General features: G+C 49.3%; 1 protein-coding gene across 3 annotated transcripts; it reads right to left on the minus strand.

The window, feature by feature from the left end:
• Positions 1-18,813: 18,813 nt before the first annotated feature.
• On the minus strand, positions 18,814-52,439 carry CELF3 (CUGBP Elav-like family member 3). 3 transcript variants are annotated; one of them, XR_010190323.1, is made up of 11 exons: positions 52,391-52,439; positions 51,860-51,988; positions 49,753-49,832; positions 46,967-47,122; positions 45,268-45,418; positions 38,724-39,044; positions 38,451-38,549; positions 38,222-38,365; positions 37,926-38,062; positions 30,181-30,267; positions 18,814-18,866 (listed from the first exon to the last, which is right to left on the minus strand). XR_010190323.1 is itself a non-coding variant. In XM_063946695.1 (11 exons), exons 1-10 carry the CDS (start codon positions 52,437-52,439, stop codon positions 37,935-37,937), a joined length of 1,152 nt encoding a protein of 383 aa, XP_063802765.1. In that variant the 3' UTR covers positions 18,814-18,866; positions 37,926-37,934. The 3 variants fall into 3 exon arrangements, 2 of the variants coding, with proteins under 2 accessions (XP_063802765.1, XP_063802764.1); XM_063946695.1 differs by lacking the exon at positions 30,181-30,267 and having other exon boundaries at positions 38,724-38,789; positions 38,895-39,044; XM_063946694.1 differs by lacking the exon at positions 30,181-30,267.
• Positions 52,440-72,089: the final 19,650 nt, after the last annotated feature.

A 72,089-nucleotide genomic window follows, 5' to 3' on the forward strand; every position in this document is an offset into this window, starting at 1 on the left:
TAAACTGAAGGATTGTAGGACCAGGAGATTGCATTGTGTGTGGGGCATAAATAGGCAGGCCGACCACATCCAGCTCTCACTCTCTCATCAACGGTTATCTGCTGATAATCGGGAGCTGGATATCGAGGCGCAGGCGATCATACCCTTTGTGCGTAAGTTCTCTCCGTAATCATTGTCTTTCTGTGAGCCAATTCCTCTCTCTCCCTCTGTGTCTATTTCTCTCTCTCTATTTTCTTTTTTCTCTCGTAACTCCCCTAGACTATACTTTATAGTATTGTATTGTATTGTGTTAGGCCAGGATAGTATTGTAGTTTATCCCTTAGTTAGGTGTTTGGTTAGGAAGGCTTTGTTATATTGTAGTGTATCATTTGTACTGTGTTACTCTTTTACAAGTATACTAGATATAATACAGATAATAGGCTTTGGAACCCTAAAACAGTATCTGTGTATTTACTATAGTGTTAAGTGTTCACTTGAGCGTCGGTGACGCTCAAACAGCTTTGTAGGTAGTCAGGCTACACAAAGTTGCATTTACACCCTGTATTCACATTAAGGTATATAGCGCATTACATTGTTAAAAGGTTTAAATATAAAGGTATTGTGCTGTGAGCGTCTGCATCGCTGGTGACCTCCTCGTGGTCTCGAGTGTATGCTACGCCATAGCGAATCTTTCCCCTAGACATAACCAATAACGTGTCCTGTGATCGCTGGGCCGTGAGCGAATGTGACGCTTGAGCGTCTCGCCTACGGCTGAGCGATCGTTACGCAAATAGCGTACCATTACGGTATTTCTTAAGTAAACAGCGTACAGTGTTCTTAGCTTCGTAAGGGTTGATTATACGACAAAGGAATTTAGCATTGTCACCCAACACAGGCCCTGGCTATCCTTACCCAACACAGGCCCTGGCTATCCTTACCCAACACAGGCCCTGGCTATCCTTACCCAACACAGGCCCTGCCTATCCTTACCCAACACAGGCCCTGCCTATCCTTACCCAGCACAGGCCCTGCCTATCCTTACCCAACATATGTCCTGCCTATCCTTACCCAACACAGGCCCTGGCTATCCTTACCCAACACAGGCCCTGGCTATCCTTACCCAACACAGGCCCTGGCTATCCTTACCCAACACAGGCCCTGGCTATCCTTACCCAACACAGGCCCTGGCTATCCTTACCCAACATAGGCCCTGCCTATCCTTACCCAACACAGACCTTGGCTATCCTTACCCAACACAGGCCCTGGCTATCCTTTCCCAACACAGGCCCTGGCTCGTACCCGGGCTATCCTTACCCAACACAGCTATCCTTACCCAACACAGGCCCTGGCTATCCTTACCCAACACAGGCCCTGGCTATCCTTACCCAACACAGGCCCTGGCTATCCTTACCTAACACCGGCCCTGGCTATCCTTACCTAACACAGGCCCTGGCTATCCTTGCGGAACACAGGCCTTGGCTCGTACCCGGGCTATCCTTACTGAACACAGGCCCTGGATCATACCCAGGCTATACTTACTGAACACAGGCCCTGGCTCATACCGTGGCTATACTTACCTAACACAGGCCCTGGCTATCCTTACCGAACACAGGCCCTGGCTTGTATCCTGGCTATCCTTACCAAACACAGGACCTGGCTTGTTTCTTGGCTTTCCTTACCAAACACAGGACCTGGCTCATACCCGGGCTATCCTTACTGAACACAGGCCATGGCTCGTACCCTGGCTATCCTTACCGAACACAGGCCCTGGCTATCCTTACCGAACACAGGCCCTGACTATCCTTACCGAACACAGGCCCTGGCTATCCTTACCGAACACAGGCCCTGACTATCCTTACAGGAACACAGGCCCTGGCTATCCTTACAGGAACACAGGCCCTGGCTATCCTTACAGGAACACAAGCCCTGGTTCGTACCCTGGCTATCCTTACCAAACACAGACTCTAGCTCAAACCCTGGCTATTCTTACCAAACACAGGCCCTGGCTCATACCCGGGCTATCCTTACCCAACACAGGCCCTGGCTCGTACCCGGGCTATCCTTACCCAACACAGCTATCCTTACCCAACACAGGCCCTGGCTATCCTTACCCAACACAGGCCCTGGCTATCCTTACCCAACACAGGCCCTGGCTATCCTTACCCAACACAGGCCCTGCCTATCCTTACCAAGCACAGGCCCTGCCTATCCTTACCCAACATATGTCCTGCCTATCCTTACCCAACACAGGCCCTGGCTATCCTTACCCAACATGGGCCCTGCCTATCCTTACCCAACACAGGCCCTGGCTATCCTTACCCAACACAGGCCCTGGCTATCCTTACCCAACACAGGCTCTGGCTATCCTTACCCAACATAGGCCCTGCCTATCCTTACCCAACACAGACCTTGGCTATCCTTACCCAACACAGGCCCTGGCTATCCTTACCCAACACAGGCCCTGGCTCGTACCCGGGCTATCCTTACCCAACACAGCTATCCTTACCCAACACAGGCCCTGGCTATCCTTACCCAACACAGGCCCTGGCGATCCTTACCCAACACAGGCCCTGGCTATCCTTACCCAACACAGGCCCTGGCTATCCTTACCCAACACAGGCCCTGGCTATCCTTACCTAACACCGGCCCTGGCTATCCTTACCTAACACAGGCCCTGGCTATCCTTGCGGAACACAGGCCCTGGCTCGTACCCGGGCTATCCTTACTGAACACAGGCCCTGGCTCATACCCAGGCTATACTTACTGAACACAGGCCCTGGCTCATACCGTGGCTATACTTACCTAACTCAGGCCCTGGCTATCCTTACCGAACACAGGCCCTGGCTTGTATCCTGGCTATCCTTACCAAACACAGGACCTGGCTCGTACGCTGGCTATCCTTACCTAACACAGGTCCTGGCTTGTATCCTGGCTATCCTTACCAAACACAGGACCTGGCTCATACCCGGGCTATCCTTACTGAACACAGGCCCTGGCTCGTACCCTGGCTATCCTTACCGAACACAGGCCCTGGCTAGCCTTACCGAACACAGGCCCTGGCTAGCCTTACCGAACACAGGCCCTGACTATCCTTATCGAACACAGGCCCTGACTATCCTTACAGGAACACAGGCCCTGGCTATCCTTACAGGAACACAAGCCCTGGTTCGTACCCTGGCTATCCTTACCAAACACAGACTCTAGCTCAAACCCTGGCTATTCTTACCAAACACAGGCCCTGGCTCATACCCGGGCTATCCTTACCGAACACAGGCCCTGGCTCATACCCGGGCTATCCTTACTGAACACAGGCCCTGGCTATCCTTACCGAACACAGGCCCTGGCTCATACCCTGGCTATCCTTACTTAACACAGGTCCTGGCTATTCTTACCGAACACAGGCCCTAACTATCCTTACGGAACACAGGCCCTGGCTCGTGTCCTGACTATCCTTACTAAACACAGAACCTGGCTATCCTTACCAAACACAGGCCCTGGCTCGTACCCTTGCCATCCTTATCGTTCGCAGGCCCTGGCGAGTGTCCTGGCTATCCTTACCGAACGCAGGCCCTGGCTCGTATCGCAGCTATCCGTACCGAATACAGGCCCTGGCTCGTATCCTGACTATCCTTACCGAACGCAGGCCCTGGCTCGTATCGCGGATATCCTTACCGAACGCAGGGCCTGGCTCGTATCGCGGATATCCTTACCGAACGCAGGGCCTGACTAGTACCCTGGCTATCCTTACCGAACACAGGCCCTGGCTATCCTTACCGAACACAGGCCCTGGCTGTCCTTGCCGAACACAGGCCCTGGCTCGTATCCTAACTATCCTTCCAGAACACAGGCCCTTGCTATCCTTAACGAACACAGGCCCTGACTATCCTTACCGAACACAGGCCCTGTCTCGTACCCTGGCTATCCTTACGGAACACAGGCCCTGGCTATCCTTACAGGAACACAGGCCCTGGCTATCCTTACAGGAACACAGGCCCTGGCTATCCTTACAGGAACACAGGCCCTGGCTATCCTTACAGGAACACATGCCCTGGCTATCCTTACAGTAACACAGGCCCTGGCTATCCTTACAGGAACACAGGCCCTGGCTATCCTTACAGGAACACAGGCCTTGGCTATCCTTACAGGAACACAGGCCCTGGCTATCCTTACAGGAACACAGGCCCTGCCTATCCCTACAGGAACACAGGCCCTGGCTATCCCTACAGGAACACAGGCCCTGGCTATCCTTACAGGAACACAGGCCCTGGCTATCCTTACAGGAACACAGGCCCTGGCTATCCTTACCCAACACAGGCCCTGGCTATCCTTACCCAACACAGGCCCTGGCCGGTACCCTGGCTATCCTTACTGAAAATAGGCCCTGGCTCATACCCGGGCAATCCTTACTGAACACAGGCCCTGGCTATCCTTACCGAACACAGGTACTGACTTTTACACTGACTATCCTTACTAAACACAGGACCTGGCTCATACCCTGGCTATCCTTACCGAACACAGGCCCTGGCTGTCCTTACCGAACACAGGCCCTGGCTGTCCTTACCGAACACAGGCCCTGGCTATCCTTACCCAACACAGGCCCTGGCTATCCTTACCCAACACAGGCCCTGCCTATCCTTACCCAACACAGGCCCTGCCTATCCTTACCCAACACAGGCCCTGGCTATCCTTACCCAACACAGGCCCTGGCTATTCTTACGGAACACAGGCTCTGACTCATTCCCTGGCTATCCTTACCGAACACAGGCCCTGACTTATACACTGGCTATCCTTACCGAACACAGGCCCTGCAGGGTCTGCAGACATCCGCACACACACTTTTCAGGAGGTTGCTCAGTGCACCCTTCTGTGTGTGTGTCAGATGTTTCTTGTGCTGTGCGTTTTCCTGACTACTGTGCTTGTTTTACTTGTATGCTGACTATCCTTACCCAACACAGGCCCTAGCTATCCTTACCCAACACAGGCCCTGGCTATCCTTACTCAACACAGGCCCTGGCTCGTACCCTGGCTATCCTTACCCAACACAGGCCCTGGCTATCCTTACCCAACACAGGCCCTGGCTATCCTTACCCAACACAGGCCCTGGCTATCCTTACGGAACACAGGCCCTGGCTCATACCCGGGCTATCCTTACTGAACACAGGCCCTGACTATCCTTACCGAACACAGGCCCTGGCTCGTACCCTCGCCATCCTTATCGATCGCAGGCCCTGGCGAGTGTCCTGGCTATCCTTACCGAACGCAGGCCCTGGCTCGTATCCTGACTATCCTTACCGAACGTAGGCCCTGGCTCGTATCGCGGATATCCTTACCGAACGCAGGGCCTGGCTCGTATCGCGGATATCCTTACCGAACGCAGGGCCTGACTAGTACCCTGGCTATCCTTACCGAACACAGGCCCTGGCTATCCTTACCGAACACAGACCCTGGCTCGTATCCTAATTATCCTTCCAGAACACAGGCCTTTGCTATCCTTAACGAACACAGGCCCTGACTATCCTTACCGAACACAGGCCCTGTCTCGTACCCTGGCTATCCTTACAGGAACACAGGCCCTGCCTATCCTTACAGGAACACAGGCCCTGGCTATCCCTACAGGAACACAGGCCCTGGCTATCCTTACTGAACACAGGCCCTGGCTATCCTTACAGGAACACAGGCCCTGGCTATCCTTACAGGAACACAGGCCCTGGCTATCCTTACAGGAACACAGGCCCTGCCTATCCCTACAGGAACACAGGCCCTGGCTATCCTTACAGGAACACAGGCCCTGGCTATCCTTACAGGAACACAGGCCCTGGCTATCCTTACCCAACACAGGCCCTGGCTATCCTTACCCAACACAGGCCCTGGCTATCCTTACCCAACACAGGCCCTGGCCGGTACCCTGGCTATCCTTACTGAAAATAGGCCCTGGCTCATACCCGGGCAATCCTTACTGAACACAGGCCCTGGCTATCCTTACCGAACACAGGTACTGACTTTTACACTGACTATCCTTACTAAACACAGAACCTGGCTCATACCCTGGCTATCCTTACCGAACACAGGCCCTGACTTATACACTGGCTATCCTTACCGAACACAGGCCCTGCAGGGTCTGCAGACATCCGCACACACACTTTTCAGGAGGTTGCTCAGTGCACCCTTCTGTGTGTGTGTCAGATGTTTCTTGTGCTGTGCGTTTTCCTGACTACTGTGCTTGTTTTACTTGTATGCTGACTATCCTTACCCAACACAGGCCCTAGCTATCCTTACTCAACACAGGCCCTGGCTCGTACCCTGGCTATCCTTACCCAACACAGGCCCTGGCTATCCTTACCCAACACAGGCCCTGGCTATCCTTACCTAACACAGGCCCTGGCAATCCTTACGGAACACAGGCCCTGGCTCATACACGGGCTATCCTTACTGAACACAGGCCCTGGCTATCCTTACCGAACACAGGCCCTGGCTCGTACCCTCGCCATCCTTATCGATCGCAGGCCCTGGCGAGTGTCCTGGCTATCCTTACCGAACACAGGCCCTGGCTCGTACCCTCGCCATCCTTATCGATCGCAGGCCCTGGCGAGTGTCCTGGCTATCCTTACCGAACGCAGGACCTGGCTCGTATCGCGGCTATCCGTACCGAATACAGGCCCTGGCTCGTATCCTGACTATCCTTACCGAACGTAGGCCCTGGCTCGTATCGCGGATATCCTTACCGAACGCAGGGCCTGGCTAGTACCCTGGCTATCCTTACCGAACACAGGCCCTGGCTATCCTTACCGAACATAGGCCCTGGCTCGTATCCTAATTATCCTTCCAGAACACAGGCCCTTGCTATCCTTAACGAACACAGGCCCTGACTATCCTTACCGAACACAGGCCCTGTCTCGTACCCTGACTATCCTTACGGAACACAGGCCCTGGCTATCCTTACAGGAACACAGGCCCTGCCTATCCTTACAGGAACACGGGCCCTGCCTATCCTTACAGGAACACGGGCCCTGGCTCTCCTTACAGGAACACGGGCCCTGGCTCTCCTTACAGGAACACAGGCCCTGGCTCTCCTTACAGGAACACAGGCCCTGGCTCTCCTTACAGGAACACAGGCCCTGGCTATCCTTTCAGGAACACAGGCCCTGGCTATCCCTACAGGAACACAGGCCCTGGCTATCCCTACAGGAACACAGGCCCTGGCTATCCTTACAGGAACACAGGCCCTGGCTATCCTTACAGGAACACAGGCCCTGGCTATCCTTACCCATCACAGGCCCTGGCTATCCTTACCCAACACAGGCCCTGGCTCGTACCCTGGCTATCCTTACCCAACACAGGCCCTGGCTATCCTTACGGAACACAAGCCCTGGCTCGTACCCGGGCTATACTTACTGAACACAGGCCCTGGCTCATACCGTGGCTATCCTTACCGAACACAGGCCCTGGCTATCCTTACCGAACACAGGCCCTGGCTTGTATCCTGGCTATCCTTACCAAACACAGGACCTGGCTCGTACCCTGGCTATCCTTACCTAACACAGGCCCTGGCTTGTATCCTGGCTATCCTTACCAAACACAGGACCTGGCTCTTACCCTGGCTATCCTTACTGAACACAGGCCCTGGCTCGTACCCGGGCTATCCTTACTGAACACAGGCCCTGGCTATCCTTACAGAACGCAGGCCCTGGCTATCCTTACCGAACACAAGCCCTGACTATCTTTACAGGAACACAGGCCCTGGCTATCCTTACAGGAACACAAGCCCTGACTATCTTTACAGGAACACAGGCCCTGGCTATCCTTACTCAACACAAGCCCTGGTTCGTACCCTGGCTATCCTTACCAAACACAGACTCTAGCTCAAACCCTGGCTATTCTTACCAAACACAGGCCCTGGCTCATACTCGGGCTATCCTTACTGAACACAGGCCCTGGCTATCCTTACCGAACACAGGCCCTGGCTATCCTTAAGGAACACAGGCCCTGGCTCATACTCGGGCTATCCTTACTGAACACAGGTCCTGGCTATTCTTACCGAACACAGGCCCTGACTATCCTTAAGGAACACAGGCCCTGGCTCGTATCCTGACTATCCTTACTAAACACAGAACCTGGCTATCCTTACTAAACACAGGCCCTGGCTCGTACCCTCGCCATCCTTATCGATCGCAGGCCCTGGCGAGTGTCCTGGCTATCCTTACCGAACGCAAGCCCTGGCTCATACCCTGGCTATCCTTACTTAACACAGGTCCTGGCTATGCTTACCGAACACAGGCCCTGACTATCCTTAAGGAACACAGGCCCTGGCTCGTATCCTGACTATCCTTACTAAACACAGAACCTTGCTATCCTTACCAAACACAGGCCCTGGCTATCCTTACCAAACACAGGCCCTGGCTCGTACTCTCGCTATCCTTATCGATCGCAGGCCCTGGCGAGTGTCCTGGCTATCCTTACCGAACACAGGCCCTGGCTATCCTTACCGAACACAGGCCCTGGCTATCCTTGCCGAACACAGGCCCTGGCTCGTATCCTGACTATCCTTCCAGAACACAGGCCCTTGCTATCCTTACCGAACACAGGCCCTTGCTATCCTTACCGAACACAGGCCCTGACTATCCTTACCGAACACAGGCCCTGTCTCGCACCCTGGCTATCCTTACGGAACACAGGCCCTGGCTATCCTTACAGGAACACAGGCCCTGGCTATCCTTACAGGAACACAGACCCTGGCTATCCTTACCCAACACAGGCCTTGGCTCGTACCCTGGCTATTCTTACTGAACATAGGCCCTGGCTCGTACCCAGGCTATCCTTACTGAACACAGATCCTGGCTCAAATCCTGGCTATTCTTACCAAACACAGGCCTTAACTCGTACCCGGGCTATCCTTACTGAACACAGGCCCTGGCTTGTATCTGTCACAACTGAGGGCCTGAGCTGACGGGAGGCAGCCTCAGTTGTAGGGGCTGAGATGTACCGGAACCTGGGAGGTTGTATCAGACCCCTGGACATGTAAGTAACATGAACAATAACTGCCCGAAGGCGTGACCACGACAACTTAGATAAAAGTCAATGATGTTTATTATGACAACTCCGCATCACAGCAGCAATAAAAGAAAACGTAAAAGTCAGCAAAGAATAAATACAGTTCCTGAGTACTACAGCATGGCAGGAGCCACAGGGCACTGGTAGTGTGAGATAGTTCTTATGATCTTCTAGATGGAAAGTCCTTACCAGGCCCGGCTGTAGCAATGGAGATAACCCAGGATTGTACCAGCTGGTGTTCCAGGAAGAGCTGGGTTGCTGAAGGTAAAACAGCTGCTGTGGATACTGGCTGGAACCAGACTGTTGTTAGCACGGAGTGGATACTGGCTGGAACCAGTTAAATAATAAATGAACTTTGGGAGCGATGAAATGTGAACTGAAATGTAGAACTTGAGAGCGGAGAAATAATAATTCCGGTGGAGAGTGGTAAAGTGTAGAAAGGACACCGGCCCTTTAAGGGAAGCTGTACTCTGCTGGAAGCTGAGGCTGGAAGCAGGTAGTGTTGTAGCTGGAAACAGATGAATCCACAATGGGTTGGAGAGTCAGGCTACACCGCAGGTGGAATGCTGGTGCGGATCTCTATGGTGGAAGTCTTGAGACAGGAGCTGGAACCTGGAAGACAATCATAGAAGAGAGACAAACAGGAACTAGGTTTGACAACCAAAGCACTGACGTCTTCCTTGCTCAGGTACAGCTTACTTATACCTGCAGCAAGGAAGGGGTTGGCTAGGCAATTATGCAAATCAACAACACAGACAGCAGATTGGTGGAAATGATCAGATGACAGAATCCAAGATGGCTGCGCCCATGCAGACACTTGGAGGGAAGTTTGGTTTGTAATCCATGTGGTCTGGGAAACAGTAATGGCGGCGCCGGCCACCGGAGACAGGAGACGCCAGGCTGATAGATGCACATTTAACCACGCGGGCACAGCGGAGGCCGCGGCTGATGAAAACACCACTCTGCATGTGGAAACTCAGGAACAGCGGAATCCGGTCCTGGAACGCTGAGCCCGCCTTAGGAGGCATCTGAAGGGTAAGTAATGGCGTCCAGATACCCGGATCGTGACAGCACCCCCCCCTTTAGGAGTGGCCCCAGGACACTTCTTAGGCTTTAAAGGAAACTTTGCGTGGAAATTTCGTACCAAGGCAGGAGCATGGACGTCAGAGGCATTGGTCCAAGAGCGTTCTTCAGGACCATAGCCCTTCCAGTCAATGAGATACTGAAGTTGACCGTAACGGTGACGTGAGTCCAGGATCTTGGCCACTTCATACTCAACGCCTCGTTGAGTTTGGACTTTCGGAGTTGGTGGAAGTGAGGAATGAAACCGATTCAAGATTAGCGGTTTCAACAGGGAAACATGGAATGTCCTGGGTATTTTTAAGAAGGGAGGTAACTGGAGTCTGTAAGCAACAGGATTGATGACTTGATCAATTTTAAAAGGACCGATGTAGCGAGGTGCAAACTTCATATTGGGAACTCTTAACCTCAAATTCTTCGTGGATAACCATACCCGATCACCCACCTTGAGAGCAGGAACTGCTCGACGCTTCTTATCCGCAAACTTCTTGTACCTGAACGATGCCTTGAGCAGAGCTGATCGTACGCTCTTCCAGATATTGGCAAACTGATGCAAGGTGATATCCACTGCGGGAACAGAAGTTGCTGGAAGCGGTTGGAACTCAGGGACTTTAGGGTGGAATCCAAAGTTGGTGAAGAATGGTGTTGAGGAAGATGAAGAATGATACTGGTTGTTATGACAGAACTCGGCCCAGGGAAGTAATTGAACCCAGTCATCTTGAGAGGAGGACACATAGATGCGGAGGAAGGCCTCCAAGTCCTGATTCACCCTCTCAGTTTGACCATTGGTCTGAGGATGGTAAGCCGTGGAAAACTTTAACTTGACTTGGAGGACTTGACATAAACTTCGCCAGAATTTGGCTGTGAATTGAACTCCTCGATCTGAGATAATTTCTTCTGGAAGACCGTGGAGTCGGAAGATCTCTTGTATGAATACTTGAGCCAACTTGGAAGCTGACGGAAGACCGGTGAGAGGAATGAAGTGTGCCATCTTGGTGAACCGGTCAACTACCACCCAGATGGTATTGAACTTGTTGCACATGGGCAAATCTGTAATAAAATCCATCGACAAATGGGTCCATGGTCGACGGGGAACAGATAGTGGAACCAGTTGCCCCGCAGGCGACTGGCGGGATACTTTATGTTGAGCACACTTTGGGCAAGATGCAATAAACTCCAAAACGTCCTTTTTCAGAGTTGGCCACCAATAGGACCTAGAGATAAACTCCAGGGTTTTTTGGATACCTGTATGTCCGGCAAAACGGGAAGCATGGGCCCAATGCATGAGCTTCTTCCTTAGTGTCGGCTTCACAAAACTTTTCCCTGATGGGGGCGTAGAGTCCATCCCTACCGTGGAGAATGCCAACGGATTTATAATAGGATGCTTGTCTGAAGACTCTGACTCATTTTCTTGCTCCCATGAGCGGGAAAGGGCATCGGCCTTGCGATTCTGAGAGCCCGGACAGAACTGGAGTTTAAAGTCGAACCTGGAAAAGAAAAGTGCCCATCTGGCCTGACGGGGGTTGAGACATTGTGCGCCTTTTAGATATAGAAGGTTCTTGTGGTCTGTAAGGATGGTGATTGAATGAGAAGCTCCCTCCAACAGATATCTCCACTCCTCTAGAGCGAGCTTGATGGCTAGCAACTCCTGGTCGCCAATGGCATAGTTGCGCTCCGCTGGGGAGAACTTCCGTGAGAAGAAACTGCAAGGATGTAAATGACCATCTTTAGCCCTCTGAGATAACACCGCTCCTACTCCAACGGAGGAGGCATCCACCTCTAAGATGAAAGGAGAGTCGATGTCAGGCTGTTTCAGGACAGGTGCAGAGATGAACCTCTGTTTTAAAAGATGAAAAGCTTGCATGGCTTCTTCAGACCACTTGGACGGGTTAGCACCCTTCTTGATGAAAGCAGTAATAGGCGCCACAATGGTGGAAAAGTCTCGTATAAACTTTCGGTAATAATTGGCGAACCCTAAGAACCTCTGGACCCCTTTGAGGGTTAAGGGTACCGGACAATTCTGGATTGCTTGTAGTTTCTCAGGATCCATCTCTAGTCCGGAACCGGACACAATGTACCCTAGAAACGGAATGGACTTGACTTCAAAGACGCATTTCTCTAATTTGCAGTAGAGATGATTGACACGGAGACGGGACAGAACCTCCTTTACCCAGAAACGATGTTCCTCTAAATCGTTGGCAAAAATGAGGATATCATCTAGATAGACCACGACATGACGGTATAGAATGTCTCTGAAGATCTCATTGACGAAATGCTGGAAGACAGCTGGAGCATTGCTCAATCCGAAGGGCATGACGAGGTACTCATAATGTCCGTCACGGGTGTTAAATGCGGTCTTCCACTCGTCACCCTCACGGATCCGGATGAGATTGTATGCACCTCTCAGGTCCAGCTTTGTAAAGATGGTAGCTCCGCTAACTCTGTCAAAGAGCTCAGTAATCAGGGGTAAAGGATAGCGGTTCTTGATGGTAATGTCGTTCAAACCTCTGTAGTCGATGCACGGCCGCAGACCACCATCTTTCTTCTTTACAAAAAAGAAGCCTGCGCCGGCTGGAGAAGAAGAAGGTCGAATGAACCCCTTTGCTAGGTTCTCTTTAATGTATTCCTCCATAGAATGTGTCTCGGGGAGAGACAACGGATAAGTTCGGCCTCGAGGTGGAACCTTCCCTGGAACGAGATCAATCGGGCAGTCCCATTCTCTATGAGGAGGAAGGATATCAGCAGAAGCTTTACTGAACACATCCGTGAAATCTTGATATGGAGGAGGTGGAACATCAGACGACCTGGGGGAGGAAGAACAGACAGGCAACACTTTAAACAAACATGTCTTAGTACAGGAGGAACCCCATGCCAGGATTTGCGTAGTCGTCCAATCAATTGTAGGATTGTGAAGACGGAGCCATGGAAGGCCCAGGACCACAGGATGTGTGGCTCTTGGAATCACTAAAAATGAAATAAGTTCGGAATGAAGAACTCCCACTCTCAGACGAACTGGTAGAGTCCTTAGAGAAATAACTGTATCAAAAATTTTACTGCCATCCACAGCAGTTAAGGAAAAGGACGAAGGAAGTCTCTCGGTGGGTAGGGACCACCGTTTAACATAGGCTTCAGTAATAAAGTTCCCAGCTGCTCCGGAATCCAGGAGGGCAATGACGTTCTGATAACGTTGAGCAACTTGAAGCGAGACTGGGAGGTTACAATCTTGAGGAGATGGAGAGGAGATCATTACTCCTAGCCGGCCCTCTCCTTGGCGAGCTAGGATTTGGAGTTTCCCGGACGTTTGGGACAGGCATTAATGGTGTGAGACGGAGCTGCACAATACAGACAGAGAAACTCGGAGAGACGTCTTCGGCGCTCAGCAGGAGTTAAACGGGAACGGCCAATTTGCATGGGTTCATCTGTAGTTGGTGACAGTTGGCGAGGAGGAGGAGTAGAAGATTTTGGAGCAGATGATCTTCCACGCTCAGTTGCTCTCTCTCTGAAACGTAAGTCAACTTTCGTACAAAGTGAGATTAGCTCATCTAACTTGGAGGGTAAGTCTCTGGTAGCTAACTCATCTTTAATACGCTCGGATAAACCATGCCAGAATGCAGCATACAGGGCCTCGTCGTTCCATGCCAGTTCGGATGCCAGGATCTGGAACTGTATAAGATATTGTCCTACAGTACGTGATTCCTGGCGTAAACGGAGAATCTCAGACGAAGCTGAAGTTACCCGGCCTGGCTCGTCGAAGATGCGCCTGAATGTTGACACAAATGCAGTGTAAGAAGATAGCAGGGTGTCGGACCTCTCCCATAACGGTGATGCCCAATCAAGGGCTGAGCCACTGAGAAGAGAAATAATGTAGGCAATTTTTGTACGGTCACTGGGAAAATTGCCAGGTTGTAGCTCAAACTGAATCTCACACTGGTTGAGAAATCCCCTGCAGAATCTTGGAGATCCGTCAAATTTTGCTGGCGTTGGAAGATGAAGACGTGGAGCAGAAATGGGTAAGGTGGGTGGGGTTATAGCTGGAGTCACTGTGGTTGACGCACCAGACGCGCCTGATCCACGGAGAGTTGTCTGAATCCCATCCAGCCGAGTAGAGAGATCCTGGAGACAGCGGATGATGTGGCCCTGTGCAGCCTCCTGATGTTCTAGTCGGGCTGCCAGTTCTTGCATCGGCCTGGCCGCTTGATCCTGGTCTCCGGCTGGATTCATTAGGTCAGTGCTTACTGTCACAACTGAGGGCCTGAGCTGACGGGAGGCAGCCTCAGTTGTAGGGGCTGAGATGTACCGGAACCTGGGAGGTTGTATCAGACCCCTGGACATGTAAGTAACATGAACAATAACTGCCCGAAGGCGTGACCACGACAACTTAGATAAAAGTCAATGATGTTTATTATGACAACTCCGCATCACAGCAGCAATAAAAGAAAACGTAAAAGTCAGCAAAGAATAAATACAGTTCCTGAGTACTACAGCATGGCAGGAGCCACAGGGCACTGGTAGTGTGAGATAGTTCTTATGATCTTCTAGATGGAAAGTCCTTACCAGGCCCGGCTGTAGCAATGGAGATAACCCAGGATTGTACCAGCTGGTGTTCCAGGAAGAGCTGGGTTGCTGAAGGTAAAACAGCTGCTGTGGATACTGGCTGGAACCAGACTGTTGTTAGCACGGAGTGGATACTGGCTGGAACCAGTTAAATAATAAATGAACTTTGGGAGCGATGAAATGTGAACTGAAATGTAGAACTTGAGAGCGGAGAAATAATAATTCCGGTGGAGAGTGGTAAAGTGTAGAAAGGACACCGGCCCTTTAAGGGAAGCTGTACTCTGCTGGAAGCTGAGGCTGGAAGCAGGTAGTGTTGTAGCTGGAAACAGATGAATCCACAATGGGTTGGAGAGTCAGGCTACACCGCAGGTGGAATGCTGGTGCGGATCTCTATGGTGGAAGTCTTGAGACAGGAGCTGGAACCTGGAAGACAATCATAGAAGAGAGACAAACAGGAACTAGGTTTGACAACCAAAGCACTGACGTCTTCCTTGCTCAGGTACAGCTTACTTATACCTGCAGCAAGGAAGGGGTTGGCTAGGCAATTATGCAAATCAACAACACAGACAGCAGATTGGTGGAAATGATCAGATGACAGAATCCAAGATGGCTGCGCCCATGCAGACACTTGGAGGGAAGTTTGGTTTGTAATCCATGTGGTCTGGGAAACAGTAATGGCGGCGCCGGCCACCGGAGACAGGAGACGCCAGGCTGATAGATGCACATTTAACCACGCGGGCACAGCGGAGGCCGCGGCTGATGAAAACACCACTCTGCATGTGGAAACTCAGGAACAGCGGAATCCGGTCCTGGAACGCTGAGCCCGCCTTAGGAGGCATCTGAAGGGTAAGTAATGGCGTCCAGATACCCGGATCGTGACAGTATCCTGGCTATCCTTACCAAACACAGGACCTGGTTCATACCCTGGCTATCCTTACCGAACACAGGCCCTGGCTGGTATCGCGGCTATCCTTACCGAATGCAGGCCCTGGGTCATTTCCTGGCTATCCTTACCAAATGCATGGCCTGGCAAGTACCCTGGCTATCCTTACCTAACACAGGCCCTGGCTATCCTTACCAAACACAGGTCCTGGCTCGTATCTTGGCTATCCTTACCGAACACAGGCCCTGGCTCGTAACCTGGCTATCCTTACCGAAAGAAGACCCTGGCTCGTTTTCTGGCTATCTGTACTGAACGCAGGGCCTGGCTATCCTTACCGAACACAGGCCCTGGCTACCCTTACTGAACACAGGCCCTGGCTCATATCCTGACTATCTTTACTGAACACAGGCCCTCGCTCGTACCCTGGCTATCCTTACCGAAAGCAGACCCTGGTTCATGCCCTGGCTATCCTTACCAAACACATGTTCTGGCTTGTATCCCAGCTATCCTTACCGAACACAGCAGCCTGTGTAAGCTGAAGTTTAGTCAGGCCTCGCGGTTACTATGGATACGCAGATGTTGGAGCCTCCCCCAGGTCTCACTCCTCCATACATACGTCACATTATTACCTGATGGTCTCATGTCGGGCCTGTTTCTCGGACGCATTTGTCACCATTTGTAGGATAATACGTACTATAGAATGCTAAAACTACACAATAACCCATTATCTATGTAACCAATTCCAGCGGAGTGGAATGCAGAATGAATTGTCCCTTCCGGCTCAGGAAAGATACCACACACTATTCATCAAATTTATTTCATTTAAAACAGAAAAAAATTAAATAATTCAAAATAAACAGCAATAAATAAGAAATAAGTTATGCATTATATAATCACCAAGAATTGGTCTGTTATATCCCTCCCTTCCCCCTCCCTATTTTATATTAAAATACCCTTTACCCCACTCCCACAAAAAAAAATTTCTAGATTTGACGATAAAAGGGCGGAGACTTTTCTCTCACGAGGAACAAAATTATTTACACTTCTGGGAGATTTCAGATACTGTAAACATATACCTTCTTTTTCCGAGCTGACGTGAGCCACTGATTGGCCGTCTGCGACCTCTGATATGCAGATTAGGACAGGCCCACTCTAAGGCTGAGGTCCACGCCCCAGACGTCACCTCACAAAATAACTATGTAAAGACTTTCTTTCTCAGACCATTTCCTGTCTCGGCGGTCCTGCGGTGTACCCTAGGGGCAATGCTCTGTGGGGGGAGGGAGCAGAATGAAGGTGTGCGCAACGCCCAACATGGCGGAATCGGTATACAGTTGCTAGGGTGATGTGCAGGGATTATTTTTTTAATTATTATCTTTGCATCACTGAAAGCATTAAATCAGCTAAACAGCATCTGCCAACAGGCCGGGGACTGAGCCTTGGTCACTAGAGGGCCAGCTGTACTTCAGAGGAACACAGTAGAGGCAGCCATTTTGTGTGCAGAGGCTGCAGCCAATCAGTTCAATGGGATCTAGTGGGTGACTCACGGAGTGCCTAATGCATTGCTTGGCCTCATTCTGATGTCTGCCTCACACCGGTGTGTGCGGGAGGTCATTCATAAAGCGCAAAAGAGTCATGATACCCCCTCACCAGCCATCAGTGAGGAGGAACCGAGAAGCCTCTTACAAGGAAACGGAAATATGTGTGTAATGAAAGGGGTGGTGATAAAGATGTTTGGGGATGGGCGTACTTCCAGTTTGTGGAGGTGTCACCAAACAACGAAAGGTGGGTGGGTGGCATTATAGACCATATTGTGCAGAATGGTGGTGTCACCCGACTGAGGCAACCCCGCTAAATTTTCCAACAAAAAGGATGGCTTCTCCACCCTCGTCTCTCGTGCCCAATAGACATTCACACAACTGAGGGAACCATTTTGAGAATTCCTCGGCACGGTCCTCAGTTCCTATTGGCTGCATTCTCATGAACGCCGGTTCAGCCCTCAAAATGGCCACCTCCGCTGTGCCTCCCAACGCCTAGTTTTGTCCTCTAGCACTGGCGTTGCCAAGGAAAGGTAATGGATGTGGGTGCTGTCGCCTCTCTGGGGGTCGTACGCAATCCCTCTCCAATCACCCAGGTGCAGGTGAGTACCCATGTAATGACCCAATTAGGGTGTGCAACTGAATTAAGACGCAGAAAAATGCCATTGTCCCTCACAACGTCCCCATACTCTCATGTAACATGGATATAAAGCGGAATGTCGGACATGTAGGCGCTTTTGTCCTCCCAAAATGCATCTTGCGATTGGTTAATGGACTTTAGTGACCACCAAGAATTACTTGGGCTCTCTACTATTTAGTTGTCATGTTTCTGCAGTGAGAATTGCGAGGTTGTGTGCCGCTATATCATCGCCACCGCACGCAATCCGCTGGATCACGCCTCCATGTTGTTACAGAAGTGCCGCCTGCTTTAATAACACCCGCGGTGAAAGTGGACTCTGTCCCTTAAAGCGCTTAACCCCAGGGTGTTAAAGCTTGGACGAGTTGCTGGTGACTGCGATAAATGGGTTCCGTTCAGGGTCGTTAAGGACAGGACATTAAACATGGCACCAGCCAAACGTAAGGTGGTGATATTGCACTACTCCCTCCGACATAGCTCTATTTACACAGCAGCTCTCTCTAAATATCAGCGTGGGGGGAGGAGCTGGCTGCCGCCATGGGCGTGCCCCCACCTCCCCGGAATTCTTAAAGTATTTGCTCTACCTGCATAAAAGCATTTATAAAAAGAAAATAGGGTTGTGGGTGAAGACGGGGGTAGGGGGGTCACTTTACAAGCTTCTCAGAGGAAATAAATCTACAGACAATATTATCGTACCCCAGAACCTGTGCCTTTCCAACTACACGAAATCTCACTTTGCGGCATAGAACCCGCAATTATTATTTTGTCTTTTTTTTTATATATTTTTTTTTGTCTTTTTTCCAATTTTTGCTCAACGTTAAAAAATAAATCCAGAGCCCATCAGGGAGGCCGAAAGCGGCACAATAGGCCCTGGCCGCTTCTGTGATGTGTGCAGATCCAGGAATGTCCCAGTCCTCCACCTCCAGGGGGGAAGGTGGGGCGAGGATGAGTCCGGAGGTCCTTGCTGGTTAAGAGTTGGGTGATTATCAGATTCAGCGGTTTTAGCGATTTCCCCTGGAAAAATGTCCTTTCTTGGTCCAGCAGCAGAAATAGTTTGGAGTCCTTTACGAGGTGTGGAGAGAAACGGGGGTGTGAGGGGGGGAGGGGCTGGACCCAGGATCCCCTCAAAACCCCCATATCAGGTGCACCCCTGAAAAGAAAATAAAAAAGGAACAGGTCAGTGATTGGTCAACATCCAAACCTGAGGACGGCACATAGCAAGCGCCTGACATGCCTTCTACCCCCCTGCCTCCCATCTGGGTTTGAATCCTGGGGGAGAACTTGATTTAATGACTATACTATACATCACCAGGTGCATGTCCTATGTTTTTACGTCTACGGTCATGCTTTTGGGGGACGTTATGTAGCAAAATAGCAGCCTACATCAGGGCTGATCATCTACCTTGGCAATTGCCTAAGGCACAGCGGGCACTGAGGGGCTTCGACTCTCTCACCTGTTATTATTCGTTTACAGGGGGGGGGGGGGGGGGGCAGACTGCTATCTTACTTTGAGCCTCATGGGGTCACCAATATTGCCAGCCTAACCAGCAGTGTGTAAGACTGGTGTGACTAAACACCAAATCACCATAACATCCTTTGGATAGTTTAGCCATGGCAGTCCTAGTAGACTTTCAATAAACCCTTTTCCTGGTTCTATCCGCGTTTGTGCCAACACTATTGGCAAAGTAGAGACAATCGGGGGTGGGGGGCACATCTTCACTGGCTCCATAAAGGTTCCTGACCGGCTCCGGATTTCTACATTACATTTTACACCCTTGCATGCGCCAAGCATCATCACTGATAAGAAGATGAAGCACAGAGGAATGAGGCTGGCAGCGGTCTAGGGGCACTTAGAGGAGAGAGTAGTGCCCTCTGATTTATTGGTAGCATCACCCAGAATTCAAAAAGAACCAGATGCATGAGGAGAACAAGCCACAGGACAAACACGCCCATTCACAGGAGATGCTGCTGGAGGACCAAGGGGCCAGGGATGGGCCGAGGGGTCAAGCTCATGTCTAGATGTAGCATCCCGGTGGCTGCATAGGCCACACACCAGCTGAGCTGTAGCCACGCTGCTTCATGTACTACTCTAGTTGGTCCTGTCCCGGGCTCCAGTATCACCACATGTTCCTCACACACCACTTCATTATCCAAGACCTGGACTATGGTCCAGGCCACAGACCATCTCATCCTGTAAACATCTCAGTTCTCCAAAGACACAAAAAGTATAAGAACATAAAGTGGACAGTCCATGCTAGTTCACTTCACATGTCATAGCATCCCGATCTCAGTCCCCAGCCCACAGGATAAGCACTTCAGTAGAGAACAGGTATGCCGGGCAGTAATGCTGAGGGGAGCACAGGTATGCCGGGCAGTAATGCTGAGGGGAGCACAGGTATGCCGGGCAGTAATGCTGAGGGGAGCACAGGTATGCCGGGCAGTAATGCTGAGGGGAGCACAGGTATGCCGGGAAGTAATGCTGAGGGGAGCACAGGTATGCCGGGCAGTAATGCTGAGGGGAGCACAGGTATGCCGGGCAGTAATGCTGAGGGGAGCACAGGTATGCCGGGCAGTAATGCTGAGGGAGCACAGGTATGCCGGGAAGTAATGCTGAGGGGAGCACAGGTATGGCAGGCAGTAATGCTGAGGGGAGCACAGGTATGCCGGGCAGCAATGCTGAGGGGAGCACAGGTATGCTGGGCAGTAATGCTGAGGGGAGCACAGGTATGGCGGGCAGTAATGCTGAGGGGAGCACAGGTATGCCGGGCAGTAATGCTGAGGGAGCACAGGTATGCCGGGCAGTAATGCTGAGGGGAGCACAGGTATGCCGGGCAGTAATGCTGAGGGGAGCACAGGTATGGCGGGCAGTAATGCTGAGGGAGCACAGGTATGGCGGGCAGTAATGCTGAGGGGAGCACAGGTATGGCGGGCAGTAATGCTGAGGGGAGCACAGGTATGCTGGGCAGTAATGCTGAGGGAGCACAGGTATGCCGGGCAGTAATGCTGAGGGGAGCACAGGTATGGCGGGCAGTAATGCTGAGGGAGCACAGGTATGGCGGGCAGTAATGCTGAGGGAGCACAGGTATGGCGGGCAGTAATGCTGAGGGGAGCACAGGTATGGCGGGCAGTAATGCTGAGGGGAGCACAGGTATGGCGGGCAGTAATGCTGAGGGGAGCACAGGTATGGCGGGCAGTAATACTGAGGGGAGCACAGGTATGGCGGGCAGTAATGCTGAGGGAGCACAGGTATGGCGGGCAGTAATGCTGAGGGGAGCACAGGTATGCTGGGCAGTAATGCTGAGGGAGCACAGGTATGCCGGGCAGTAATGCTGAGGGGAGCACAGGTATGGCGGGCAGTAATGCTGAGGGGAGCACAGGTATGGCGGGCAGTAATGCTGAGGGAGCACAGGTATGGCCGGCAGTAATGCTGAGGGGAGCACAGGTATGGCGGGCAGTAATGCTGAGGGGAGCACAGGTATGGTGGGCAGTAATGCTGAGGGGAGCACAGGTACAGCGGGCAGTAATGCTGAGGGGAGCACAGGTATGGTGGGCAGTAATGCTGAGGTGAGCACAGGTATGGCGGGCAGTAATGCTGAGGGAGCACAGGTATGGCGAGCAGTAATGCTGAGGGGAGCACAGGTATGGCGGGCAGTAATGCTGACGGGAGCACTGGTATGCGGGCAGTAATGCTAAGGGGAGCACAGGTATGGCAGGCAGTAATGCTGAGGGGAGCACAGGTATGCCGGGCAGTAATGCTGACAGGAGCACAGGTATGCCGGGCAGTAATGCTGAGGGGAGGACAGGTATGTCGGGCAGTAATGCTGAGGAGAGGACAGGTATGCCGGGCAGTAATGCTGAGGGGAGGACAGGTATGCCGGGCAGTAATGCTGACGGGAGCACAGGTATGGCGGGCAGTAATGCTGAGGGAGCACGGTTATGGCGGGCAGTAATGCTGAGGGGAGCACAGGTACAGGGGGCAGTAATGCTGATGGGAGCACAGGTATGGTGGGCAGTAATGCTGAGGTGAGCATAGGTATGGCGGGCAGTAATGCTGAGGGAGCACAGGTATGGCGAGCAGTAATGCTGAGGGGAGCACAGGTATGGCGGGCAGTAATGCTGACGGGAGCACCAGTATGCGGGCAGTAATGCTAAGGGGAGCACAGGTATGGTGGGCAGTAATGCTGAGGGAGCACAGGTATGGCGGGCAGTAATGCTATGGGGAGCACAGGTATGCCGGGCAGTAATGCTGACGGGAGCACACGTATGCCGGGCAGTAATGCTGAGGGGAGGACAGGTATGTCGGGCAGTAATGCTGAGGGGAGGACAGGTATGCCGGGCAGTAATGCTGAGGGGAGCACAGGTATGGTGGGCAGTAATGCTGAGGGGAGGACAGGTATGCCGGGCAGTAATGCTGACGGGAGCACAGGTATGGCGGGCAGCAATGCTGAGGGAGCGCGGTTATGGCGGGCAGTAATGCTGAGGGGAGCACAGGTACAGCGGGCAGTAATGCTGAGGGGAGCACAGGTATGGTGGGCAGTAATGCTGAGGTGAGCATAGGTATGGCGGACAGTAATGCTGAGGGAGCACAGGTATGGCGAGCAGTAATGCTGAGGGGAGCACAGGTATGGCGGGCAGTAATGCTGACGGGAGCACCGGTATGCGGGCAGTAATGCTACGGGGAGCACAGGTATGGTGGGCAGTAATGCTGAGGGAGCACAGGTATGGCGGGCAGTAATGCTGAGGGGAGCACAGGTATGCCGGGCAGTAATGCTGACGGGAGCACAGGTATGCCGGGCAGTAATGCTGAGGGGAGGACAGGTATGCCGGGCAGTAATGCTGACGGGAGCACAGGTATGGCGGGCAGTAATGCTGAGGGAGCACGGTTATGGCGGGCAGTAATGCTGAGGGGAGCACAGGTATGCCGGGCAGTAATGCTGAGGGGAGCACAGGTATGGCGGGCAGTAATGCTGAGGGGAGCACAGGTATGGCGGGCAGTAATGCTGAGGGAGCACAGGTATGGCGGGCAGTAATGCTGAGGGAGCACAGGTATGGCGGGCAGTAATGCTGAGGGAGCACAGGTATGGCGGGCAGTAATGCTGAAGGATGCACAAGTATTGCCAAATAACCAGCACCACCTGCCAGGATCTCAGTGGTGCTGGTTACTTGACAATGAACGGTTCCTCACTTCAGCAGAGGTCATTGCTGTTGGGGCACAGGTCTTTGGGCCAGTTCTGCGACCCATGACCCCGTACACCTCTTACTAATTACTTAACTGGTATCTTCAATTTAAAGACCCTCTGAAAAATTTTATATACACATGAAACTGCTCGTGTGGCAAAAGCTCAGGCTTTTCCGTAGTCTGGAACCCCGGCCGTTCCTGAGTCACTGTATCCTGTATGACCTGCATATGTGAAAGGTACAGTTCAAGCAGATATAACGCCGACGGTCACTGAGCAATTGTCCAATCAACGTTCTATGTTTTCACAGAGGCCACTAGCCTGCAGAAGTTAGGTGTGGACCTCCGTAGTGCTCTAGGTAATGAGCTCTGAACACGATACGAGTGTTTACTTTTTTTTCATTGAGTCTTTAAATTAAAGATTTGCACAGTAATTATGAGGTAATAAGAATGGCACAGGGGTCTTCTTTCTGTGCAATACCGTGTAGAACCTGGTGGGGATGGCCAGCAATTACGATGAGACTGATTAAAGGGTACCCCCATTACTGTGTTGGCCTTCCAAATGGCCACCTTCAATACTGATCTTAGACTGTGGAAACCAGAGATGGGGCGAGGGAGCGAGAGACAAAGGACAGCTGATTATGGAAGGCGGCGGAAGCGTAAGGTCAGGGTGCACAGTCCACATGTAGCATTGCCAAGACGTAGCATCAGCACACAGGGAGGGGGCCACAGGGGGGGACAGCACGTACACAGGTACAGATGAAGGGGGGACACAGGAGGAAGGAATGTTACAGTTATCAGTTGCGTTATATCAGTAATGGTGGGAAGCAGGTGAACCCCTTTATCAATGCAGCCCCAGGACGGGCAGAGACCAATGAATGCACCTACAGTAGCTGCAGGCGGGTACAAATGTCTTGGATAGCGTCAGATATCTTTGGTCCACATTCTCACCCTTAATCGGTGTTTTCTCTGACGTCCTAGTGGATGCTGGGACTTCCGTAAGGACCATGGGGAATAGCGGCTCCGCAGGAGACTGGGCACAAAGTAAAAGCTTTAGGACTAGCTGGTGTGCACTGGCTCCTCCCCCTATGACCCTCCTCCAAGCCTCAGTTAAGATTTTGTGCCCGGCCGAGAAGGGTGCAATCTAGGTGGCTCTCCTGAGCTGCTTAGAAGTAAAAGTATACTTAGGTTTTTTATTTTCAGTGAGTCCTGCTGGCAACAGGCTCACTGCAGCGCGGGACTAAGAGGAGAAGAAGCGAACTCACCTGACTGCAGAGTGGATTGGGCTTCTTGGCTACTGGACATTAGCTCCAGAGGGACGATCACAGGTTCAGCCTGGATGGGTCCCGGAGCCGCGCCGCCGGCCCCCTTACAGAGCCAGAAGAGCGAAGAGGTCCGGAGAAAGCGGCGGCAGAAGACGTTCCTGTCTTCAGATAAGGTAGCGCACAGCACTGCAGCTGTGCGCCATTGCTCTCAGCACACTTCACACTCCGGTCACTGAGGGTGCAGGGCGCTGGGGGGGAGCGCCCTGAGAAGCAATAAAACTTGATAAAAACCTTATGTGGCTAAAGAAATGCATCACATATAGCTCCTGGGCTATATGGATGCATTTAACCCCTGCCAGTTTTCCAGAAAAAAGCGGGAGAAAAGGCCGCCGTGAAGGGGGCGGAGCCTATCTCCTCAGCACACAAGCGCCATTTTCTTTCACAGCTCCGCTGGAAGGACGGCTCCCTGACTCCCCCCTGCAGACTACACTACAGAAACAGGGTAAAACAAGAGAGGGGGGCACTATTGGCAGCTAATATATAATACAGCAGCTATAAAGGGAGTAACACTTATATAAGGTTATCCCTGAATATATATAGCGCTCTGGTGTGTGCTGGCAAACTCTCCCTCTGTCTCCCTAAAGGGCTAGTGGGGTCCTATCCTCTGTCAGAGCATTCCCTGTGTGTGTGCTGGGTGTCGGTACGATTGTGTCGACATGTATGAGGAGGAAAATGATGTGGAAGCAGAGCAATTGCCTGTGTTAGTGATGTCACCCCCTAGGGAGTCGACACCTGACTGGATGGTTGTATTTAAAGAATTACGTGACAATGTCAGCACTTTGCAAAAAAACTGTTGACGACATGAGACAGCCGGCAAATCAGTTAGTGCCTATTCAGGCGTCTCAGACACCGTCAGGGGCGCTAAAACGCCCGTTACCTCAGATGGTCGACACAGACCCAGACACGGATACTGAATCCAGTGTCGTCGGTGAGGAGACGAACGTAATGTCCAGTAGGGCCACACGTTACATGATCACGGCGATGAAGGAGGCATTGAACATTTCTGACACTACAAGTACCACAAAAAAGGGTATTATGTGGGGTGTGAAAAAAAAACTACCAGTAGTTTTTCCTGAGTCAGATGAATTAAATGAGGTGTGTGATAAAGCGTGGGTTTCCCCCGATAAAAAACTGCTGATTTCTAACAAATTATTGGCACTATACCCTTTCCCGCCAGAGGTTAGGGCACGTTGGGAAACACCCCCTAGGGTAGATAAGGCGCTCAGACGCTTATCAAAACAAGTGGCGTTACCGTCTCCTGATACGGCCGCCCTCAAGGAACCAGCTGATAGAAGGCTGGAAAATATCCTAAAAGGTATATACACACATACTGGTGTTATACTGCGACCAGCAATCGCCTCAGCCTGGATGTGCAGCGCTGGAGTGGCGTGGTCGGATTCCCTGACTGAAAATATTGATACCCTGGATAGGGACAGTATATTATTAACTATAGAGCATTTAAAGGATGCATTACTATATATGCGTGATGCACAGAGGGATATTTGCACCCTGGCATCAAGAGTGAGTGCGATGTCCATTTCTGCCAGAAGGGCGTTATGGACGCGACAGTGGTCAGGTGATGCAGATTCCAAACGACATATGGAAGTATTGCCGTATAAAGGGGAGGAGTTATTTGGGGTCGGTCTATCAGACCTGGTGGCCACGGCAACGGCTGGAAAGTCCACCTTTTTTACCCCAGGTCACCTCTCAGCAGAAAAAGACACCGTCTTTTCAAACTCAGTCCTTTCGTTCCCATAAGAACAAGCGGGCAAAAGGCCACTCATTTCTGCCCCGGGGCAGAGGAAGAGGAAAAAGACTGCACCAGGCAGCCTCTTCCCAGGAGCAGAAGCCCTCCCCCGCTCCTGCCAAGTCTTCAGCATGACGCTTGGGCTTTACAAGCGGACTCAGGCACGGTGGGGGCCCGTCTCAAAAATTTCAACGCGCAGTGGGCTCACTCGCAAGTGGACCCCTGGATCCTGCAGGTAGTATCACAGGGGTACAAATTGGAATTCGAGACGTCTCCCCCTCGAAGATTCCTGAAGTCTGCTCTACCAACGTCTCCCTCCGACAGGGAGGCAGTATTGGAAGCTATTCACAAGCTGTATTCCCAGCAGGTGATAATCAAGGTACCCCTCCTACAACAGGGAAAGGGGTATTATTCCACGCTGTTTGTGGTACCGAAGCCGGACGGCTCGGTGAGACCAATTTTAAATCTAAAATCCTTGAACACTTACATAAAAAGGTTCAAGTTCAAGATGGAATCACTCAGAGCAGTGATAGCGAATCTGGAAGAAGGGGACTATATGGTATCTCTGGACATCAAAGATGCTTATCTTCATGTCCCAATCTTCCCTTCTCACCAAGGGTACCTCAGGTTTGTGGTACAAGACTGTCATTATCAGTTTCAGACGCTGCCGTTTGGATTGTCCACGGCACCCCGGGTCTTTACCAAGGTAATGGCCGAAATGATGATTCTTCTTCGAAGAAAAGGCGTCTTAATTATCCCTTACTTGGACGATCTCCTGATAAGGGCAAGGTCCAGGGAACAGTTAGAGTTCGGAGTAGCACTGTCTCAGGTAGTGTTACGTCAGCACGGGTGGATTCTAAATATCCCAAAATCACAGCTGATTCCAACCACACGTCTACTGTTCCTGGGGATGATTCTGGACACAGTCCAGAAAAAGGTGTTTCTCCCGGAGGAGAAGGCCAGGGAGTTATCCGAGCTAGTCAGGAACCTCCTAAAACCAGTCCGGATCGCATCTTCAGATGCATCAGCGGATTACCCTATCTCCAAGGACAAGGGTGTCTCTCCTGTGGTGGTTACAGAGGGCTCATCTTCTAGAGGGCCGCAGATTCGGCATTCAGGATTGGATGCTGGTGACCACGGATGCCAGCCTGAGAGGCTGGGGAGCAGTCACACAGGGAAGAAATTTCCAGGGCTTGTGGTCAAGCATGGAAACGTCTCTTCACATAAATATCCTGGAACTAAGGGCCATTGCCATTTACAATGCCCTAAGTCAAGCAAGGCCTCTGCTTCAGGGTCAGTCGGTATTGATCCAATCGGACAACATAACGGCAGTCGCCCACGTCAACAGACAGGGCGGCACAAGAAGCAGGAGGGCAATGGCAGAAGCTGCAAGGATTCTCCGCTGGGCGGAGAATCATGTGATAGCACTGTCAGCAGTGTTCATTCCGGGAGTGGACAACTGGGAAGCAGACTTCCTCAGCAGACACGACCTCCACCCGGGGGAGTGGGGACTTCACCCCGAAGTCTTCCAACTGATTGTAAACCGTTGGGAAAAACCAAAGGTGGACATGATGGCGTCCCGTCTCAACAAAAAACTGGACAGATATTGCGCAAGGTCAAGGGACCCTCAGGCAATAGCGGTGGATGCTCTGGTAACACCGTGGGTGTACCAGTCGGTGTATGTGTTCCCTCCTCTGCCTCTCATACCAAAAGTACTGAGAATCATAAGAAAGAGAGGAGTAAGAACTATAATCGTGGCTCCGGTTTGGCCAAGAAGAACTTGGTACCCGGAACTGCAAGAGATGCTCACGGAGGATCCGTGGCCTCTACCTCTAAGAAAGGACCTGCTCCAGCAGGGACCTTGTCTGTTCCAAGACTTACCGCGGCTGCGTTTGACGGCATGGCGGTTGAACGCCGGATCCTGATGGAAAAAGGCATTCCAGATGAAGTCATCCCTACTCTGATCAAAGCCAGGAAGGATGTAACCGCGAAACATTATCACCGCATTTGGCGAAAATATGTTGCGTGGTGTGAGGCCAAGAAGGCCCCCACAGAGGAATTTCAACTGGGTCGTTTCTTACATTTCCTGCAAGCAGGACTGTCTATGGGCCTAAAATTAGGATCCATTAAGGTTCAAATTTCGGCCCTGTCAATCTTCTTCCAGGAAGAACTGGCTTCAGTGCCTGAAGTTCAGACGTTTGTCAAGGGGGTACTGCATATACAGCCTCCTTTTGTGCCACCAGTGGCACCTTGGGATCTCAATGTAGTTTTAGGGTTCCTAAAATCACATTGGTTTGAACCACTCACCACTGTGGACTTGAAATATCTCACATGGAAAGTGGTAATGCTGTTAGCTCTGGCTTCAGCCAGGCGTGTCTCAGAATTGGCGGCTTTATCATATAAAAGCCCTTACCTAATTTTTCATTCAGACAGGGCAGAATTGAGGACTCGTCCTCAATTTCTCCCTAAGGTGGTTTCAGCGTTTCACATGAACCAACCTATTGTGGTACCTGCGGCTACTAGGGACTTGGAGGACTCCAAGTTACTGGACGTAGTCAGGGCCCTGAAAATATATGTTTCCAGGACGGCTGGAGTCAGAAAATCTGACTCGCTGTTTATCCTGTATGCACCCAACAAGCTGGGTGCTCCTGCTTCTAAGCAGACGATTGCTCGTTGGATTTGTAGTACAATTCAGCTTGCACATTCTGTGGCAGGACTGCCACAGCCAAAATCTGTTAAAGCCCATTCCACAAGGAAAGTGGGCTCATCTTGGGCGGCTGCCCGAGGGGTCTCGGCTTTACAACTTTGCCGAGCAGCTACTTGGTCAGGGGCAAACACGTTTGCAAAATTTTACAAATTCGATACCCTGGCTAAGGAGGACCTGGAGTTCTCTCATTCGGTGCTGCAGAGTCATCCGCACTCTCCCGCCCGTTTGGGAGCTTTGGTATAATCCCCATGGTCCTTACGGAAGTCCCAGCATCCACTAGGACGTCAGAGAAAATAAGAATTTACTTACCGATAATTCTATTTCTCGTAGTCCGTAGTGGATGCTGGGCGCCCATCCCAAGTGCGGATTGTCTGCAATACTTGTATATAGTTATTGTTACAAAAAATCGGGTTGTTTATTGTTGTGAGCCATCTTTTTAGAAGCTCCTAAGTTTTATCATACTGTTAACTGGGTTCAGATCACAAGTTATACGGTGTGATTGGTGTGGCTGGTATGAGTCTTACCCGGGATTCAAAATCCTTCCTTATTGTGTACGCTCGTCCGGGCACAGTATCCTAACTGAGGCTTGGAGGAGGGTCATAGGGGGAGGAGCCAGTGCACACCAGCTAGTCCTAAAGCTTTTACTTTGTGCCCAGTCTCCTGCGGAGCCGCTATTCCCCATGGTCCTTACGGAAGTCCCAGCATCCACTACGGACTACGAGAAATAGAATTATCGGTAAGTAAATTCTTATTATTTCCTTCTATAGTACCCCCTAATCTTCAGCACCTGTTCTTTTATTAGCGCCGATAATCCAGTCACATGCCTTACAGCGATCAGATAATGCTGATGTTATCCGTGACATATAAATACCCCGCAGGCCAGGGTATCAGGGCATAAAGCAATCTATCACTCATGATGCAATTTACATATGTTTTAAATTAAGCGGCGTTCAAGGTTGGAAATTAAATTTAGAATTTATTTATGTGCCATTTATTGTTTTTCTGTTCTATACCTCTGGCAACTCTCGTCCTCTCCTCTCTTTACATGATGTCACTGTTGCTATCGCTGACTATAACAGCTCAGATAGTCTGATACAGCGGACAAGAGCACAAATATGAAAGAGCCAAGCAGGATTTTCTAATTACATTTTTTTCTTGTTCATTCATTTTACATTTAGCTATTGTTTTTTGGATATGTTTTTATTATGATTCCTGACATAACCCCGTCATATGACACACCTGTAGTGCAATGTGTGTTGGCTACATGAGGATGCATTGATAAAAAGGTCTCACTTGCCCATTATACAGTGCCTACAACAGCCTATAGAGACAATCATTTTTGCATGGCACATAAATTCCATAGATTCACAGCACTCCATGCATCCTAAACACCACGAGACCTCCCTTGGAGCTGCTCCTCAGGGGCAGGGCTTGAAGGATAGGGAGGGGTAAGGTAGTTAGGGGAGGAGTCTCAAATACAACACGGTCATTCCAGTAGATGCAACTTACAAGGGGTGGTGCTACGAGTCCCAGGGCAGCCAATGGACGCTAGGTATACATCAATGCGACAGAGTCGTCTCAAGATTTGATTGGGCCCTGGCACGAGGTGGGCGGATTTCAAGCGGCAGAAAAAGAGAAGCTTTTTTTTTGGTCATCTGGTTAATATATCCTTTTTTCTCTGACGTCCTAGTGGATGCTGGGAACTCCGTAAGGACCATGGGGAATAGCGGCTCCGCAGGAGACTGGGCACAAAAGTAAAGCTTTAGGACTACCTGGTGTGCACTGGCTCCTCCCCCCATGACCCTCCTCCAAGCCTCAGTTAGATTTTTGTGCCCGAACGAGAAGGGTGCACACTAGGGGCTCTCCTGAGCTGCTTAGTGAAAAGTTTAGTTTTAGGTTTTTTATTTTCAGTGAGACCTGCTGGCAACAGGCTCACTGCATCGAGGGACTAAGGGGAGAAGAAGCGAACTCACCTGCGTGCAGAGTGGATTGGGCTTCTTAGGCTACTGGACACCATTAGCTCCAGAGGGATCGAACACAGGCCCAGCCATGGAGTCCGGTCCCAGAGCCGCGCCGCCGGCCCCCTTACAGAGCCAGAAGCAAGAAGAGGTCCGGAAAATCGGCGGCAGAAGACATCCTGTCTTCACCAAGGTAGCGCACAGCACTGCAGCTGTGCGCCATTGCTCCTCAGCACACTTCACACTTCGGTCACTGAGGGTGCAGGGCGCTAGGGGGGGGCGCCCTGAGCAGCAATAAAAACACCTTGGCTGGCGAAAATACATCACATATAGCCCCCAGGGCTATATGGATGAATTTTAACCCCTGCCAGATTACACTGAAAAACGGGAGAAAAGGCCGCCGAGAAAGGGACGGAGCCTATCTCCTCAGCACACTGGCGCCATTTTCCCTCACAGCTCCGTTGGAGGGAAGCTCCCTGGCTCTCCCCTGCAGTCACTACACTACAGAAAGGGTTAAAAAAGAGAGGGGGGCACTAATTAGGCGCAGTATAAACAATACAGCAGCTATAAGGGGAAAAACACTTATATAAGGTTATCCCTGTATATATATAGCGCTCTGGTGTGTGCTGGCAAACTCTCCCTCTGTCTCCCCAAAGGGCTAGTGGGGTCCTGTCCTCTATCAGAGCATTCCCTGTGTGTGTGCTGTGTGTCGGTACGTTTGTGTCGACATGTATGAGGAGGAAAATGATGTGGAGGCGGAGCAAATTGCCTGTAATAGGGATGTCACCCCCTAGGGGGTCGACACCTGAGTGGATGAACTGCTGGAAGGAATTACATGACAGTGTCAGCTCTTTACAAAAGACAGTGATTGACATGAGACAGCCGGCTACTCAGCTTGTGCCTGTCCAGACGTCTCATAGGCCGTCAGGGGCTCTAAAGCGCCCGTTACCTCAGATGGCAAATACAGACGCCGACACGGATACTGACTCCAGTGTCGACGGTGAAGAGACAAATATGACTTCCAGTAGGGCCACATGTTACATGATTGAGGCAATGGAAAATGTTTTACACATTTCTGATAATACGAGTACCACCAATAGGGGTATTATGTTCAGTGAGGAAAAACTACCTGTAGTTTTCCTGAATCTGAGAAATTAAATGAGGTGTGTGATGAAGCGTGGGTTTCCCCCGATAAAAAAACTGATAATTTCTAAAAAGTTATTGGCATATATCCTTTCCCGCCAGAGGTTAGGGTGCGTTGGGAAACACCCCCTAGGGGGGATAATGCGCTCATACGCTTGTCAAAACAAGGGCTCTACCCTCTCCTGAGATGGCCGCCCTTAAGGATCCTGCTGATAGAAAGCAGGAGGGTATCCTAAAATGTATTTACACACATACTGGTGTTATACTGCGACCAGCAATCGCCTCAGCCTGGATGTGCAGTGCTGGGTTGGCGTGGTCGGATTCCCTGACTGAAAATATTGATACCCTAGATAGGGACAGTATATTATTGCCTGTAGAGCATTTAAAAGATGCATTTCTATATATGGGTGATGCACAGCGGGATATTTGCCGACTGGCATCAAGAGTAAGTGCGCTGTCCATTTCTGCCAGAAGAGGGTTATGGACACGACAGTGGTCAGGTGATGCGGATTCCAAATGGCATATGGAAGTATTGCCTTATAAAGGGGAGGAGTTATTTGGGGTCGGTCTTTCAGACCTGGTGGCCACGGCAACAGCTGGGAAATCCACGTTTTTACCCCAGGTCGCCTCTCAACATAAGAAGACGCCTCTGCCAAGCCCTCAGCATGACGCTGGGGCTTTACAAGCAGACAGGGAGGCAGTGTTGGAAGCCATTCACAAGCTGTATTCCCAGCAGGTGATAATTAAGGTACCCCTCCTGCAACAGGGAAAGGGGTATTACTCCACACTGTTGTGGTACCGAAGCCGGACGGCTCGGTGAGACCGATTTTAAATCTAAAATCTTTGAACACTTACATACAGAGGTTCAAATTCAAGAGAAGGGGACTACATGGTGTCTCTGGACATCAAGGATGCTTACCTTCATGTCCAAATTTACCCTTCTCACCAAGGGTACCTCAGGTTTGTGGTACAGAACTGTCACTATCAGTTTCAGACGCTGCCGTTTGGATGGTCCACGGCACCCTGGGTCTTTACCAAGGTAATGGCCGAAATGATGATACTCCTTCGAAGGAAGGGAGTTTTAGTTATCCCTTACTTGGACGATCTCCTGATAAGGGTAAGATCCTGGGAACAGTTGGAGGTCGGTGTAGCACTATCTCAGGTAGTGTTGCGACAGCACGATTGGATTCTCAATATTCCAAAATCGCAGCTGGTTCCGACGACTCGTCTTCTGTTCCTAGGGATGATTCTGGACACAGTTCAGAAAAAGGTGTTTCTCCCGGAGGAGAGAGCCAGGGAGTTATCCGAGCTAGTCAGGAACCTCCTAAAACCGAGCCAAGTCTCAGTGCATCAATGCACAAGGGTTCTGGGAAAAATGGTAGCTTCCTACGAAGCAAAGCCATTCGGCAGATTCCACGCAAGAACTTTCCAGTGGGACCTGCTGGACAAATGGTCCGGGTCGCATCTTAAGATGCATCAGCGGATAACCCGGTCACCAAGGACAAGGGTGTCCCTCCTGTGGTGGTTGCAGAGTGCTCATCTTCTAGAGGGCCGCAGAGTCGGCATTCAGGACTGGGTCCTGGTGACCACGGATGCCAGCCTGCGAGGCTGGGGAGCAGTCACACAGGGAAGAAATTTCCAGGGCTTATGGTCAAGCCTGGAGACATCATTTCACATAAATATCCTGGAGCTAAGGGCCATTTACAATGCTCTCAGCTTAGCAAGACCTCTGCTTCAAGGTCAGTCGGTGTTGATCCAGTCGGACAACATCACGGCAGTCACCCATGTAAACAGACAGGGTGGCACAAGAAGCAGTCAATGGCAGAAGCTGCAAGGATTCTTCGCTGGGCGGAAAATCATGGCATAGCACTGTCAGCAGTATTCATTCCGGGAGTGGACAACTGGGAAGCAGACTTCCTCAGCAGGCACGGCCTCCACCCGGGAGAGTGGGGAATTCACCCAGAAGTCTTCCACATGATTGTAAACCATTGGGAAAAACCAAAGGTGGACATGATGGCGTCCCGCCTAAACAAAAAATTGGACAGGTATTGCGCCAGGTCAAGGGACCCTCAGGCAATAGCTGTGGACGCTCTGGTAACACCGTGGGTGTACCAGTCAGTGTATGTGTTCCCTCCTCTTCCTCTCATACCAAAAGTACTGAGAATTATAAGACGGAGGGGAGTAAGAACTATACTCGTGGCTCCGGATTGGCCAAGAAGGACTTGGTACCCGGAACTTCAAGAGATGCTCACGGAGGACCCGTGGCCTCTACCTCTAAGAAGGGACCTGCTCCAGCAAGGACCCTGTCTATTCCGAGACTTACCGCGGCTGCGTTTAACGGCAGGGCGGTTGAACGCCGGATCCTGAAGGAAAAAGGCATTCCGGATGAAGTCATCCCTACCCTGATCAAGCCAGGAAGGATGTAACCGCAAAGCATTATCACCGCATTTGGCGAAAATATGTTGCGGGGTGCGAGGCCAGTAAGGCCCCGATGGAGGAATTTTCAACTAGGTCGATTCCTGCATTTCCTGTAAACAGGAGTGTCTATGGGCCTGAAATGGGGGTCCATTAAGGTTCAAATTTCGGCCCTGTCAATTTTCTTCCAGAAAGAACTAACTTCAGTTCCTGAAGTTCAGACGTTTTGTAAAAGGGGTACTGCATATACAGCCTCCTTTTGTGCCTCCAGTGGCACCTTGGGATCTCAATGTAGTTTTGGTGTTCCTAAAGTCACATTGGTTTGAACCACTTGAATCTGTGGAGTTAAAATATCTCACATGGAAAGTGGTCATGTTGTTGGCCCTGGCCTCGGCCAGGCGCGTGTCAGAATTGGGGGCTTTATCCTGTAAAGGCCCTTATCTGATCTTCCAGACAGGGCGGAATTGAGGACTCATCCTCAATTTCTCCCTAAGGTGTTTTCAGCGTTTCACGTGAACCAGCCTATTGTGGTACCTGCGGCTACTAGGGACTTGGAGGACTCCAAGTTGCTGGACGTAGTCAGGGCCCTGAAAATATATGTTTCCAGGACGGCTGGAGTCAGAAAATCTGATTCGCTGTTTATCCTGTATGCACCCAACAAGCTGGGTGCTCCTGCTTCTAAGCAGACTATTGCTCGTTGGATTTGTAGCACAATTCAGCTTGCACATTCTGTGGCAGGCCTGCCACAGCCAAAATCTGTAAAAGCCCATTCCACAAGGAAAGTGGGCTCATCTTGGGCGGCTGCCCGAGGGGTCTCGGCTTTACAACTTTGCCGAGCAGCTACTTGGTCAGGGGCAAACACGTTTGCTAAATTCTACAAATTTGATACCCTGGCTGAGGAGGACCTGGAGTTCTCTCATTCGGTGCTGCAGAGTCATCCGCACTCTCCCGCCCGTTTGGGAGCTTTGGTATAATCCCCATGGTCCTTACGGAGTTCCCAGCATCCACTAGGACGTCAGAGAAAATAAGAATTTACTTACCGATAATTCTATTTCTCATAGTCCGTAGTGGATGCTGGGCGCCCATCCCAAGTGCGGATTGTCTGCAATACTTGTACATAGTTATTGTTACAAAAATCGGGTTATTGTGGTTGTGAGCCATCTTTCCAGAGGCTCCTCTGTTATCATGCTGTTAACTGGATTCAGATCACAGGTTGTACGGTGTGATCGGTGTGGCTGGTATGAGTCTTACCCGGGATTCATAAATCCTTCCTTATTGTGTACGCTCGTCCGGGCACAGTATCCTAACTGAGGCTTGGAGGAGGGTCATGGGGGGAGGAGCCAGTGCACACCAGGTAGTCCTAAAGCTTTACTTTTGTGCCCAGTCTCCTGCGGAGCCGCTATTCCCCATGGTCCTTACGGAGTTCCTAACATCCACTACGGACTATGAGAAATAGAATTATCGGTAAGCAAATTCTTATTTTTTTAATTATAAATCTCCATTTGTGTTATATAGCTTGTCGCTATATTTTATATTGTTTTCAGTATAAATGTACCTCTAAATGAAAATTTTCATACACACAAAGAACTATTGTTCTGTAATCCTGAATCATTAGCAGTAATCATCCCTATACAGAATAATCCACTTCTGTCTAGCGTAAGGTCTGGAAAACGCCAATATTTAGACGTTATGTTGTATATTGTTACTTGTGTATGCTATTAATTAGAATTATTATATTATAATATTAACCACATTTGTGCTGATATCAGAAGAGAAAAACAGTGTTGTATTTAGTATACACTATATTCACTACAACAGCTTATTGTCATCCTGCGAGATCCACAGTTTAGGTGGGTGCTAGGCACACTGCTGAGGTCTAATCCTGGAATAGCCTACACACGGTGCACAAACCCTAAAGTATTTGTTGTCTTAGGTAAAACAGATCGTAAGATCACATGTTCTTGGTATGTAGAACCCTGGTGACATGACTAGATCACATGTACTAGGCCTATAGTACTTTGTGGCACCACTAGATCACATGTTCTTGGCTCGTAGAACCCTGGTGACATCACTAGATCACACGTACTAGACCTATAGTACTCTGTGGCACCACTACATCATATGTTCTAGACTCGTAGAACCCTGGTGACATCACTAGATCACATGTACTAGACCTATAGTACTTTGTGACATCGCTAGATCATATGTTCTAGGCTCGTAGAACCCTGGTGACATGACTAGATCACATGTACTAGGCCTATAGTACTTTGTGGCACCACTAGATCACATGTTCTTGGCTCGTAGAACCCTGGTGACATCACTAGATCACACGTACTAGACCTATAGTACTCTGTGGCACCACTAGATCATATGTTCTAGGCTCGTAGAATTCTGGAGACATCACTATATCACATGTACTAGACCTATAGTACTTTGTGGCATCCCTAGATAATAAATTCTAGGCTCATAGAACCCTGGCGACATCACTCACTCACATGTATTTGGCTCATAGTACTGTGTGACATCACTAGATCACATGTACTAGGCTCACTGTACTTTGTGGCATCCCTAGATAATATGTTCTAAGCTCAAAGAACCCTGGCGACATCACTAGATCACATGTACTAGGCTCAAGGTACTTTGTGACATCACTAGATCACATGTACAAGGCTCAAGGTACTTTGCGACATCACTAGATAATTTGCTCTGGGCTGGTAAAACCCACGTGACATCACTAAATCCCATGCATTAGGCTCATGGCAGTTTGCGGCACCACTAAATTAAATGTTCTAGGCTTGTAGGACCCTGGTGACATAATTAAATCACATGTACTTGGCTCACAGTACTTTGTGGCAGCACTAGATCATATGTTCTAGGTTCCCAATTTCTCAGACAAAAGGGCCCATCTATCGTCATGCCCCATAGTCATCACAAGGGCCTATGTTCTAGGATTATGGGATCTAATCAGATCGCTTTTCATGGATAAACAAGTTCATCTTTCAGAAAGAGTTTAATATGCAATGTTCTGGGCTTCTGGAATGTAAGAGCCCACTGCATCGACCTGCGATGTTCTAGATTAGGAGTCACCATAAAGATAATAATGCTATGTTCTAGATTCACAGTTCTGGGGTGATTGTATTTAATTAAGAGTTCTAGGCTGTTACCCCTCAAGAGACCATGAAGTTCTAGCATCATAAGTTCTAGAGGATCGCTGGTAGCAGGAGGTCGTTGCACCTAGTAAGATCAACAGACCACTTTGGAGGGTCCTAGGCTTCCTAACGACATTGGTCTCTCCTCTTTCCTTTGTCCACTGGAAATGTAATAATGATACCAAAATGAAGACAGTTGGCCATGAGAACAGAGACTGACAATCCAGGAGACAGATAGGACACATACAGGGTGAACGAAGACCACACTCACATCGTGACAACAAGGAGCACTTACCAGGCTCCTCACAGCAAGCACCTTCAGAAGATATCCCAGCAGATGTATAGGTGTCTACTGGTGTGGGTGGAGGGGAGAAGGAGAAGGGGGGTGCTCAGTGCTACATTATAATTTTGCCTAACCCCCAAATCTTGTCATGATTGTGACCCTTTGGCCCGGAAAATGTGTTAAACAATACGGCTCGCTCTGTTCTACCGAGCGGCAAGTCCTGGCCGCTGCCTGAATCTGGTCTGTATGTTGCTGCTGACTGCCCCAAGACAGGGCCTAGGGCGGCTGGCCATGACTGGTACCCACCTGAACCCCTCAGTACGGTCGGTTAGCATCTTTTGGTCGCTTTAGTTGTACTTTCAGCCTCTTCATACCAATCTGGAAACCATTCATGGCCTGAATAGCAGCCTGGGCACTGCCGGGATTGTCAAAGCTTACAAAGCCTGTGGGACAATGATGAGAAAAGAGGTCAAGGAACGCCTGGGAGCATCTCTCTACTACAGCTCACTAGTCATGTGGACAAAGCCTACGAGGCATCACCGCGGCCACACTGACACTAGTGGGGTGGCCTGCGCCAAGGGCAGGTCAGAGGTCACACTCACCGAAACACTTGCTCTGATTGGTGGCTCTGTCTACAAACACTTTGGCGGAGATGACATTTCCGAACGGGAGGAACATCTGCAGAATCTCGGAATCTGTGAATTCCTGGGGCAGGTGGTAGATAAATATGTTGCAGCCCTCCGGACCTGGGACAAAGGGACACAGTGACGTCACATGAAGAACAGAGCGGTGGTTTTGGAGTCTGTGGGTGAGGAAAGGGGCGTCACTCACCCTCTCTCTGTTGCTGCTGTTGTGGAGGCTGTTGCTGTAACAGCTGTGGATGCTGGGTAAACGCCGGGCTCACCAGTCCATATGCCGCAGGGTAAGCAGCTGTAAAGCGGGCAGAGACAAGAGATAATAGCACCGTACCTGCCCCTGGTTATATGTGCTCCAGCATGCCTTAACCTTCTTATTCATTTATCTGGCCAATAGCCTTGCAGCCCCCCGCCTCCCGGAGCCCTCTGGTATTGCCTATACCCCATGGCGGGTCTCCCCCAGACGTACCTGTGTAATGCTGCATGCCCGCATAGGCTTGTTGTAGCGGATCAAGCTGGGTAACGGGGCTCTGTGCTGAGGGAGAAGGACAGTGAGTGACACCGTTAGGAGGTCTGTGACTGGCGCACAGGTGCTGTATGTCTGCACATGGCACTGAGATACTACACATACCAGTATTACCTGGGTATGGGTGTAACCCGTTGGTGTAGATTGCCTCAGAGGTGGGCTGTACGCTGCTCTGGGTGGGTACTGCGCTGTAGCCATTCACACCCAGTGTGGCAGGGATGGCAGATACTGGCGTGGCAGCGAGTGTGGGGGGTGTACTGGTACCTGCACAGACCATAGAGGTAGCATTGTGAGGTGATGTCACCGTATGCCTCTATTCTACTAATATCACAATATATACACTATAATATGCTCCTATCAGGAAACGTTCTGTAATACCAGAAATCCCTCCAAATCTATATACACACAGATCCCTACTCTCCCCTAATCTGTATATACACACAGATCCCTACTCTCCCCTAATCTGTATATACACAGATCCCTAATCTATATATACACACAGATCCCTACTCTCCCCTAATCTATATATACACAGATCCCTACTCTCCCCTAATCTATATATACACACAGATCCCTACTCTCCCCTAATCTGTATGCACCTAGAAATCCCTACTCTCTCCTAATCTATATGTACACCTAGAAATCCCTACATCTCCCCTAATCTATATGTACACCTAGAAATCCCTACTCTCCCCTAATCTGTATGTACACCTAGAAATCCCTACTCTCCCCTAATCTGTATGTACACCTAGAAATCCCTACTCTCCCCTAATCTATATGTACACCTAGAAATCCCTACTCTCCCCTAATATATATGTACACCTAGAAATCCCTACTCTCCCCTAATCTATATGTACACCTAGAAATCCCTACTCTCCCCTAATCTATATGCACACCCAGAAATCCCTACTCTCCCCTAATCTATATGCACCCAGAAATCCCTACTCTCCCCTAATCTATATGCACCCTGCAATCCCTACTCTCCCCTAATCTATATGTACACCTAGAAATCCCTACTCTCCCCTAATCTGTATGTACACCCAGAAATCCCTACTCTCCCCTAATCTATATGTACACCCAGAAATCCCTACTCTCCCCTAATATATATGTACACCATGCAATCCCTACTCTCCCCTAATCTATATGTACACCCAGAAATCCCTACTCTCCCCTAATATATATGTACACCATGCAATCCCTACTCTCCCCTAATCTATATGTACACCCAGAAATCCCTACTCTCCCCTAATCTATATGCACCCTGCAATCCCTACTCTCCCCTAATCTGTATGTACACCTAGAAATCCCTACTCTCCCCTAATCTGTATGTACACCCAGAAATCCCTACTCTCCCCTAATCTATATGTACACCCAGAAATCCCTACTCTCCCCTAATATATATGTACACCATGCAATCCCTACTCTCCCCTAATCTATATGTACACCCAGAAATCCCTACTCTCCCCTATTATATATATATATATATATATATATATATATACACATACACACCTAGAAATCCCTACTCTCCCCTAATTTATGTGCACCCTGAAAGCCCTACTATCCCCTAATCTGTATGCACCCAGACATCCCTACTCTCCCCTAATATATATGTACACCCTGCAATCCCTACTCTCCCCTAATCTATATGTACACCCAGAAATCCCTACTCTCCCCTACTATATATACACCTAGAAATCCCTACTCTCCCCTAATCTGTATGCACCCAGAAATCCCTACTCTCCCCTAATCTATATACACCCAGAAATCCCTACTCTCCCCTAATATATATATACACCCAGAAAGCCCTCCATCTCCCCTAATCTATATGTACACCCTGAAATCCCTACTCTCCCCTAATATATATACACCCAGAAATCCCTACTCTCCCCTAATCTATGTGCACCCAGAAATCCTTAATCTCCCCCAAAATATATACCGGCAGAAATCCCTACATCTCCCCTAATTTAATATACATCCAGAAATCCATACTCTGCCCTAATATATATATACACCCAGAAATACCTACATCTCCCCTAATATATATACAGCCAGAAATCCCTACTCTCCCCTAATATACATACAGACAGAGCCGGCCCTAACCAATATGATGCCCTAGGCAAGATTTTGGCTGGTGCACCCTAGCACCGCCGCTAGTTCTGCAGGAGATGCTGGCATGAGTCATCTGGCAGCTCTGCTAACGTCTGGCGCCTTTTGTTTCTGAAAATGCATCTTATTTGCATTACTATGTGGCTAGGATGCACAAGCAGCTTCTGCTGATTAAAATGATATGCAGCATGCCTATATTCTGTGTGCGACTGTGGCTGTATCTGCATATGAAATGCTACATTACAGTGATTTCCAGGAATACACTGCAACGTAGCATTTCGTATGCAGATACAGCTGCAGTCACACACAGAATATAGGCATGCCGCATATCATTTTAATCAGCAGAAGCTGCTGGTGCCCCTAAGCATACCAAATGCCCTAGGCATTTGCCTAGTTTGCCTATGCCTAAGGCCGGCTCTGCATACAGACAGAAATCCCGTCTCTCCCCTAATATATATACACCCAGAAATCCCGTCTCTCCCCTAATATATATACACCCAGAAATCCCTTCTCTCCCCTAATATATATATACACCCAGAAATCCCTACTCTCCCCTAATCTATGTGCACCCAGAAATCCCTACTCTCCCCTAATCTATATATACACCAAGAAATCCCTACTCTCCTCTAATATATATATATATATATATATATATATAGTACTTGGTAATGGCGGCACTCAGCAGACTCTTCAAAGATGCAAAAAGCCTTTTATTATCGGTCCTACGCCGTTTCGGGGAAACCCCGTCTTCAGGGACAAACAAGTACTGTTACAGGAGTACTTATTCCCTGGATGGCACCGCAGCAAGTATCTGCTACCCACAAGTGAGTGCCGAGCCTCTCCATATGCTATATATATATATATATACATATACACCCAGAAATCCCAACTCACCCCTAATCTATGTGCACCCAGAAATCCATTCTCTCCCCTAATCTATATATACACACACCAATAAATCCCTACTCTCCTAAAATATATATATATATATATATATATATATATATACACCCAGAAATCCCTACTCTCCTCTAATATATATATATATATATATATATATATATATATATATATATATATATATACACCCAGAAATCCCTACTCACCCCTAATCTATTTGCACATAGAAATCCCTTCTCTCCTCTAATATATATACACCCAGAAATCCCTACTCTCCTCTTATATACACCCAGAAATCCCCACTCTCTAATATATATACACCCAGAAATCCCTACTCTCCTCTTATATACACCCAGAAATCCCTACTCTCCTCTAATATATATATATATACACACAGAAATCCCTAATCTATGGGCACATAGAAATCCCTACTTTCCACTAATCTATATGCACTAAGGTATCCCTACTCTATGCTACTCTCCCATCTGTGCTACTCTCTCTATACTCAGAACTCTCACATCTGCCCTACTCTCTCTATACTCAGAGCTCTCCCATCTGTGCTACTCTCTCTATACTCAGAACTCTCCCATCTGTGCTACTCTCTCTATACTCAGCACTCTCCCATCTGTCCTACTCTCTCTATGCTCAGAACTCTCCCATCTGTCCTACTCTCTCTATACTCAGAACTTTCTTCTCTGTCCTACTCTCTCTATACTCATAACTCTTCCATCTGTGCTACTCTCTCTATAATCAGAACTCTCCCATCTGTCCTACTCTCTCTATGCTCAGAACTCTCCCATCTGTCCTACTCTCTCTATACTCAGAACTTTCTTCTCTGTCCTACTCTCTCTATACTCATAACTCACCCATTTGTCCTACTCTCTCTATACTCAGAACTCTCCCATCTGTGCTACTCTCTCTATACTCAGAACTCTCCCATCTGTCCTACTCTCTCTATACTCATAACTCTCCCATCTGTGCTACTCTCTCTCTACTCAGAACTTTCTTCTCTGTCCTACTCTCTCTATACTCAGAACTCACCCATCTGTCCTACTCTCTCTATACTCAGAGCTCTCCCATCTGTCCTACTCTCTATACTCAGAGCTCTCCCATCTGTCCTACTCTCTCTATACTTATAACTCTCCCATCTGTCCTACTCTCTCTATACTCAACTCTCCCATCTGTCCTACTCTCTCTATACTCAGAACTTTCTTCTCTGTCCTACTCTCTCTATACTCAGAACTCACCCATCTGTCCTACTCTCTCTATACTCAGAACTCTCCCATCTGTGCTACTCTCTCTATACTCAGAACTCTCCCATCTGTGCAACTCTCTCTATACTCATAACTCTCCCATCTGTCCTACTCTCTCTATACTCAGAACTTTCTTCTCTGTCCTACTCTCTCTATACTCAGAACTCTCCAATCTGCCCTACTCTCTCTATACTCAGAACTCTCCCATCTGTCCTACTCTCTCTATACTCAGAACTCTCCCATCTGTGCTACTCTCTCTATACTCAGAACTCTCCCATCTGTGCTACTCTCTCTATACTCAGCACTCTCCCATCTGTCCTACTCTCTCTATACTCATAACTCTCCCATCTGTCCTACTCTCTCTATACTCAGAACTTTCTTCTCTGTCCTACTCTCTCTATACTCAGAACTCTCCAATCTGCCCTACTCTCTCTATACTCAGAACTCTCCCATCTGTCCTACTCTCTCTATACTCAGAACTCTCCCATCTGTGCTACTCTCTCTATACTCAGAACTCTCCCATCTGTGCTACTCTCTCTATACTCAGCACTCTCCCATCTGTCCTACTCTCTCTATACTCAACTCTCCCATCTGTGCTACTCTCTCTATACTCAGAACTCTCCCATCTGTCCTACTCTCTCTATACTCAGAGCTCTCCCATCTGTGCTACTCTCTCTGTACTCAGCACTCTCCCATCTGTCCTACTCTCTCTATACTCAGCACTCTCCCATCTGTCCTACTCTCTCTATACTCATAACTCTCCCATCTGTGCTACTCTCTCTATACTCAGAACTCTCCCATCTGTGCTACTCTCTCTATACTCAGAACTCTCCCATCTGTCCTACTCTCTCTATACTCAGAGCTCTCCCATCTGTCCTACTCTCTCTATACTCATAACTCTCCCATCTGTGCTACTCTCTCTATACTCAGAACTCTCCCATCTGTCCTACTCTCTCTATACTCAGAGCTCTCCCATCTCTCCTACTCTCTTTATACTCAGAACTCTTTCATCTGTGCTACTCTCTCTATACTCAGAACTCTCCCATCTGCCCTACTCTCTCTATACTCAGAACTCTCCCATCTGTCCTACTCTCTCTATACTCAGAGCTCTCCCAACTGTCCTACTCTCTCTATACTCAGAACTCTTCCATCTGTCCTACTCTCTCTATACTCAGAGCTCTCCCAACTGTCCTACTCTCTCTATACTCAGAACTCTCCCATCTGTGCTACTCTCTCTATACTCAGAGCTCTCCCATCTGTCCTACTCTCTCTATACTCAGAACTCTCCCATCTGTCCTACTCTCTCTATACTCAGAACTCTCCCATCTGCCCTACTCTCTCTATACTCAGAACTCTCCCACCTGTCCTACTCTCTCTATACTCATAACTCTCCCATCTGTCCTACTCTCTCTATACTCATAACTCTCCCATCTGTCCTACTCTCTCTATACTCATAACTCTTCCATCTGTGCTACTCTCTCTATAATCAGAACTTTCTTCTCTGTCCTACTCTCTCTATACTCATAACTCTTCCATCTGTGCTACTCTCTCTATAATCAGAACTCTCCCATCTGTCCTACTCTCTCTATACTCAGAACTCTCCCATCTGTCCTACTCTCTCTATACTCAGAACTCTCCCATCTGTGCTACTGTCTCTATACTCAGAACTCTCCCATCTGTCCTACTCTCTCTATACTCAGAACTCTCCCATCTGTGCTACTCTCTCTATACTCAGAACTCTCCCATCTGTCCTACTCTCTCTATACTCCGAACTCTCCCATCTGTGCTACTCCTCTCTATACTCAGCACTCTCCCATCTGTCCTACTCTCTCTATACTCAGAACTCTCCCATCTGTGCTACTCTCTCTATACTCAGAGCTCTCCCATCTGTCCTACTCTCTCTATACTCATAACTCTCCCATCTGTCCTACTCTCTCTATACTCAACTCTCCCATCTGTCCTACTCTCTCTATACTCATAACTCTCCCATCTGTCCTACTCTCTCTATACTCATAACTCTTCCATCTGTGCTACTCTCTCTATAATCAGAACTTTCTTCTCTGTCCTACTCTCTCTATACTCAGAACTCTCCCATCTGTCCTACTCTCTCTATACTCAGAGCTCTCCCATCTGTCCTACTCTCTCTATAATCAGCAGTCTCCTCTGTCGTACTCTCTCCACAATCAGTTTTCTCGAGTGCTAAGTTGTGTAAAGCTTTGTGTCACCTGAAGAGGAAGTAATGGGGGTAATCGGAGTGGCTATGATTCCATTGGGGTTGATTGTCGCCATTTGTTGCATCTGGACGGCAGCCATTGTGGCCATTGGGTTGAGGTAAGCACTGTGCGCGGCCACCAGGGCGGCCTGCTGCTGCATCAACTGCGGGGGACAGAAGGACAGAAGGAGTGTTACACAACTGCACAGTCACTATGGAGGAGACAACACAAGGTGGACAGCAGACATAAGCGGATGAAGGGAGCGGTGAGGTCAGACTATTAGGGAGCGGTGAGGTCAGACTATTAGGGAGCGGTGAGGTCAGACTATTAGGGAGCAGTGAGGTCAGACTATTAGGTAGCGGTGAGGTCAGACTATTAGGGAGCGGTGAGGTCAGACTATTAAGGAGCGGTGAGGTCAGGCTATTAGGGAGCGGTGAGGTCAGACTATTAAGGAGCGGTGAGGTCAGACTATTAGGGAGCGGTGAGGTCAGACTATTAGGGAGCAGTGAGGTCAGACTATTAGGGAGCAGTGAGGTCAGACTATTAGGGAGCGGTGAGGTCAGACTATTAGGGAGCGGTGAGGTCAGACTTCTAGGGAGCGGTGAGGTAAGACTATTAGGGAGCGGTGAGGTCAGACGATTAGGGAGCGGTGAGGTCAGGCTATTAGGGAACGGTGAGGTCAGACTATTAGGGAGAAGTGAGGTCAGGCTATTAGGGAGCGGTGAGGTCAGACTATTAGGGAGCGGTGAGGTCAGGCTATTAGGGAACGGTGAGGTCAGACTATTAGGGAGCGGTGAGGTCAGACTATTAGGGAGCGGTGAGGTCAGACTATTAGGGAGCGGTGAGGTCAGACTACTAGGGAGCGGTGAGGTCAGACTATTAGGGAGCGGTGAGGTCAGACTATTAGGGAGTGGTGAGGTCAGACTATTAGGGAGCACTGAAGTCAGACTATTAGGGAGCAGTGAGGTCAGACGATTAGGGAGCGGTGAGGTTGGACTATTAGGGATAAGTGAGGTTAAACTATTAGGGAGCGGTGAGGTCGGACTATTAGGGATCACTGAGGTCAGACTATTAGGGATCACTGAGGTCAGACTATTAGGGAGCGGTGAGGTTGGACTATTAGGGATAAGTGAGGTTAAACTATTAGGGAGCGGTGAGGTCGGACTATTAGGGATCACTGAGGTCAGACTATTAGGGATCACTGAGGTCAGACTATTAGGGAGCGGTGAGGTTGGACTATTAGGGATAAGTGAGGTTAAACTATTAGGGAGCGGTGAGGTCGGACTATTAGGGAGCAGTGAGGTAACACTACTAGGGAGCGGTGAGGTCAGGCTATTAGGGAGCGTTGAGGTGAGACTATTAGGGAGCGGTGAGGTCAGACTACTAGGAAGCGGTGAGGTTAGACTATTAGGGAGCGGTGAGGTCAGACTATTACGGAGCGGTGAGGTCAGGCTATTAGGGAGCGGTGAGGTCAGGCTATTACGGAGCGGTGAGGTCAGGCTATTAGGGAGCGGTGAGGTCAGGCTATTAGGGAGCGGTGAGGTCAGGCTATTAGGGAGCGGTGAGGTCAGACTATTAGGGAGCGATGATGTCACTTTACGGTGCAGATGTCAGACAATGATGTAAGTTCTGAGCATGTGATGATCAGTGATGTCACAATGATGATGTCATACACAGATAATTGAGGATAAAAAGAGGGCGCTGAATTCACCTGGTCACTTACTGCCTGTGTATAGGCGCTATACGCTCCAAACTGGAGGGCGATCGGACTGAACATCCCAAGCTGATTGGCTACTTGCTGCATCCTGCGGAGTCCTCGCTCCTTCTCCGTGTCTGCAAACTTTACTACCAGACTGGAGGAGGCTCCCTGTACAGCACAGAGTATATTGTCATATCACACTCAGCACAGAGTATACCGCCATATTACACACAGCACAGAGTATACCGCCATATTACACATCCAGCAGAGTATACCATCATATAAAACACAGCACAGAGTATACCACCATATTATACACAGCACAGAGTATACCACCATATTATATACAGCAGAGAGTATACCATCATATAACACACAGCACAGAGTATACCACCATATTATACACAGCACAGAGTATACCACCATATTATACACGGGTGCGGTTCATCAAATCGACAGTGTCTAGGTCGACAATGTTTAGGTCGACCACTATAGGTCGACAGTCACTAGGTCGACATGGATGGAAGGTCGACAGGGTTTCTAGGTCGACATGTGCTAGGTCGACCGGTCTAAAGGTATGGTGCCTTCGCTCCGCTACCGCTTCGCTCGGCACACTTTACCGTTCCAATCGTAGTCCACGTGGATCGTTAAGTATGAAAAAATAAAAAAAATAAAAAAAATTGAAAAACTCATGTCGACCTTTAGACCTGTTGACCTAGCACATGTCGACCTAGAAACCCTGTCGACCTTACATCCATGTCGACCTAGTGACTGTCGACCTACAGTGGTCGACCTAAACATTGTCGACCTAGACACTGTCAATCTTCAGACCGGATCCCATTATACACAGCACAGAGTATACCACCATATTATACACAGCACAGAGTATACCATCATATAACACACAGCACAGAGTATACCATCATATAACACACAGCACAGAGCATACCATCATATAAGACACAGCACAGAGTATACCACCATATTATACACAGCACAGAGTATACCATCATATAACACACATCACAGAGTATACCACCATATTATACACAGCACAGAGTATACCATCATATAACACACAGCACAGAGTATACCACCGTATTATACACAGCACAGAGTATACCACCATATTATACACAGCACAGAGTATACCAACATATTATACACAGCACGGAGTATATTGTCATATCACACCCAGCACAGAGGATACCTTCATATTACACACAGCAGAGTATACCACCATATTATACACAGCACAGAGTATACCACCATATAACACACATCACAGAGTATACCACCATATTATACACAGCACAGAGTATACCATCATACAACACACAGCACAGAGTATACCACCGTATTATACACAGCACAGAGTATACCACCATATTATACACAGCACAGAGTATACCAACATATTATACACAGCACTGAGTATATTGTCATATCACACCCAGCACAGAGGATACCTTCATATTACACACAGCAGAGTATACCACCATATTATACACAGCACAGAGTATACCACCATATTATATACAGCAGAGTATACCATCATATCACACCCAGCACAGAGTATACCATCATATCACACCCAGCACAGAGTATACCACCAAATATCACCCAACATAGAGTATAGCATATCATACCCAGCACAGAGTATACCATCCTGTCACACACACACACACACACACACACACACACACACACACACACACACACACACACACACACACACACACACACACATACACAGCACAGAGTATACCATCATATCACAAACAGCACAGAGTATACTATCCTATCACACACAGCACAGAGTATACTATCCTATCACAACCAGCACAGAGTATACCATCCTATCACACACAGCACAGAGTATACCATCCGATCACACACACACACACACACACACACACACACACACACACACACACACACACACACACACACACACACACACACACACACAGCACAGAGTATACCATCCTATCACACACAGCACAGAGTATACTATCCTATCACACACACAGCACAGAGTATACCATCCTATCACACACACACACACAGCACAGAGTATTCTATCCTATCACACACACAGCGCAGAGTATACCATCCTATCACACACAGCACAGAGTATACCATCCTATCACACACACAGCGCAGAGTATACCATCCTATCACACACAGCACAGAGTATACTATCCTATCACACACACAGCACAGAGTATACCATCCTATCACACACACACACACACACACACACACACACACACACACACACACACACACTATACTATCCTATCACACACACAGCACAGAGTATACCATCCTATCACACACACGGCACAGAGTATACCATCCTATCACACACACAGCACAGAGTATACCATCCTAACACAGACACACACACACACACACACACACACACACACACACACACACACACAGCAGAGAGTATACTATCCTATCACACAGCACAGAGTACATGAGTATCTCAGGGTGGGATCATCTACAGCACTGTGACACAGACATGGTCTCTATCGGGGGGGTCTGTATTATTGCCCTGTGAGCAGTGACATCACCAGGCAATAGTTACAGTACATCACACAGTCAGCCACCGGGGGGCAGCACTGACATAATACAGCGGTGGGCTGCACTGACAGTTGAATAAGCCTGAGCACTACATTTTCTATATACCCCCCCACCCCACCCCTACGGCATATTCCATGTGATGCCCACACACACACACACAAACACACGTGGCTGGCAGGTAGTGGAGACACGGCTGGTCTTACCGGCAGGGTCCGGCTCCCGTGCAGAGTATTAATGGCAGCCTGAGCTTCCGTGTGTGTCTGAAACTTCACAAATGCACAACCTAAGTATGGGAGATACCACATTACTACACACCGACAGCACAGCAATACAGCACAGCACAGCCATCACACGCATGGGGGGTCTGCTGCTAAGGGGGGCGCTCAGAGAGGTGCGAGGCCACAATTCCTTTCTCAGGGAAGGTTCGCCTGTGGGTGTCCGCACCCCCTGAGCAGGGGAGAGGTCGGGAAATATCTACTGTCAGGCAGAAGTGTCGAGAATCCCTTGGACACTCTTCTAAATGACGAGATAGGCATGTGGAAGTTATCAATTAGCTTAATTGGACCAATAATTACATGTCATTATTTGGGTGACAAATAAACAGCCTCAAAGTACCTCAAAATAATGATGAAAGTATTTACTTCAATACGCCAGCCCTGGTCTGTGTAGGTCTGTGTGACGGAGGAGAACTCGGAGGAGGCTCATTGTGTACGCATGTGGATAATATGTTGCAGAGTCACGCATATGGATAATATGTTGCAGAGTCACGCATGTGGATAATATGTTGCAGAGTCACGCATGTGGATAATATGTTGCAGAGTCACGCATGTGGATATGTTGCCGAGTCACGCATGTGGATAATATGCTGCAGAGTCACGCATGTGGATAATATGTTGCCGAGTCACGCATGTGGATAATATGTTGCAGAGTCACGCATGTGGATAATATGCTGGCGAGTCACGCATGTGGATAATATGTTGCAGTCACGCATGTGGATATCATGCTTCCGAGTCACGCATGTGGATATCATGTTTCCAAGTCACGCATGTTAAAATCATGTTGCCGAGTCACGCATGTGGATAATATGCTGCAGAGTAACGCATGTGGATAATATGTTGCCGAGTCACGCATGTGGATAATATGCTGCCGAGTCACGCATGTGGATAATATGCTGCAGAGTCACGTATGTGGATAATATGTTGCTGAGTCACGCATGTGGATAATATGTTGCAGAGTCACGCATGTGGATATCATGTTGCCGAGTTACGCATGTGGATAATATGTTGCAGAGTCACGCATGTGGATATCATGTTGCCGAGTTCCGCATGTGGAGATCATGTTTCCAAGTCACGCGTTTGGATAATAGGTTGCCGAGTCACGCATGTGGATATCATGTTGCCGAGTCACGCATGTGGATATCATGTTGCCGAGTCATGCATGTGGATATCATGTTGCCGAGTCACGCATGTGGATAATATGTTAGCGAGTCACGCATGTGGATATCATGTTGCTAAGACACGCACGTGGATATTATGTTGCTGAGTCACACATGTAGATATCATGTTGCTAAGACACGCACGTGGATATCATGTTGCCGAGTCACGCATGTGGATATCATGTTGCTGAGTCACGCATGTGGATATCATGTTGCTGAGTCACGCATGTGGAAATCATGTTGCCGAGTCACGCATTTGGAAATCACGTTGCCGAGTCACGCATGTGGATATCATGTTGCCGAGTCACGCATGTGGAAATCATGTTGCCGAGTCACACATGTGGATAATATGCTGCAGAGTCACGCATGTGGATAATATGTTGCTGAGTCACGCATGTGGATATCATGTTGCCCAGTCATGCATGTGGATAATATGTTGCTGAGTCACGCATGTGGACATCATGTTGCTGAGTCACGCATGTGGATATCATGTTGCCGAGTCACGCATGTGGATATCATGTTGCCGAGTCACGCATGTGGATATCATGTTGCAGAGTCACGCATGTGGATATCATGTTGTCGAGTCATACATGTGGATATCTGTGAGGACTAGCCCGGCCAGTGTGTTGTTGTTAGGCGTGACGGTGAAATGCGCACAGCGCTGCCTACAGACTATTGCGATGCACATCCGCCGCTTTCTGCCTCTCAAATGAGGCGCATTGTCTAACTTGCGCAAGGCAGATGTATCAGAATTGTTGATTGGTTGCTGTAGTCCAGAGCGCATTTTGTATGTAAATAAAATGTAAGTAAATGAGCCTTCCAGACAGAGGAACTGGCCAGAAGTATAAAATTACAGTGAGATGTGATAGAGATACCTTTGCTGGTCCCATCCGGCCCCCGCAGTACGGTACATTCATCTATATTTCCAAAGGGTTCAAACATTCTCCGCACGTCCTCATCCGTCTGCTGCTTCCCCAGCATCCCGACAAAGAGCTTCCGGTCCTCTGTACAGCACGAAGAACACGGGCGTTATACATATACCAGTAATGTAATATAGGCGGCGGTCTGTAAGTGGGCGGAGAGTGGTAGGGAGATGTGCAGCGACGGATACATATAAGAGGATGGGTGATATATACAGGAGGAGACGTGAGATACATATAAGAGGATGGGTGATATACGCAGGAGGAGACGTGAGATACATATAAGAGGATGGGTGATATATACAGGAGGAGACGTGAGATACATATAAGAGGATGGGTGATATATACAGGAGGAGACGTGAGATACATATAAGAGGATGGGTGATATATACAGGAGGAGACGTGAGATACATATAAGAGGATGGGTGATATATACAGGAGGAGACGTGAGATATATATAAGAGGTTGAGTTATATAGATATCTACCTCCTCGACTTTCACTGTCTGCCGGTTTTACTTGAATTGGTCGGTTCATCTGGAAAAAAAAAATTGCTATATTTAAGTATATACAGAGTACTGTGCAAAAGTTTTAGGCGTGTGTGGAAATAATGCTGCAATGTAAGAATGCTTTCAAAGGTAGAAGTGTTAATAGTTTATTTTTATCAGTTAACAAAATGCAAAGTGAATGTACAGAAGAGAAATCAAAATCAGTATTTGGTGTGACCTCCCTTTGCCTTCAAACCAGCATCAATTCTTCTAGGTACACTTGCACACAGTATTTGAAGGAGCTCGGCAGGGAGGTTGTTCCAAACATCTTGGAGAAGTGACCACAGATCTTCTGTGGATGTAGCTTGCTCGGATCCTTAATACCAGACAGACACGAGATGATGTTGAGATCAGGGCTCTGTAGGGGCCGTATCATCACTTCCAGTACTCCTTATTCTTCTTTAGCTGAAAATAGTTCTTAATGACATTGGCTGTATGTTTGGGGTCGTTGTCCTGCTGTAGAATTTAAAGCCATTTAGACGCTTCCCTGATGGTACTGTATGATGGATAAGTACCTGCCTGTATTTCTCAGCATTGACGCACAAAGAAACGGGCATGTTGAGGACCACAGACACAGTGTTTGGCTAAGGAAACTTAGTGCATCAGATGAAAGACACATCATGCTTACTTCCCTTGAAAATCAGAAGATGTCCAGCAGTGCCATCAGCTCAGAACCTACAGAAACCAGTGGGACCCAGGTACACCCGTCTACTGTTCGGAGAACTCTGGTCACAAGTGGTCTTCATGGAAGAATTGCGGCCAAAAAGCCATACCTTCCACGTGGAAACAAGGCCGATCGACTTAACTATGCAGGAAAACATAGGAACTGGGTGCAGAAAAATGGTGGCAGGTGCTCTGGACTGATGGGTCACAATGGGAAATATTTGGCTGTAACAGAAGGGCTGTAAAGCGGTAAAATAATGAGTGTCTGCAGGCAACAGTGAGCACGGTGGAGGCTCCTTGCAAGTTTGGGCCAGCGTTTCACCAACTGGAGTTGGGGATTTGGTCAGGATTAATGGTGTCCTCAATGCTGATAAATACAGCCAGATACTTATCCATCATGCAGTACCATCAGGGAGGTGTCTGGCTCCACATTTATTCTGCAGGAGGACAACGGCCCCAAACATACAGTCAATGTCATTAAGAACTATCTTCAGCACAATGAAGAACAAGGAGACCTGGAAGTGATGATACAGCCTCCACAGAGCCCTGATGTCAACATCATTGAGTCTGTCTGGTATTGTATGAAGAGACAGAAGGAACCGAGCAAGCTACAGCCACAGAACATCTGTGGATACTTCTCCAAGATGTTTGGAACAACCTCCCTGCCGAGTGATGGCAAAGGGAGGTCACACCAAATACTGCTGTGATTTACATTTCTCTTCTGTTCATTCACTTTGTATTTTGTTAATTGATAAAAATAAACTATTAACACTTCTGCCTGTGAAAGCATTCTTACTGTTCAGCATGTTTTCCACACCTGGCTAAGACGTTTGTACAGTACTATATATACACACACACACACATATATATATATATATATATATATATATATATATATATATACACACACACATATACATATATATCAGAGTGTTCATATATCAATGCATCACATTATAATCAGTGTATCACAATGTCAGTGTAACAAGATGTCACATTGTGTGATAGTGTCAGTGTATCATGGTGTTGCATTGTATCACAGTATCAGTGTAGCATGTCACATTGTACTGTATCGGTGTCAGTGTTCCATGGTGTCGCATTGTATCAGTGTATCATGGTGCCACATTGTATCAGTGTCATATTGTATCAGTGTATCATGGTGTCACATTGTATTAGTGTTTCATGGTGTCACACTGTATTAGTGTATTATGGTGCCATATTGTATCAGCGTATCTTGGTGTCACAATGTATCAGTGTATCATTGTGTCACACTGTATCAGTGTATCATGGTGCCACACTGTATCAATGTTTCATGGTATCACATTGTATCAGTGTATCATGGTGTTGCATTGTATCAGTGTATCATGGTATCACATTGTATCAGTGTATCATGGTGTCACATTGTATCAGTGTATCATGGTGTCACACTGTATCAGTGTATCTTGGTGTCACACTGTATCAGTGTTTCATTGTGTCACATTGTATCAGTGTATCATGGTGTCACATTGTATCAGTGTATCATGGTGTCACATTATATCAGTGTATCATGGTGTCACACTGTATCAGTGTATCATGGTGTCACACTGTATCAGTGTATCATGGTGTCACACTGTATCAGTGTATCATGGTGTCACATTGTATCAGTATATCATGATGCCACACTGTATCAGTGTATCATGGTGTCACATTGTATCAGTGTATCATGGTGTCACATTGTGTCAGTGTATCATGGTGTCACATTGTATCAGTGTATCATGGTGTCACATTATATCAGTGTATCATGGTGTCACATTGTATCAGTGTATCATGGTGTCACATTGTATCAGTGTATCATGGTGTCACATTGTATCAGTGTATCATGGTGTCACATTGTATCAGTGTATCATGGTGTCACTTTGTATCTATCATGGTGTCACATATTATCAGTATATCATGGTAACTGTGTCACACCGTGTATCATTTTATGATGTTGCTTCTCATAGGTGTTCTATTCTTGTCCTAATTAACAATTCAGCTTGTAATTAAGACATAAGTGTGAGAAGAGCTGTAGATGCCCCACACATCACACCACTATCCCCCACACATCACACCACTATCCCCCACACATCACACCGCTATCCCCCACACATCACACCGCTATCCCCCACACATCACACCACTATCCCCCCCACACATCACACCACTATCCCCCCCACATCACACCACTATCCCCCCCACATCACACCGCTATCCCCCCCACATCACACCGCTATCCCCCACACATCACACCGCTATCCCCCACACATCACACCGCTATCCCCCACACATCACACCACTATCCCCCACACATCACACCACTATCCCCCACACATCACACCACTATCCCCCACACATCACACCACTATCCCCACGCATCACACCACTATCCCCACACATCACACCACTATCCCCACACATCACACCGCTATCCCCCACACATCACACCGCTATCCCCCACACATCACACCGCTATCCCTGATCACACCACTATCCCCCACACATCACACCACTATCCCTCACACATCACACCGCTATCCCCCACACATCACACCGCTATCCCCCACACATCAAACCGCTATCCCTCACACATCACACCACTATCCTCCACACATCACACCGCTATCCCCCACACATCACACCGCTATCCCCCACACATCACACCGCTATCCCCCACACATCACACCGCTATCCCTGATCACACCACTATCCCCCACACATCACACCACTATCCCCCCCCACATCACACCACTATCCCCCCCACATCACACCGCTATCCCCCACACATCACACCGCTATCCCTCACACATCACACCACTATCCCCACACATCACACCACTATCCCCACACCGCTATCGCCCACACATCACACCACTATCCCCCACACATCACACCGCTATCCCTGATCACACCACTATCCCCCCCACATCACACCACTATCCCCCCACACATCACACCGCTATCCCCCACACATCACACCGCTATCCCCCACACATCACACCACTATCCCCCACACATCACACCGCTATCCCTGATCACACCACTATCCCCCCCACATCACACCACTATCCCCCCACACATCACACCGCTATCCCCCACACATCACACCGCTATCCCCCACACATCACACCGCTATCCCCCACACATCACACCGCTATCCCTGATCACACCACTATCCCCCACACATCACACCACTATCCCCCCCACATCACACCGCTATCCCCCACACATCACACCGCTATCCCTCACACATCACACCACTATCCCCACACATCACACCACTATCCCCACACATCACACCGCTATCGCCCACACATCACACCACTATCCCCCACACATCACACCGCTATCCCTGATCACACCACTATCCCCCCCACATCACACCACTATCCCCCACACATCACACCGCTATCCCCCACACATCACACCGCTATCCCCCACACATCACACCGCTATCCCCCACACATCACACCACTATCCCCCACACATCACACCGCTATCCCCCACACATCACACCACTATCCCCCACACATCACACCGCTATCCCCCACACATCACACCGCTATCCCTGATCACACCACTATCCCCCACACATCACACCACTATCCCCCCCACATCACACCGCTATCCCCCACACATCACACCGCTATCCCTCACACATCACACCACTATCCCCCACACATCACACCACTATCCCCCACACATCACACCACTATCCCCCACACATCACACCGCTATCCCCCACACATCACACCGCTATCCCCCACACATCACACCGCTATCCCCCACACACCGCTATCCCCCACACATCACACCGCTATCCCTGATCACACCACTATCCCCCCCACATCACACCACTATCCCCCCCACATCACACCGCTATCCCCCACACATCACACCACTATCCTCCACACATCACACCGCTATCCCCCACACATCACACCGCTATCCCCCACACATCACACCACTATCCCCCACACATCACACCGTTATCACACAGGTCTCACACCTGGCAGAGTGACACAATGTTCAGCTCCTGAAGCCTCCACTCTATTTTCTTGTTGCAATATTCTGGCCATAAATAATGAACTGATAATTAAAACACCCTTCTCATTAATTATGTAACCACAGGAGTGCAGTGTGATGTTCAGGACAGAGCGTGCTGTACTAGTGACAGGACTGACCCAGACTTACTGATCTCTGACAGTAACACCTGCAACTTTACCTTCAGTTCTCTTTTAATTAAGAAAATGTACATCTCTGGCTGTGATGTGGTATATAGGGTCTCTGGCTGTGATGTGGTATATAGGGTCTCTGGCTGTGATGTGGTATATAGGGTCTCTGGCTGTGATGTGGTATATAGGGTCTCTGGCTGTGATGTGGTATATAGGGTCTCTGGCTGTGATGTGGTATATAGGGTCTCTGGCTGTGATGTGGTATATAGGGTCTCTGGCTGTGATGTGGTATATAGGGTCTCTGGCTGTGATGTGGTATATAGGGTCTCTGGCTGTGATGTGGTATATAGGGTCTCTGGCTGTGATGTGGTATATAGGGTCTCTGGCTGTGATGTGGTATATAGGGTCTCTGGCTGTGATGTGGTATATAGGTACTCTGGCTGTGATGTGGTATATAGGGTCTCTGGCTGTGATGTGGTATATAGGGTCTCTGGCTGTGATGTGGTATATAGGGTCTCTGGCTGTGATGTGGTATATAGGGTCTCTGGCTGTGATGTGGTATATAGGGTCTCTGGCTGTGATGTGGTATATAGGGTCTCTGGCTGTGAGGTGGTATATAGGGTCTCTGGCTGTGAGGTGGTATATAGGGTCTCTGGCTGTGAGGTGGTATATAGGGTCTCTGGCTGTGATGTGGTATATAGGTACTCTGGTTGTGATGTGGTATATAGGGTCTCTGGCTGTGATGTGGTATATAGGGTCTCTGGCTGTGATGTGGTATATAGGGTCTCTGGCTGTGATGTGGTATATAGGGTCTCTGGCTGTGATGTGGTATATAGGATCTCTGTTTGTGATGTGGTATATAGGATCTCTGTTTGTGCTGTGGTATATAGGATCTCTGGTTGTGATGTGGTATATAGGGTCTCTGGTTGTGATGTGGTATATAGGGTCTCTGGCTGTGATGTGGTATATAGGATCTCTGTTTGTGATGTGGTATATAGGGTCTCTGGCTGTGATGTGGTATATAGGGTCTCTGGCTGTGATGTGGTATATAGGGTCTCTGGCTGTGATGTGGTATATAGGGTCTCTGGCTGTGATGTGGTATATAGGGTCTCTGGTTGTGATGTGGTATATAGGGTCTCTGGCTGTGATGTGGTATATAGGATCTCTGTTTGTGATGTGGTATATAGGGTCTCTGGCTGAGATGTGGTATATAGGGTCTCTGGCTGTGATGTGGTATATAGGGTCTCTGTTTGTGATGTGGTATATAGGGTCTCTGGCTGTGATGTGGTATATAGGGTCTCTGGTTGTGATGTGGTATATAGGATCTCTGGTTGTGATGTGGTATATAGGGTCTCTGGCTGTGATGTGGTATATAGGATCTCTGGTTGTGATGTGGTATATAGGGTCTCTGGCTGTTATGTGGTATATAGGGTCTCTGGCAGTTGTGTGGTATATAGGTCCTCTGGCTGTGATGTGGTATATAGGTCCTCTGTTTGTGATGGGGTATATAGTGTCTCTAGCTGTAATGGATATATAGGGTTCCTGACTGTTATGTGGTATATAGGGTCTCTGGCTGTTGTGTGGTATATAGGGTCTCTGGCAGTGAAGGGGGTCTATAGGGTCTCTGTCCTAAAAAGCGTCTATAGGGTCTCTGGCAGTGAAGGGGTCTATGGTGTCTTTGGCAGGGAAGTGGTCTATAGGGTCTATGGCAGAGAAAGGGTATATAGGGACTCCGGCAGAGAAAGGCTATATAGGGTTTCTGGCAGTGAAGGGGTCTATGGGGTCTTGGCAGAGAAAGGGTATGTAGGGTCTCTGGTAGAGAACGGTTATATAGGGTATGTAGGGTCTCTCGCAGAGAAAGTGTATATAGTGACAGTGAAGGGGGCATACAGGGTCCCTAGCAGTGATGGCATATATAGGGTCTCTGGCAGTGATAGGGTACATAGGGTCTCTGGCAGAGAAAGGGTATATAAGGACTCCAGCAGAGAAACAGTATATAGGGTCTTTAACAGTGAAGGGTATATGGGGTCTCTGGAAGTGAATGGGTATATAGGGTCTCTGGCAGAGAAGGGTATATAGGCTCTCTGGCAGAGAAAGGTTATATAGGGTGTCTGGCAGAGAAAAGCTATATAGGGTATCTGACAGAGAAAGGGTATAAAGGGTATCTAGCAGAGAGAGGGTATATAGGGTGTCTGGTAGAAAAAGGGAATATGTGGTCTCTAGCAGCGAAGGGTTCTCTAGCAGTGAAGGGGTATATAGGGTCTCTGCCACTGATGAGGTATATAGGGTATCCGGCAGATAAAGGGTATATAGGGTATCTGGCAGTGAAGGGGTCTATGGGGTTTCTGGCATTGGTCTATAGGGTCTCTGTCAGAGAAAGGATATATGGGGTCTCTGGCAGAGAATGGGTATATAGGGTCTCTGTCAGTGAAGGGTTATATAGGGTCTCTGTCAGAGAAAGGGTATATATATATATGTCCTCTGGTAGAGAAAGGGTATATAGGGACACCAACAGAAAAAGTATATATAGGGTCTCTGGCAGAGAAAGGGTATATAGGGTCTCTGGCAGTGATGGGGTATATAGGGTCTCTGGCAGTGATGGGGTATATAGGGTCTCTGGCAGTGATGGGGTATATAGGGTCTCTGGCAGAGAAAGGGTATATAGGGCCTGTGGCCGGAGAGACTAACCAGCCACACGTGTAATGGCAGCCGCGGCACTGAAGGGGTTAACCCCTAGTGCCCGGCGCCATTAGGAGGACACTGGGCTCTTGGTGCCACTTTTAAACTGTGCACTGGCGCTAGTTGCCATCTTTAAATGTAGTGTGGGTGCTAGGCACCGGGTATTTAAAAATATATTTAATACTGTGTTTTCACCAATGTTATATTTAAGGCAATAGGCACAGTTGTAAGATTGCACATTTACATTGCATGCAAATGCCAGCACTTAGAAGGAATGTGTAAGCTGTGTTGGTTTTAAAATGCATTTACGTTTGTGGACAAATGGCTTGGAAGCTTCTCACCTAGGAAGTGGCATGCTAATGGGCCTGTCCTATCAGAGAGGTGTGAAGGACAATACCTTTTGATGTGTAAGTTCCTTAGAGAGAGATGCTAATCACTGGGTCCATGGGCTTGGAACTTGTTTCATGTAGGCGATTTGATATACGATCCCTGAATGGCAGATACAGGAAGGAAGACTGTTTGTTTGTATTGTAGCCATTCCTGTTGTAATCTCAAAGACTGGGATTGCCTGAAGATGTGAATGACCAGAAACATCTGTATTTTGAAGATGTGATAAATTTATCAATAGTGAATGCTAATCTGATACCAAACGTTGTCTGGGTGACAGGAAGGAGGATATTGTTTTATTGCACTTACCTCCTTTTGAAATGTAATTTATTTATTGGTATTTTGTAAAATAACCTGATTGGTTGGAGAAGACAGGGAGGGCTTACCCCCCTGTGGTACTATGTGGAAAACTGACATAAAAAGGAGACCTGCGTGCCTCCAGAGTTGTAGTTATTATTCCATCTTATTCTGCTGAAAACATCTGATTGTATACTGTTACCCCTAGCAATAGGGAGGAGCCTTTTTAAAAGTTATTGAGCAATAAACATCTTTGCCTCAAGAAGACTGCTTCATCTTGTGACCAACAGGGTTAGGCCAAACCTAGCCCCGTCCTCCGGCTGTCCAGGGAAGCACCTAGCGTCTCCAAGCTCCGCCTTCCGCCAGCTACCGGTAGAGGCCTAGCAAGTGGCTAGTGGGGATTCGTCAGCACCACACAGCTGTGGTAAGGTAGTGCGTCGGCACATACAGAGCAGAACCGTGGTTTCAAACGCCACGGCAGGTTAGGAGTTTGGTGGTGGCAGCGAGAACCCGCCCACAGCGCAGTGGGTGGAGTCAGTAACAGGCGGTTACTGACGGTAAGCCGGAATCCCCTATGTGGTCAGGCCTCGTGCGGCTTGACCTTCCATTCTGTGCGCAGCCAACGGGACGCGAAAGCGGCGAGTGCTTTCGTACGGTACCGTCCTGTCACAGGGCCTCTGTCAGAGAAGGAGTATATAGGGTCTCTGGCAGTGATGGGGTGTATAGGGTCTCTGGCAGAGAAAGGGAACATAGGGTCTCTGGCAGAGAAGGGGTATATAGGGTCTATGGCAGTGATGGGGTATATAGGGTTTCTGGCAGTGATGGGGTATATAGGGTCTCTGGCAGTGATGGGGTGTATAGGGTCTCTGGCAGTGAAGGGGTATATAGGGTATCTGGAAGTGATGGGGTATATAGGGTCTCTGGCAGAGAAATGGTATATAGGGTCTCTGTCAGAGAAGGGGTATATAGGGTCTCTGGCAGTGATGGGGTGTATAGGGTCTCTGGCAGAGAAAGGGTGTATAGGGTCTCTGGCAGAGAAGGGGTATATAGGGTCTCAGGCAGTGATGGGTATATAGGGTTTCTGGCAGTGATGGGGTATATAGGGTCTATGGCAGTGATGGGGTGTATAGGGTTTCTGGCAGTGATGGGTGTATAGGGTCTCTGGCAGTGATGGGGTATATAGGGTCTCTGGCAGTGATGGGGTATATAGGGTCTCTGGCAGTGATGGGGTGTATAGGGTATCTGGCAGAGAAAGGGAATATAGGGTCTCTGGCAGAGAAGGGGTATATAGGGTCTCTGGCAGTGATGGGGTATATAGGGTTTCTGTCAGTGATGGGGTATATAGGGTCTCTGGCAGTGATGGGGTGTATAGGGTCTCTGGCAGTGATGGGGTGTATAGGGTATCTGGCAGTGATGGGGTATATAGGGTCTCTGGCAGAGAAAGGGTATATAGGGTCTCTGGCAGAGAAGGGGTATATAGGGTCTCTGGCAGTGATGGGTATATAGGGTTTCTGGCAGTGATGGGGTATATAGGGTCTATGGCAGTGATGGGGTATATAGGGCCTCTGGCAGTGATGGGGTGTATAGGGTTTATGGCAGTGATGGGGTATATAGGGTCTCTGGCAGTGATGTGGTATATAGGGTATATGGCAGTGATGGGGTATATAGGGTCTCTGGCAGAGAAAGAGTATATAGGGTCTCTGGCAGAGAAGGGGTATATAGGGTCTCTGATAGTGATGGGGTGTATAGGGTCTCTGGCAGAGAAAGGGTATATAGGGTCTCTGTCAGAGAAGGGGTATATAGGGTTTCTGGCAGTGATGGGGTATATAGGGTCTATGGCAGTGATGGGTGTATAGGGTTTCTGGCAGTGATGGGGTATATAGGGTCTATGGCAGTGATAAGGTATATAGGGTCTCTGGCAGTGATGGGGTGTATAGGGTTTCTGGCAGTGATGGGGTATATAGGGTATCTGGCAGTGATGGGGTATATAGGGTCTCTGGCAGTGGTGGGGTATATAGGGTCTATGGCAGTGATGGGGTATATAGGGTATCTGACAGTGATGGGGTATATAGGGTCTATGGCAGTGATGGGGTATATAGGGTCTCTGGCAGTGATGGGGTGTATAGGGTTTCTGGCAGTGATGGGGTATATAGGGTCTCTGGCAGTGATATAGGGTCTCTGGCAGTGATGGGGTGTATAGGGTTTCTGGCAGTGATGGGGTATATAGGGTCTCTGGCAGTGATGGGGTATATAGGGTCTCTGGCAGTGGTGGGGTATATAGGGTCTATGGCAGTGATGGGGTATATAGGGTATCTGGCAGTGATGGGGTATATAGGGTCTATGGCAGTGACGGGGTATATAGGGTCTCTGGCAGTGATGGGGTGTATAGGGTCTCTGGCAGTGGTGGGGTATATAGGGTCTATGGCAGTGATGGGGTATATAGGGTATCTGGCAGTGATGGGGTATATAGGGTTTCTGGCAGTGATGGGGTGTATAGGGTCTCTGGCAGTGATGGGGTGTATAGGATCTCTGGCAGTGATGGGGTATATAGGATCTCTGGCAGTGATGGGGTATATAGGGTCTCTGGCAGTGATGGTATATATAGGCCCCTGGCAGGGAAGGGGTCACAGTCTGGGGTTGGACAGAGAGGTTAATAGACTGTTATGACTCGACCACTCATGGGCTTATTTGCTGGTCCTGAGGCGACAGAGTGCATTGTTGCTATGGTAACCAGCTCTCCATCCATTGAACACTGTTGCTAGGAGACTGATGTTACCCCCAGCGACGATTGCCAGGGGCGGGCAAACATGATGAGGGATTGGGGTGTGGGGCAGAAGATGAGGAGGTATTTGGATGCCCCTATATCCTGCCCTGTGGTGCGGCACGGTCTCCCAGAAGATATTACCTTTGTAAAGAGTGCAATGGTCCGAGCGTATCATGCACACAGAGCCAGATGCTCTGTAACCATGGAAACCAGAGAACACGTTCCCTAGCAACCACCCACTCGCCCCGATTTATCCGTAAGGTTGCCGGGTAACTACAGTGACATCATCACTTCTACATGTAAACAATAGAAGGAGGGGGATGGAGCAGAGAGATGGAGAGATACAGTGAGTGATAAGGGGAGATACAGGGATGGGAGAGTAGGGTGGAGTACAGGCACTCGGGTGATTCTGGGGCCGTCACAAATTATTACCCATTAAACAGGATTTTACCTGTTGCATTCTGCATATAGCCTGCATATACGGAGACAGGCGCCTCTATGGGGGCCGCTCATACATAAAGCTCTGCAGTAGTACAGGGTAGAGACACGCCACTTCAGGCGGAGACCTCAGACAGGCGCCTCTATGGGGGCCGCTCATACATAAAGCTCTGCAGTAGTACAGGGAAGAGACACCACTTCAGGCGGAGACCTCAGACAGGCGCCTCTATGGGGGCCCCTCATACATAAAGCTCTGCAGTAGTACAGGGAAGAGACACGCCACTTCAGGCGGAGACCTCAGACAGGCGCCTCTATGGGGGCCCCTCATACATAAAGCTCTGCAGTAGTACAGGGAAGAGACACCACTTCAGGCGGAGACCTCAGACAGGCGCCTCTATGGGGGCCGCTCATACATAAAGCTCTGCAGTAGTACAGGGAAGAGACACCACTTCAGGCGGAGACCTCAGACAGGCGCCTCTATGGGGGCCGCTCATACATAAAGCTCTGCAGTAGTACAGGGAAGAGACACGCCACTTCAGGCGGAGACCTCAGACAGGCGCCTCTATGGGGGCCGCTCATACATAAAGCTCTGCAGTAGTACAGGGAAGAGACACCACTTCAGGCGGAGACCTCAGACAGGCGCCTCTATGGGGGCCCCTCATACATAAAGCTCTGCAGTAGTACAGGGAAGAGACACGCCACTTCAGGCGGAGACCTCAGACAGGCGCCTCTATGGGGGCCCCTCATACATAAAGCTCTGCAGTAGTACAGGGAAGAGACACGCCACTTCAGGCGGAGACCTCAGACAGGCGCCTCTATGGGGGCCGCTCATACATAAAGCTCTGCAGTAGTACAGGGTAGAGACACGCCACTTCAGGCGGAGACCTCAGACAGGCGCCTCTATGGGGGCCGCTCATACATAAAGCTCTGCAGTAGTACAGGGAAGAGACACGCCACTTCAGGCGGTCACCTCAGACAGGCGCCTCTATGGGGGCCGCTCATACATAAAGCTCTGCAGTAGTACAGGGAAGAGACACCACTTCAGGCGGAGACCTCAGACAGGCGCCTCTATGGGGGCCGCTCATACATAAAGCTCTGCAGTAGTACAGGGTAGAGACACGCCACTTCAGGTGGTCACCTCAGACAGGCGCCTCTATGGGGGCCGCTCATACATAAAGCTCTGCAGTAGTACAGGGAAGAGACACCACTTCAGGCGGAGACCTCAGACAGGCGCCTCTATGGGGGCCGCTCATACATAAAGCTCTGCAGTAGTACAGGGAAGAGACACGCCACTTCAGGCGGTCACCTCAGACAGGCGCCTCTATGGGGGCCGCTCATACATAAAGCTCTGCAGTAGTACAGGGAAGCGTGTGCGCAGGCCACCCAAATGCAGCCACTGCATACAGAAGCACAGATTAGATAGATAGATAGATAGATAGATAGATAGATAGATAGATAGATAGATAGATAGATAGATAGATAGATAGATATGACTAGATAGATAGATAGATAGATATGACGGGATAGTTAGATAGATAGATAGATAGATAGATAGATAGATAGATAGATAGATAGATAGATAGATAGTCGAAAAGATTAGGTGGCACTCACAGACTTGTAATCAACGTGAAAACTCCGCCAGGAGATTTATTGTGCAAAACAAGTAACGTTTCGGGGACGTGTCCCCTTCCTCAGGGGGAAGGGGACACGTCCCCGAAACGTTACTTGTTTTGCACAATAAATCTCCTAGCGGAGTTTTCACGTTGATTACAAGTCTGTGAGTGCCACCTAATCTTTTCGACTGCATACCGGTGGGCCTGCTGGTCCACAAGGAAGGGCACCACAGCCAGTTATTTCAGAGGAGTGACGGGGCAAGCTTTTTGAAAATAGATAGATAGATAGATAGATAGATATGACGGGATAGATAGATAGATAGATAGATAGATAGATAGATAGATAGATAGATAGATAGATAGATAGATAGATATGACAGAATAGATAGATAGATATGACGGGATAGATAGATAGATAGATAGATAGATAGATAGATAGATAGATAGATAGATAGATAGATAGATAGATAGATAGATAGATAGATAGATAGATAGATAGATACATAGATACATAGATACATAGATATGACGGGATAGATAGATGGAGGCAGAACATCGCAGGCCCCGGCGAGATTACTGGATAGGTCCCATCCTACAGATGTGTCCTCTTACACATAACGCGTCAGTGCCGTGTGACTCGGTAGCGTCAAGACTCTTTTTTTTAGCGAAAATTTGTCTTAAACGTCCTATTATGTTACTTTGCATTTCTGCGGGGGGAAAAAGACGATCGGTGCTACCAATTCCTGGCACGGCAGAGCTGTTTAGTGTGACTGCAGTGAGGATGTAAGGGGACACTTCTGTACCTATTGGATAAAGGTATGGAATTGTCTGTGACAGTCCCCTACCACTGTACCATGTACCACGTGTGACCCCCCACCCCCTCCCCCAGCAGCTGCAGGGTGCATGCATGTGGACTGATATAAAGAGACTATTGTTGTGTGAGCTGACCCCCTGATGTGTAGCGTCTGACCCTCATCTGTGTGCTGTGTACTCCCGCTGTCCTTGTTACGGCATTACATTAGCGCTGAACGTCAGCCGCTTGCTCCAAGGCCCCGGCATTTGCCAGATGAGCACGAGCACTTATCCGCTCGCTGGCTGTCCTGAGACTGAGCCCAGTGTCTCTGAACCCGCCCACTGCGCTACCCCTGCAGACGGGTCACAGCGTCCGGCGAGGAATAAGGGGTCTATTCATGAAGCAGAGAAAAGAGTGGAGAAGTAAGCCAGCGGAGGAGTTGCCCATGGCAGCCAATCAGCACAGAAGTAACAATTATCAAGCACATTCTCTAAAATTATACGTAGTTGCCATGGGCAACTCCTCCTCTGGCTCACTTCTCCGCTCTTTTCACCGCTTCATGAATAGACCCCTTAGTCGTCACCCTCTAGAAGGTACTGCAGCAGCCTGACCACACACAAACCCAGATTAAGCGGTTCCATGTGCCCAGCTGTTGGAGGTAGGTTGCGGCATCGACTTACCCTCTTACGACGCAGTGGGAGTAGTTAGTAACAGGGGGCCGTTCAGGAATAGTGACACCTATACCAGGTGGACACCAGTGGCTGGGAATGGGAGCTAGAGTGGAGGGAGCGAGCTGGGAGATGATCTGAGACATGGGACAGGGAGCTACTCTTATCGCCCTGGGTAACTCGCAGCACGCCGGCGGACTGTCGCTCAGCTGCCACGGGTGACTCAAGGAAAAAAGCAAATATTTTGATCACCGCAACGTTAAGTAACGGAGCCCCGAGACCTGGCAGAGAATAACAGCATCTTCCAACAGCAAAGTCAAGACCTTGTACTTTCTCCTCACGTCTCACAGAAACGTCCCTCCCGCACAGTGTCCGGGGAGACGTGCGCAAGTGCCGCAGGCAGCGTCAACACTGATGCGAAGAGAGCACTTGTCAGGGCGCGTGTCTCTACAGATCCATTACTTTACGTTATCACCCGGGCTGCCAGCGTTAGAGGGCACTTGGCAGGCTGGGAGACTGGGCAGGAGCTCTTGCGCTGCTTCTGTGTTTTGCCCTCTGAATCTCCGGCTCACAAATAGATAGGTTAGAAACCGCTTTGGTATAACAGAATTGTTCTGCCATCAACTTATATCATTATCAGCTTTTCAGCTGAGGTTATTCTTCTGACGGAGGCTGGTATGTACTGTGAGCCCACCTCAGAGATGTGCGCAAACCCGATTCTTTAGCATCAGAGCGATTATCGGTGGTCTGCGCATGCTATAAGTGGCACCGCGCGTGCGCCGTGATGGTGGTCCGGCGGCGGCATACAACTCCCGCCAGCTGTGACGTTACCAGCTTTTCGCCCCGCTACTGCAGCCTTCCCGATTTGCAGCTGAAAATGCACGTGTGGCCATGACTGAATCAGGCCCGAGGCCGCATGTAATGACGTTCAGCGGCCGTGCGGGAACTACATCCAGCCCCCCGTGTTATAGGATGTAATCAGCGATCATACGCAGCTGTACGACGCCACAATACTGAAACATGAGGCACGGGGAGCATGACGGGCATATTGTGAGGGAAACTGACATAATTGGAGGAATGCTTCTAGGCAGGTTTATGGGGGTTCCCTGCCCTGGACTTGAACCTTAGCGTTAGGACCCCCCTAGATGAGGTCACCTGGTCACGGTTGGTGGGACCGTAATTTTGGCCAAAACTAATGCTAAGCACCTCAATTTGCTCTTTGTTAGATTGCAGAGTTTGTTATAATTTTTCTGATTAGCCGTGTGTATCTGCATTTTCCTTTCGTGTGTGTGTGGAGCTAAAGTCTCAGCATGACAGCAACTCCCACTATAAATTAGGGAGTGCAGTCCAAGCCTCTCCCCCCCCAGATAGGTTTATAGGGAGTCCAGAAAAAGAGAACCAGAAGGTGAACTTGATCGCAACACGTGATACGATGAGAGCGATAGTAACACACCTCCCCCTGCCTCCATTACCTGTACTATTATAATATAATGCATGACTGATGTTGATATCTTTATATAATCCTGGACATGGTACAAAAATCACAGACTTGCAATATCCCTGTAATCTACAGCAGCGCCGGACCTAGCCGGGCGAGAGAGGGACCCGTGGTTCGGGGTGTTCCGAGTAGGAGACAGTGTGGCCTGCAGATCAGAAGCCAGCTGTGTACTGATTCCTACTCTAATCGCCTGCACGAAATCCAAGAGCCCTCGCTAATCCCAGGATTATCCAATCACGTCGTAATCTCCCCACGTCCCAGCATGCTCTGCGCCTGCCCAGATTACCGATTATTAGACTCTGACCCACACTCCAGCTAAGAGAGAGTGTGGGAAGTAGGGCCGAGGCCTGTGGACAGACTATCACCGAGTGACGTCACTAGGGCTGTGCGCTGCTGTGTGACATCACTGATGACATCACCGCTGCGTAATGTAACCGTGACACTGCCACGTAGGCTCGAGGCCTCCCCGTAATATCGGTAGTGATAACAATCAGATAGGAAGAGGCAGCTGAGATGACAGGAGATTCGCAACGCGCGGGAGCAGAGGGCGACGTCCCATAATAATCAGCTGGCACACTGCGCAGCATTCGTCTCTATCAGAGTAGCAGGTTGCCTAGCAACTGGTCATATTTGCTCTGTCCGTGTGACGCACGATGCAGGGGCTACAGGTGGAGGATAATGGCCCCTGCCACGGCACAGTCCTGCTAATGGGGCAGATGTACTAAGCAGTGATAAGAGTGGAGATGTGAGCCAGTGGAGAAGTTGCCCATGCCAACCAATCAGCAGCTCTGTATCATTTTAAAGTATGCAAATTCTAAATGTTACGTCAATGCTGATCGGTTGCCATGGGCAACTTCTCCACTTTTATCACTGCTTATTACATGTCCCCCTTAGCCTTGGAGAGGGATAAAGCAACAGACAATCAGTAATTAACTGTCATAGTACAGGCTGTGTTAGAAAAATGACAGAAGCTGATTGGCTGGCACTTTATCTCTCTCACCTTGTGTCTGTGTGTGCGGATGATTCCCATATCTCAGGTGTGTGAGGTCAGGTGACTCGGCGAGCGCCGCCCCCACACCTGTCAGTCAGCAACTGTATACAGAGCATTGTGGTGTGAGTGTCAAAGTCCATCAACTCACACATGACACAACTAGGCACAGACACACAGCACAATACACAACAGTCACAGAGACACACTCATATACAACACGAATAGGGCACACAAGTCACTAGTGTGAGTGCAGGAGCAGCGGCCCTGAGTGTGGTAGGATTAGAGAGACGCTGCAGCACTGTCACACATTGTGTGTTGCTGGGGAATATGTGTGTAGCTGTTGTAAACCTGCAGTGTAGTATACTGTCTTGGTGTTGTTGTGTTATTGATGAAATTGTTGTGTATCGTTGTGTATTTGCTGGGTAGGTGTTGTGTATTTGCTGGGTAGGTGTTGTGTATTTGCTGGGTAGGTGTTGTGTAGTTGCTGGGTAGGTGTTGTGTAGTTGCTGGGTAGGTGTTGTGTAGTTGCTGGGTAGGTGGTGTGTATTTGCTGGGTAGGTGTTGTGTAGCTGCTGGGTAGGTGTTGTGTAGCTGCTGGGTAGGTGTTGTGTAGTTGCTGTGTAGGTGTTGTGTATTTGCTGGGTAGGTGTTGTGTAGCTACTGGGTAGGTGTTGTGTAGCTGCTGGGTAGGTGGTGTGTATTTGCTGGGTAGGTGGTGTGTATTTGCTGGGTAGGTGGTGTGTATTTGCTGGGTAGGTGTTGTGTATTTGCTGGGTAGATATTGTGTACTTGCTGGGTAGGTGTTGTGTAGTTGCTGTGTAGGTGTTGTGTAGTTGCTGGGTAGGTGTTGTGTAGTTGCTGGGTAGGTGTTGTGTAGTTGCTGGGTAGGTGTTGTGTAGTTGCAGGGTAGGTGTTGTGTAGTTGCTGGGTAGGTGTTGTGTAGTTGCTGGGTAGGTGTTGTGTAGTTGCTGGGTAGGTGTTGTGTAGGTGTTGTGTATTTGCTGTGTAGGTGTTGTGTAGTTGCTGTGTAGGTGTTGTGTAGTTGCTGGGTAGGTGTTGTGTAGTTGCTGGGTAGGTGTTGTGTAGTTGCTGGGTAGGTGGTGTGTATTTGCTGGATAGGTGTTGTGTAGTTGCTGTGTACTTGCTGGGTAGGTGTTGTGTACTTGCTGGGTAGGTGTTGTGTACTTGCTGGGTAGGTGTTGTGTACTTGCTGGGTAGGTGTTGTGTACTTGCTGGGTAGGTGGTGTGTATTTGCTGGGTAGGTGTTGTGTACTTGCTGGGTAGGTGTTGTGTATTTGCTGTGTAGGTGTTGTGTATTTGCTGTGTAGGTGTTGTGTACTTGCTGTGTAGGTGTTGTGTAGTTGCTGTGTAGGTGTTGTGTAGTTGCTGTGTAAGTGTTGTGTAGGTGTTGTGTAGATTGTGTGACACACACGTTGCACTTTGCTCTCCTGACCAACAACATTTCGGTTCTGAAAAGAACATCATGGGGGAAGTCAGATCCTGAGAGGATTATCAGCTGAGGACCGCTAAGCTTTTACTCCAATTACCAGAGAGAACAGGAGAGAGTGCGACCACCACACCCATCACTGACAAGCCACACCCACAGATGGGTGGCACTTTCCTGGTGGGGTAACTGCGGACAGGGCCCGATATACAACCACACCTATATACATAGTCACCCCAGTCTATACTGCACTCCCTCCCTCGCTACACTTCCAACATTCACCCCGTCTATACTGCACTCCCTCCCTTCCCCCACTACACTCCCACCATCCACCCCGTCTATACTGCACTCCCTCCCCTACCCCGCTACATACCCAACATCCACCCCGTCTATACTGCACTCCCTCCCCTCCCCCACTACACTCCCACCATCCACCCCGTCTATACTGCACTCCCTCCCCTACCCCGCTACATACCCAACATCCACCCGTCTATACTGCACTCCTTCCCCTACCCCGCTACACACCCAACATCCACCCCGTCTATACTGCACTCCCTCCCTCGCTACACTTCCAACATTCACCCCGTCTATACTGCACTCCCTCCCCTCCCCCACTACACTCCCACCATCCACCCCGTCTATACTGCACTCCCTCCCCTACCCCGCTACATACCCAACATCCACCCCGTCTATACTGCACTCCTTCCCCTACCCCGCTACACACCCAACATCCACCCCGTCTATACTGCACTCCCTCCCTCGCTACACTTCCAACATTCACCCCATCTATACTGCACTCCCTCCCCTTCCCTCCCCCACTACACTCCCACCATCCACCCCGTCTATACTGCACTCCCTCCCCTACCCCGCTACATACCCAACATCCACCCCGTCTATACTGCACTCCTTCCCCTACCCCGCTACACACCCAACATCCACCCCGTCTATACTGCACTCCCTCCCTCGCTACACTTCCAACATTCACCCCGTCTATACTGCACTCCCTTCCCTCCCCCACTACACTCCCACCATCCACCCCGTCTATACTGCACTCCGTCCCCTACCCCGCTACATACCCAACATCCACCCCGTCTATACTGCACTCCTTCCTCTACCCCACTACACTCCCACCATCCACCCCGTCTATACTGCACTCCCTCCCCTACCCCGCTACATACCCAACATCCACCCCGTCTATACTGCACTTCCTCCCC

Source organism: Pseudophryne corroboree, chromosome 12 (assembly GCF_028390025.1).
Source record: "Pseudophryne corroboree isolate aPseCor3 chromosome 12, aPseCor3.hap2, whole genome shotgun sequence".
NCBI classification, from domain to species: domain Eukaryota; kingdom Metazoa; phylum Chordata; class Amphibia; order Anura; family Myobatrachidae; genus Pseudophryne; species Pseudophryne corroboree.

Excerpts from the sequence above, each read along its gene's own strand:
- CELF3 (XM_063946694.1), bottom strand. The coding sequence starts at position 52,439 with ATGAACCGACCAATTCAAGTAAAACCGGCAGACAGTGAAAGTCGAGGA. Across the intron at positions 51,989-52,390 it reads AGACAGTGAAAGTCGAGGAG|AGGACCGGAAGCTCTTTGTC; the intron begins GTAGATATCTAT and ends CGTGCTGTACAG. Across the intron at positions 38,063-38,221 it reads CAATCAGAGCAAGTGTTTCG|GCTTTGTAAGCTTTGACAAT; the intron begins GTGAGTGTGACC and ends ATTGTCCCACAG.